The 72089-nt window shown below is 37.6% G+C and overlaps 3 protein-coding genes across 4 annotated transcripts; 2 read left to right on the forward strand and 1 right to left on the reverse strand.

The window, feature by feature from the left end:
* Positions 1-14201: 14201 nt before the first annotated feature.
* LOC143599365 (uncharacterized) lies at positions 14202-16760 on the forward strand. The gene is made up of 7 exons (XM_077077343.1): positions 14202-14398; positions 15108-15134; positions 15270-15368; positions 15482-15739; positions 15841-16141; positions 16355-16409; positions 16497-16760. Exons 1-5 carry the CDS (start codon positions 14246-14248, stop codon positions 16087-16089), a joined length of 786 nt encoding a protein of 261 aa, XP_076933458.1. The 5' UTR covers positions 14202-14245; the 3' UTR covers positions 16090-16141; positions 16355-16409; positions 16497-16760.
* A 1797-nt stretch (positions 16761-18557) lies between these two features.
* On the reverse strand, positions 18558-22366 carry LOC143599791 (3'(2'),5'-bisphosphate nucleotidase 1-like). Its single transcript, XM_077077667.1, has 8 exons — positions 22148-22366; positions 21643-21718; positions 21400-21473; positions 21117-21322; positions 20826-21033; positions 20241-20339; positions 19948-20101; positions 18558-19844 (listed from the first exon to the last, which is right to left on the reverse strand). Exons 1-8 carry the CDS (start codon positions 22364-22366, stop codon positions 19678-19680), a joined length of 1203 nt encoding a protein of 400 aa, XP_076933782.1. The 3' UTR covers positions 18558-19677.
* A 15640-nt stretch (positions 22367-38006) lies between these two features.
* On the forward strand, positions 38007-40617 carry LOC143599373 (uncharacterized). 2 transcript variants are annotated; one of them, XM_077077347.1, is made up of 4 exons: positions 38007-38068; positions 38173-38229; positions 39174-39428; positions 40410-40616. In XM_077077347.1, exons 2-4 carry the CDS (start codon positions 38209-38211, stop codon positions 40455-40457), a joined length of 324 nt encoding a protein of 107 aa, XP_076933462.1. In that variant the 5' UTR covers positions 38007-38068; positions 38173-38208; the 3' UTR covers positions 40458-40616. The 2 variants fall into 2 exon arrangements, with proteins under 2 accessions (XP_076933462.1, XP_076933466.1); XM_077077351.1 differs by having other exon boundaries at positions 38026-38073; positions 40410-40617.
* Positions 40618-72089: the final 31472 nt, after the last annotated feature.

Raw genomic sequence — 72089 nt, forward strand, 5'->3', positions numbered from 1 at the left:
CTGAGTTGTCGACCTTTCATTTGGCAGCTGTCAACATCAGCATATTCTTACTCCTTAAAAAGATGCCTTCTGGAAGATTGTCTGACGTGCACAATCAAGGTTGCCCTAATCCTGATTTGGATAAGGACGAGGTTGATTATGTGCACGTGTGATATGCGCCCATCCTGAGGATGCGCGAAGTCTTCTTTTTATTCTCACGCGCAGATATTTCATGCGCAGGTGTGATATGCATGAACGTGTGATATGCGCCGCGCGCTGGTGCGCCACGCGCATATGTGACGCGCGAGCATATGTGATGTGCAAGAGCATGTGATATGCGCCGCGCGTTGATGCGCCGCGCGCATATGTGATGCGCGAGCATATGATGCCTGAGCATGTTTTGTATGCGCCATGCGCCTGGGTTTTGGCTTTGTGCCTTCTAATGTCTTTATCTTGTGGGTTGACCCGCCTTGCTTAGTGTTGAGGCGGGTACATACCTCTTCAAGCCCCCCCAGTCTAATGTGTGTCTTATCTTGCGCGAGCGCGGTAAGATAGATATTAGACTCACTGAATTGTCCTTTTAAAGGGGGTTTTGTCGTTTTCTTGGTTGTTTCCATCGTCGCGCGAAGTTCTATCCATTTGGTTGAAAACGAAAGGTCCAAACACGTGGTTGGTTGGTGATGACGTGCGCCGTAAACGTGTCAGACGTTTCGTGTGCTCGAGGTGCTACAGTTGCCTTTCATGTCCCCTCACACAGCTGTCTTGAACACGTGTCGCACTCGCATTGGTTAGTACCTGCGAGTGGGGGCGCGTCTCTGTTCCGTGGCAGGTCGGTTACATCTTTATGTCCCCTCACACAGCTGTTAGGGACACGTGTCGCGCCTTCGTTGGCTTGCCCCTGCGAGTGGGGGCGCGTGAAATCCGATCAGCTGCCACATTTCTCTCTCCTGGGCCTATAAAAGCAGGCCCTTAGGAAATTTTTATCTTCATCTTCATTGTTGCTAAAATTCAAGTTTCTGCTTTCACATTCTGATTTGAGTGTTTATATCGATTCGAATCCTCGATTATCGGCTATTGCAGTTGTATGTCTGATAGTTCATACTCGTCTAGCCCTTCAATCACCTCCGTTGCCTCTCGAAGACGCCGTGTGAAATCTGTGGTGATGTCGACATTGAAGCAAAAGGGGAAGGGGAAGAAGGTTGTTGAGACCACATCGGAGGAAGTAGGGAGGACCAAGGCCACCAAAAGGTGGAATGAAATCCCCTGCAAATTGAAGCAGGCAGATCTCGACCACCTCATCACCTCTCAGGGCTTTCCCACCCTGTTTGGCTGCATGTTGCCTAGGTCCGGGCAAACGGCGGCGGACCCGCCTGCCGGCTAGATATCCCTATATAGCCACTTTTTCACCCACTGCAACCTTCGTCTCCCGATGACAAGGTTTGTGGGTGCACTGCTGAAGTTCTATGGGATTCATATATCCCAAGTCCATCCGTTTGGACTCGTGCGCGTGACTCACTTTGAGTTCATGTGCAAATCCCAGCGCGAGGAACCCACTCCTCGGCGCTTTCAGTATTTTTATAAGGCCAAGATCCAAGACAATTGGATCTCTTTTATTCCTCGCAGTCAGAAGGTGAAGTGCTCCACTGTTTCATTCAAGAGCCTTCATGACTGGTCTGAGAGGTTTTTTTACATTAGGGCCGGTGTGATCCCCATCCGTATGACCATGCGCTCTATCACTTCTGCGCCTGCGGATGAGGGTGTCCTCAAGAACCCAACTGGCGCCTGGGTTAAGAAACTGACCGCTGAACCATTCCCCGCGAAGAAAATTTGCGAGGAGGCGCTGGTTGGGGTCGGCATGAGTAAGCTTTGGGCCGATAGCGCGCTTGAGCCCGTTATCCAAGTCGACGGGTTGTGTAAGTTTATTTCATTGGTTTATTTATTTTTCCTGCGCGAACATAATTCTTTTGCTGATATCACTTGATTTGTCTTTGCGCAGTCACCAAGGATTACATCCTTGCCGCTTATGATGAACATGTGGAGGGCGGCTCCGTCGAACTTGGCGCTGGGGAGGTTGGTTTCCCGGATCGCTTCGATGACATGTTCATCCCAGTGGATCTGGATTTTGACTTTGATGGTGACGCGCCTGGTAAGCCTTCGCACTTATGCTCATTCCTTTAGAATATCCAAGTTTATTAACAGTTCTGTTGGTTGTTTTTGTAGATGCGCTTGAAAACTACGAGCTAGAGCTCGCGGAAGAGGAGGAGGAGGAAGAGGAGGCGCCCCTACTAAAGCGCAAAGCTAAGGGGAAATCTGGCGCAGGGGCCAGTAAGAAACAGAAGAAAGATGACACCCCTGTCGCTCATCCCCATGCTCAAACAAAGGGACCAAAGGAAACCCAGGTGTTCACCACCAAGGTTTCTTTAGCTTCCTTGCCTGTGAGAGTGGGCAGGCCTCCTGTCCACTTGAGGTATGGGGGCGTCGCCTCCTCCATTCGCGCGGCTGAAGAGAGAAGCAGTGCCGCGCCTGCAACAGGTATACTTTGCTTATCTTCATCTAGCTGAATCGTTATTAAACCTTTTCTCCTTTGAATGTTTGCAGAGCCGGCGACGGTAGGAGATGAGCCACAGGCGCCACAAGGTGCCGAGGCTGCGTCCCCTGTTCTACCCTCTGAAAAGGGTAGAATGAATTTTATGGCGATGTTCGCCGCGCGAACAGAATTGCGCCAAGGTATGTTTTGCACACTTGTCTTCTTTATTTTTCCCCTTGGAGTCAGTCATAAACCATTTTTCCTTGTTTATTTGTTCATAGGAGTTGTAGCTGGCGCAACAGTTGCTGGTGATACTCCTGGCGCCGCTGCCGGCGCCGCTGGTTCTGGTCCTGCTCCTGCTAGTGCTGAGTCTCCCCTTATTGGGATTACCAAGGAGCAGGAAACCGTATTGCGCGCCGAACTGGCGGCGTCGAGACCTCCCTCGCCTCCTCCTGCACGCAGCCCTCCCCGCGAGGCTGGTTTGGAGCCTTCCAGGTCGCAGGAGAAGAGGCCTGTTGAAGAAGATGAGGAGGACGAGGGGGTTCAAGCTGAAGACTCCTTGGGAGACCGCGCCAGCCCTGCGATGCCGCAAGTGTTCGCAGCGCAGACTTCTGGTGGGGCTGGCGCTGACTTTCCTGCTTCATCCCCGCAGGTATGTATTGATTTGTTGGTCCGCTGCGCGTACCTCCATATAAGCATGTTTTATGACTTAGAGCATTATGTTTTATGACTTAGAACTTTTCTTGTGTTTTGCAGGAAGGTGACCACGTTTACCGCCCGAGATGGAATATTAATGAAGAGAGTTCCTTTCAATCCATGGGCGTATGCGAGGACTTCTGGGCTCATGCCGTGCCTCCTACTGAAAGGAGGTATCAGGAGGAGCGCACCCGCGCGGACTTGCTGAACGACCATGTTTTCGCTGGGTCGGCTTTCTTCGCTGCTTCCCAAGAGCTTCGTCGTGATTATATTAAAGTACGCGACGCTCTTGTGGAAGCCCAGCGAGAGGCTAAGGTGGCCGCCTGGAACCTGTCTGATGCTCGCGCGCGAGCTGAAAAACTCCAGGCGGAGCTCAGTGAAAACCGAGCAAGTGCCAACACCGCATACATCAAGCGCGGGCATGAGCTCCAAGCTGCGCGGGAGAAGCAGCAGTTGGCGGAGGCCGAAGTTGCCAAGTACGCGCGCAGAGTGCGTGTCTTGGAACAGCAGGCCGAGGCGCGTGACCAAGCTATCGTCCAGAGTATCACTGAGAAATCATCACTGGAGAGCGAGGTTGCGCGCCTGAAAAGGGATTTGGCGGCCGCGCAGGCCGATAGAGATGAGGCCTTGGCGACGGCGGCGTCTAGCCAGGAAGCACTTGGTGCTGCGCAGGCGGAGAAAGAAAAAATTTTGGCGGCAGCAGCGTCTGATAAGGAGGAACTAAAAAAGACTAAGGAAACTGTTGAGTTATTAAACTCTCAGGTTCCTGCCCTCGAGACGTCTGTTGCTGGCCTCGCGCAGGATCGCCAATGGCTGGTGTCACAGGGCATGGCTCGCTGCGCTTTGGCGATGAAATATTCCGCCGAGTTTCAAGCCCTTGTGATGGACTGCAATGCCGCCGCGCGCTTGGTGGGCCGAGCTGAAGGGTTTACGGATGGGTATGACTATGGCATGTTGAAGAAGAACCCATCCGAGTACCCTTACAAGAGCGACGCGGCCTGCGCGGACATGGCCGCGGTGGGGGAAAAGTATATGAATACTCCCATCCCCATCCTTATGCAGGTACCTTGATTTTAATGAGTTTTACTTGACTATTTTTTCCAAGTGTTTTATACTCAATGTTTTTCTTATGATTTACAGATAGCTGCGCTTGCTGACCAGCCCGACCTCGGCGCGCTAAAGAAGTTGCTTGATGAATGCGAGAGGGCTGGTGGCGATGATGGTGGCGCGGGGGATGTTGCCCCTGCCAGCGGCTCTGGCGCGGCGAAAGAATCTGCTCCTGACACCGTTGTGATCGAAGACTCCAATGAGGAGGAAGAACTTGACTATGGTCAGTTCGGGGATGAGGAGCAGACCGCGCCAGATGCTGCGGGAGATGATGAGGGTGATGAAGCGGCTGACGTCGACGTGGAGACTTGAGAAGCCCTTCATCAAATTTTGTATATTTATTTATTTTTTTTTTTTACTTGTAATTTGTAACTCATCATACTTGTAAATTTCAATGCAATGGAATGAAACTTGTTTTCTCCTTCTTTCATCTTGCGCATTTCCATTCATCTCTTCATGTTTGCTTGTATAGATATAAGATTTGGTTGCACGTTAAAATAAGAACAAGGTTGTAAGGAAATTATTCACTTAACCATAGTCCTATTTTGTAAGTGGTTTCGCAGTATCTTGTTTATGCTGACATGCGCGATAACTTTTCACAATTCCTTTTTCGCGCGTCATAGTCGCGCTGTTTTTACATGGAAGTATGAGTTTTAGCCATTACATGTCAGCATGTGTTAGTCAGATATCCACTTTGATTCCTCGCGCGATCTCGACTTGAGACCTTAACAACTATGTTATGGCATGTACTTTGCCTTAGTTGTGTTTAAGGATTTTTATGATCAGGCTGCGCGGGATGTAAGATGGATGTTTGTGAGTGTTTTGAGCTAAGGCTCTTTGTTTTGGGCTAAGGCCCTGACGTATTTAGAGTTAAGACTCATTAACGTGTTTGAGCTAAGGCTCGTAGGTTTGGGCTAAGGCCCTGGCGTTTTAGAGTTAAGACTCGTTAACGCGTTTGAGCTAAGGCTCGCGCATGTATGTTTTACTTCGCTTTATGTTGCTTTGAAGTCAATATAGTGTTGTCATATTGTTCCAAATTAATAAAGGAAGTGTGAAACATGTATGCAAAGGTAATAGAACAAATATTGAAAGATAGCGCGACAAATATTGAAAGATTGCGCGAATCATCATTCATGATGGCTTTAAAAGCCTTGATTACATATTTGAACTTTTTACATGAAGCATTTTCTAAGTTGTGCCGCGTTCCACGCGCGCGGTATCTTTTTTCCATTCAAATCTTTTAAAGTGTACGCGCCTTTCCCCAAATCTTCTGAAATTTGATAAGGTCCCTCCCAATTGGGGGACATTTTTCCTGGGGGTATCGCGCGACTAGCTTCATTGTTTCGAAGGACAAAATCATTTTTCTTGAAGTGGCACTCTTTAACGCGCTGATTATAATAATTTTCCAGCTTTTTCTTGTATCTGGCTTCATTAATGATAGCCGCTTCTCTGCGCCCTTCAAGCAAGTTAAGGTCCAATCTTCTTTCGCGCTCGTTATCAGTTTTGCTCATCATGAGTACCCTATGGGATGGGCATCCAATTTCTGCTGGGATCATAGCCTCTGTCCCATAGGTTAGGCTGAACGGGGATTCGCCATTGCTAGTTTTGCTTAATGTCCTGTGCGCCCACAGGACATTAGGTAACTCTTCGACCCAAGAATGGGATTCTCCCTCCAACCTTTTCTTCAGCCCATTTAGCAAACTTTGATTCGCGCGCTCCACTTGGCCATTCCCCTGAGGGTGGTAGACGGACGTGAAGATTTGGTTGATGTGCAATTCTTTGAGCCAGCTTGATATCTTCCTGTCAGTGAATTGTTTGCCATTGTCGCTCACAATTTCCATAGGAAGGCCAAAACGGCAAATGATGTGGCTCCAGATAAATTGCTTCATCGCCTCAGCTGTGATTTTTGCTAGTGGCTTGGCCTCAACCCATTTTGTGAAATAGTCTATCGCCACTACCAAAAATTTCACTCGCCCTTGCGCTTGCGGCAGGGGCCCCACAATATCAATGGCCCATTTGTGGAAAGGCCATGCAGAGGTGACTGGAATCAAGTTGTTCTTTGGACGCATGGTGTTTGGCGCGTAGCTCTGACATGCCTTGCATCTTTGGATTTCTTTTAGCGCATCCAAGTACATGCCTGGCCAATAGTAGCCTGAGCTCATCGCCTTGGCAACCACCATGCGCGGACCGGCGTGAATTCCACAGATTCCTTCATGAATCTCCCTAATCACATAGGTTGCTTCTTCAGCATCCAGGCATTTCATGAGCGGTCCAAGATAAGAGCGCCGATATAATGTACCATCAAGTAATTCATAGTTCTGTGCCTTGTGTCTTATCTTTCTCGCCTGTGCGCGATCGTCCGGTAACTTCCCCTCCTTCAGGAATTCCATTATTGGAGTTATCCAGGATGAAGGGGTTGTATGAATTACAAGGACCGATTGCGTTTGCACTGACGGGCTGCTCATTACTTCTACCCTGACATCTTTGCCAAAGTGATCAAAATTAGTTGATGCCATTTTACTCAACGCGTCAGCGGACTTGTTTTCGCTGCGCGAGATGTGTATGATTCTGAAGGAGTCAAACTGCTCAACGAGCTTTTTTGCCTGCTCTAGATACAGAGGCATTGTGTTCTCCTTGGCGTCATATAGGCCGTTGACCTGAGCAGCTACCAAGTAAGAATCAACATGCGCCTCTAGTCTTTTAACCCCAAACTTGCGCGCGATGCGCAGACCAGCCAGCAGGGCTTCATACTCAGCCTCATTGTTGGTACTCTTGAAGTCCAACCTGATAGCATAAGTATATTCATGATTATCAGGATCCACCAGTTTGAGGCCTGCGCCGGACCCTTCGCTGTTGGAGGCTCCATCAGTGAATAGCCTCCAAACATTTTCTTCATCATTTGCTCGCGGAGGGTCTACCTCGCGCTGAGCTTCTTCAATCTTTCCCTCTGGGATTTCCGTGATGAAATCCGCCAAAACTTGACCCTTTATCGCTGGACGGGGCTTATAAGTGATCGTGTGTTCACCTAATTCCAGCGCCCACTTTGTCAGCCTTCCGGAGAGCGCGGGGCGTCGCAAGACTTGCTGGATGTTGTAACCAGTCAGAACTTCAATAGGATGACCATTGAAGTATCTATGGAGCTTGCGCGACGCGTGTGTTAGTGACAAAACTAACTTTTCCATGATGGAATAGCGCGTCTCAGGGTCTGTGAGCACCCGACTCACATAGTATATTGGCGTTTGTATCCCCTTGCGATCCACCAATAATACTGCGCCGATCGCGCGGTCTCCAGCTGACAGGTACAATGTAAGGGTTTCGCCAGGAAGTGGAGCTGTGAGCGCTGGCAACTTTATGAGACATTCTTTTATCTCAGTGAAAGCTTGCTCAGCCTCAGGCGTCCACTTGAATTGGCTCTTCTTCAAACAGTTCCTCAAGGTGTTAACGAATGGAGTAGATTTGCTGGCGTGGTTCACTAGGAACCTGTTGATTGACACCAATCTACCATTCAGCTTCTGAACCTCTTTCATGGTGGATGGTGAAGGCATGTCAAGGATGGCTTCCACCTTTTCAGGGTTCACCTTGAAACCATCCTTAGTGACCATTACACCAAGAAATTTCCCCTCTTCTGCGCCGAAAGTACATTTGCTCGGGTTGAGCTTCATGTTAACTTCCGTTAGGCGCTGAAGAGTTTCCTCAATGTCTTTGAGCATTTGTCTCTCCTCCCTGCTCTTGATCACCAAATCATCAACGTAGACTTCTAGATTTCTTCCGATTTGTTCACTGAAAACCGAATCCATAAGTCTCTGATAGGTTGCGCCCGCATTCTTTAAACCAAAGGGCATTTTTGTGTAACAAAAAACACCCTTGTCGGTTCTGAAGGCAGTCTTGTCTTCATCCTGTGGTGCCATTTGAATCTGGTGATAGCCTTTGTAGGCATCCAGGAAACATTTGAGCTTGAATGGCGCCACGGAGTCCACCTTTGCGTCGATGTTTGGGAGGGGGTAACAATCTTTCGGACATGCTTTGTTGAGGTCCTTGAAGTCAATACACATTCTCCATGACCCGTTGCTTTTCTTTACCATCACAGGATTGGCTACCCATGTCTGGTATCGGATCGGGCGGATGATGTTTGCGCGCAACAGGTCCTCCACTTGCTCATTCATGGCCTTCGCCTTTTCATCCCCCATGATTCTCTTTTTCTGAGCAATTGGCTCCACCGACTTAAACGTGTTAAGAGAATGTTGCGCCAAGTCTCGCGGGACCCCCGTCATATCGGAGTGTTGCCACGCGAAAACCGACGTGTATTTTGTGAGCAACTTTTTCATTCTCAATCTCGTTTCGTCTGAAATGGTAGCGCCAATTGTGACCGTTTGCTCTGGGAATTTTGGGTTTAAAATCCACTTCTCTGGCGCATTGTCAGCCATTGTAAGTTTCATTCTCCCTTCCCGCGGCGTGCTTGTCACTGCGCACAAATGATCGCGGTAAACAAATGCTACGCCTGTTGGTGTAGGGATCCCCAATGCGCCGTGCGCTGGCGACGGTACAGCATTAAATTGGGCAATCGTTCCCCTACCCAGGATCATATTGTGGCATGACGTGGTGGGCAAGACCAAGAAGTTGACAACTTCGGCTCGCTTGTGCTCATCATCCCCCATAGTTAGTTCAAACTGAATCTGGCCTAGGGGATGTATGATTTCATTTGAGACACCACAGATTGGTGCGTTCACAATTTCGAGCCGCGCTTGGTCTGCCGGGTCTAACTTTCTGAAACACTGCTCATGCATAATGTCAGATTCGCTTCCAGTGTCCACCAGGACCTTTGACACTTCGTAATGAGCAATGTGTGTGGTGATGACGAGAGGACTGCTTATTGAAGGGCCTCCCCTGATTCTTGGGAAGATGACTTGCTGCTCGCGCCAATCTCCGTGGATTTGCGCGCTTCTCTTTCTTGACGTCTGCCCTTGTCGTCCCCCCTCAGCCACACAGATTCTTTTGTACTTCTTGCTGGCAGAGGCTCCTTCCGGTTGCTCATCTTCTATTCTTTGGTTTTTTACCAAGTGAGCCAGCCTGCCCGACTTTACATCCTTCTCGATCGCATCCTTTAAATGATGGCATGCGTCGGTGTTGTGGCCCGGGGACCTGTGAAATTCACAATATTTGCCACTGTTTTGCGGTCCCTTGTAGTGTAGTTGTTTGGGGGGCTTGAATTGGACATTCTCAGTACTTAACACCTGTGAAGGTGTTTTAGTGAGGGGAATCCATATTCTTGGCATAGGTCTGCTAGGATCTCTGCCGCCCTCCCTCTTGTCACCCTCCCCGCGATTACGAACTTCTTTTTGGGGCTGTGGTGAGGTTGGTTGCGCTTGTTTTTCCGCGGAAGAAAAACTTGTTGGCTGCAACCTGGACCATACAGAGTTCTGTTTGGCCCTCTTATCTTTGCTGCGCGGTGATTCTGCCTGATGCGCTCTTTCTCTTGCCCTATCTTGGGCAATCTGTTTCTCATTTCTCGCGAAAACTCGCGATGCCTCCATTAACTTGGCCCACGTGGTGGGCATACCATCTTTGCTTACAAGAGCCCGGCGGAGTTGATCACTGCGCGCGCCTTGTATAAAGGCCACGCGCAGGAGCTGCTCAGTTATACCCCCGATTGCCAGGGATTCCTGATTGAAACGAGTGATGTAATCTTCAATCGTTTCATCATTCCTGCGTATGCAGTGCATGATGTCATCAGGATCGCGCGTGTGCCTGCGCTGCTGTACGAAGTGGGCTTGGAACTTTTCTAATAGTTCCTCGAACCCATCAATTTGCCCTGTCGGCAAGCTCTCGAACCATACCCGCGCTGCGCCCGTGAGGCAGCGAGCAAACATATGACACCATGTTGGCATCGTCCAGCTCTCTAGGTTTCCCGTGTTATAGAAACCTTGCAAAAAGTCATCTGGATCTGTTGTGCCATCATATTTGCCCAGACCACTTGGCATCTTTGTCTTGTGCTGGATGGGAGCCTGCGCGATGCGCGCAGTAAACTTTAAGTGTTTTACCAGGATGGCTGGTCTGTAGGGCGTGGTTACGTCCACTTGCCCTCTGATCGGTGGGCTGTACGGCATGTGCAGATCCAGATCTGCTCTGGCTCCAGGCGCCATGTTCACAGGCGCGCGGAGCTGTGAGCCTCCTGCATGAGTATCCCGTGTCTTCCTCATGCTATGCACTTCTTCATCACTGAACTCAGTGTGTGCAGTGTGAACAGAATGTCCCTCTTCCGGCGCGCGCGGCCTCTTTGTAGTCTGCTTATCAAAAGCTTGCCTTTGTGCTTGGTCGGCTAGCTTCTTCTGCTTGACCATTTCGTTGTACTTTTCAATCAGACGCCGCTGCTCGTTTATGAGCCATTCATTCGGATCATTTGCTTCATCTTCTGGACCCATTGGTCCTTTCAGCTTCGCGCCGGCCATATTTTGTAACGTGTGATCGTCTGGAGGAGTTTCAGTCTGGCCGTGAGGGGTTGTGACGAAGGGACGGTTGCTGGTGGTACGCGTAGAATCACGCGGAACCCTCAGAACCTGCTGTCCGTCGTTAACACCCTCACGTTCAATATCCTCCAGAGCTTGATCAACGTTACGAACTCCAGAAACCATGGTGATTGATTTTTTTGTAGATCTGGATGAGATCTGATTGCCGTTTGTAACAGTGGATGGCGCCAATGAAGAAACGTGGATCTACTCGCTGGTAGCAGATCTACTTTCCTCGGGTATGATTAAACTGTTTTACCGATGGTTCGAAACGTGGATCTACTCGCTGGTAGCAGATCTACTTTCCTCGGGTATGATTAAACTGTTTCACCGATGGTTCTTCTGGATCCGTGTTCTTCCACCTACGAAATGAACAGCGCCGTTACTTACCCCTCAGAAAGGGACAGAGGGGTCCTCTTTGGGGTAACCCTCCGGCGTGAGAATCAGTATCTTTGTGGAGAAGATAATAATGTGTGAGTCAGTGAATCTCAAGAGTATTGCTGAATCGCTGAATACTCTTGATTGTGTGACTGTGTCTTTTCTGTAACTGACTGTGAGTGAATATAATTCAATATGATTGAATGTGATATCACTGCTTGTAACTGTCAATGATTGAGTGTGAATGTGTCATCAAAGTGGAGTTGATGCTGTATTTATAGTGCTAGGGTTTCCACTGGTTGGGCTCAGCCTCGTTGGCCTCCTCCAATCGCACTGCGCCACGTGTCCTCTGGGACACCTGGCGCTTTCTCGTTGGTTGTAATCATGTGGTAGCACATGTGTCATGCTGAGTTGTCGACCTTTCATTTGGCAGCTGTCAACATCAGCATATTCTTACTCCTTAAAAAGATGCCTTCTGGAAGATTGTTTGACGTGCACAATCAAGGTTGCCCTAATCCTGATTTGGATAAGGACGAGGTTGATTATGTGCACGTGTGATATGCGCCCATCCTGAGGATGCGCGAAGTCTTCTTTTTATTCTCACGCGCAGATATTTCATGCGCAGGTGTGATATGCATGAACGTGTGATATGCGCCGCGCGCTGGTGCGCCACGCGCATATGTGACGCGCGAGCATATGTGATGTGCAAGAGCATGTGATATGCGCCGCGCGTTGATGCGCCGCGCGCATATGTGATGCGCGAGCATATGATGCCTGAGCATGTTTTGTATGCGCCATGCGCCTGGGTTTTGGCTTTGTGCCTTCATAATGTCTTTATCTTGTGGGTTGACCCGCCTTGCTTGGTGTTGAGGCGGGTACATACCTCTTCAGAGATGACACATGAAGTTTCATGAAAATGGGAGTAAATTTTACATGAAAAAGGTTTTAGGACCAAGTGATTTTGGTAATTCATATATTTGACATCTGAATCTTTTGGTAATATTGGTGTAACGTGACTATCTCAATGTACATGACATTTTGTGAATGTGGTTCAATAAGCTGCAACATAATTCCACAATAGGCCATTGTTTTCATAAATTAGTATGAAAACGTTGCTTTTTTTTTTTATCAAATGAAGAATATGAATGTTTCTAATCTTTTATCAAATTTGAAAATTTTGTGTTAGGACACTTATTAGTTATTCTTCATAAACTTTTTTTTCAATGTTGCCTTTTACACTTGAGTTTGTAAGAGATTTATAAACATTAATTTTTTTTATATTCTCTATTTTTTTCCATTGTAATTGTTTGTTAAATTTATAAATTTTACCGGTCTACCAAAAAAAGATATTTTTACATATTTGTGAATTGTAAATGTTTTTTGTTTACATACGAGTTGTTTAAATTATTCTTTATCTTTAGCATATGTTTCATTCCGTGTATTACACGGGTTCTAAAGCTAGTATGTATAATAATAAAGAAAGAACAAATAAATATTATTTAATTAAATAAAGATATGAGAAATAAAATGTGGTGGACTTTTTTTAATGAACAAAGTTTATGGATAAAGGTATCAGGGATGAGCATAGGATGGTACTGCACCTGACATCTACCGATCCCAAAATTCAGAAATATTTGGTACATGTACTGAAATGTTCGGTTAGGTACCGGTATTTCGTGCAAAATTCGAGAAAATCGGTACCGTACCGATACCGAGAACTCAAAACTTGGTATTGATTCGGTACCGGTACCAATCAATACCGAAAACACTCATCCCTAAAAGCTAAAAGGTATACATATAAAAATCAGGATTCCAATGAAAATGCCATCCACGACTTTGTAAAATTAACTTAGAGCATTCTCATGACATCCATTATTTTTACCCTATAATTTAACTAAAACTTTCACTTTTCAAAATTTAATACTCATTAACGTCCCACAACCCATTCACCACATTTATCTTTATCTTACTCACAAACAATTATTTTATTATATTTTTCATTATAATACACTCACAATAATTTAAAAATGATGAATAATAACTTTTTATATATGAAAAAGTTGATGTAGCAACTTTTTTGTAATTTAGGGTTGGTATAAACAAATGATGGATATGCTGGAATTAGTTTTTAATATAATTTTTTAAAATTTAAATATGGAGGAGAGGATGATGGATGAAATGAAAATGTTCTTATAAACTATATCTCTTCCAAAACTATTGACCCAGGTGTCTAAGACACAACATGTATCACTTTTATCATTTACATATGATCCTAATAGTTTACACATCAAACATATTTTTCAAGTACATATTAACCCGGTTTATGATGTAACACCATGTCAAGATAATTATCGTTAGGTATAATGATAATAGAATGAACTTCACTTTCGGCCATTGTGGTTTTTAAAATTATCAATCTTAGTAAAATATTTATTTTAGACTTTTATGGTACAATACTTTCACTTGTGATTTGACTATCAATTTTAGTTCAACCTGTTAACGTCATTCACCCAACCATTACTTAATGCAACTGTGAGGTTTTTTTTTCACATACCTTTAATCAAAACCAGAACAGAAAATATATTTCCTTGATTTGAACGTAGTGTTTCAAATCGTTCCAACCCTAAACTGTTGATCTTCAACTGATCCATCGGTTGAATAAATTCGACATCAATGGATTACAATCGCTTGAATGCTTCAACTATGAACGTTAATATGTGGACGCGTCGACTATAAATTCGTCAACAACGGTTTATAATGGACAACGAGATGTCACCAACCCAATTGCCCAATTCATTTAAAGTTATATCTTTATATATATAATAAGATTGCATAACCTAAATCAAACATAAAAAGCCTATATTTAAACAACCTAAAATTTTTAACGATTCTTAAAAACGGCCATAAGGGCTTATAAAGTTGGGTCGAGTTGGATTTGTAAAACGATCCGATTGGAAAGTCCCTTGAGCCTCAAGTTTAGTTTTGTAAACCTAACTAGTTTGACCATTAGTACCTCCTCGTCCGACAAACAAAGATTTCCTCAAAGTCAATTAAGATGCAAATCCTAGGACCCAAATGGTGCTGTTCTCCATTCTTATTATCAAGAGCAAGAACATGTCCCTTGATTTCATTATCTCTTGTCGCTTACTTTCGATCCACCCCTACTTCCTCCGACAAATGGAAGAAACAATGGTTCGGTAATCCCCAGGTTATTCTTTCCCTTTCTTTTACTTTTATTATTATTTGGATATTCTCTCCTCTCTCACATTATTAATAATTAAGCTCTAAACTTTTTAATTGGATTTGCTTCAAATGTTAATTTGGGTATTGTCAAAGGAGTTGAATTTTATGGAATAAAGTCAATACTTTTCCATAAAAATTATGAACAAATATGTGATTTTAGCTTAAAAGATTTTCTTGAAACATGATGATGATGATGATATTTTCTATAGGGTGGGGAGATTAATTAATTTTGACTCATTAAAACTCAAATATGTCACACAAGCCCATTACATTATGTGGTGGGATCATTTGAAATTTTGATAAAGTTGTAAGCTTGCTTGGCTTAAAAAGACTCGTTAAATGCATGAGGCGAATAGGAGCGCCCGTCAAAATCGGTAAACATTAGGGTTTCTTGATAAAAAAAAGGTTGATATATATGTAAAACCTTTTGTATTGCATTTAATCATTGTTGAAGATATGTAAAAACAACTAAACGGATGAATAAATTTGCATCACGGACGTACATTTAGCCTTCAACTTAATATTTTAGCCAACCTTCTCGATCATTAGTTGAATTTTTAAGTATATAACAGGTCTACACATCTGTTAATACTTAATAATATACCCATCCTTGTGCTGTTTCTATGATACAAAAAAGCTATTTACTTATTCAATACATATGTTTATCCATGCAGGATTTTGAAGCTGAAAGACCATCCAAGGTATATTTTTTATATTTCAAACTTCGTTACATACCCAAGTTGCCCTCCACTGCGGTATAAAACTTCGTTACATACTCAAGTTGCCCTCCACTGCGGTATAAATACTAATAATGTTATTTTTTTTCTCTGAAATAGACATATGTTAGATACAAAACACGCCAAAAACGTGCTGATGCGAAGAAAGCTTTAAAAGACATCTATTTTGGAAGTGGCAGCTCCAGATTCACTCTTAAGGTAGTTTATGCATTATGGAAACTTGTCACCTTTTTATAACATGCTAGTTTGAATGATCTGTTAATATGTTAGCTTAAATATTCCACATGTCTTTCATTTATGAATAATTTTAGGGTGAATTCTCGAAGACGCGAAGGACAAAATTATGGGATGACGATCCAACAGAAAACAAATACAAAAGAGGGGCAAAATACTGGGATGAAGATCCAACAGAAAGCAAAAACGAAAGAGGGGCCAAATTTTGGGATGAGGATCCAACAGAAAGCAAAAGCAAAAGATGGGAAAAAAGTCGGGATGATGATCCAACAGAAAAAAATACAAACGGGGCCCATTTCACTCTGATAGTAAAGCTCATCAAAGAAGAAAGAAAAGTAAAAATAAAAAATAAAATTTTGTTTGATAAGATTTGAAATGCTTTTTTTTTGTGCGTAGCTTCGGTTTGGATATTAACATGAGGTTTTGGTGTATACAGACAAGACGAAAAGAGGAAGCGTTTTTGAAGAATTTGATGAAGATGAAGATGATGATCCTCGGACGCATTTTGAGGCAAAATTTGGAAAGAAAAGGTATTCTTGGGATTTTAAGTCATGGGAAGAGGCTTTTTCAAAATTTAAAAAATCTTCAAAGACCAGAAATAAATGGAGGACTATTAATGATGATGATGAGCCCACAGGAGGTGATAATCAGTCATATGTTACTGGTTCACATTCAGATAGATTAGCACTTGGTTTGCCCGTCAACGGTCTGTTAAAGATCGAGGAAGTTAAAACTGCGTAAGTTCATGCTTATTTTAGTTTTGTCTATAACATTATAAAAGAAAAGGCAAGAAATTGTCATTTTTGCCATATAATTGTATATTGTAATTAATCAGTTTGTTAAATGTGATCTCATAAGTGTATATTATTTCAATGTATATAATTCTGTTACAAATAATTAGATTGTTAAACCGGTTGTATAACCTGTGAGGATTATCTTTCTCATTTCAGTTTTCGCCTTTCGGCTCTGAAGTGGCACCCTGATAAGCATCAAGGTCCATCCCAGGTTAGGTTCTACATAATATATTGTATACTTTTAAAAAAATATAGTAATAAATAGCATGTTGAAGTTTACAGAACCTTGTTTGTGCAGGCATTGGCGGAAGAGAAATTCAAGCTTTGTGCAAGTGCATACAAGTCGTTGTGCAGCGTGCTTTCATCACGGGTTTAGTCGTTTTCCTATAAATTTATAATAATAAAGTGGGGTTTTCAAGCCCGTCGGAGTTTTAAGGCAGGAGTAGGGTTTTTTTTTTCGGATTCTCTGCATGCGGATGACTTTTAGATTCCGATCAGAACTATTATGGGTATGAGTTTTATGACATTACCGCGTATACTTATTTAAAAAACCATTGTTTGGTTTATACTTTATATATAAACAGATTCTTGTAGAAAAATGTTAGATTCTGATTTTCACCCTACATTGATTGTTTGAATTTTATATCAGAAAAACAGAAGGATATGTAAAGTCAACATTTTGGTTAACTGAAGTAAAGTAAAAGCAAGTCATATATTGAATAAAAGACCAAAGACACATGTAACATTTGAATTATAACATGTATTGGTGACAGCCAATTTTATTTCAAAGAATGCTTTTAGCAGTGCCAATGCTCTTTCATTTGCCTACCTCTAATCTCTTCCATCATCGAACAATTGTTGTCGTGTACATCATGATTAGATCCGATGAGTTACAACATTGATTTGGTTAATAAATCTGTTGGTCACCATAGATGCACAAGGGGGTGAGTGAATACTGAATACTAGAGTGGTGTAGGTAAAATCGAAATAACCAACCTGCAAGTGAATTAACCGAACCCAACCTAAAACCGTCTGTTTGTTTTTTTGTTTTCTCAAAAACTGAATTTCTGGTTCGGTATCGGTTTTGCATGTACTCATCTATGAAAAAAACCGAACTGAATCCATAAAAATTGAAAACCACGAACCGAACATGTATAAGCCAAACCGAACCCGTAATAAATTGTGTAGCCCAAAGATTATAGAATTAATATGTAATAATTAACAAACATGTTTGTTAGTGGTGGAAATTGAAGCTTGGAAACCGAAAAAACCAATATAACTTGTTTTCAAAACCCAAAAACCAAACTTTTGGCATTTGGTTTGTTGTGAGCTCTAAACCAACCTATGCACATCGCTCCAAAGGCGTCCTTAAAGTATCGACCCAGAATCAACCAGCGACACGAATATGCTTCTACAACCATATTATGGTTTGACAATATTTTAACCATCACAAAAAATAATATTTCAAGAAACCATAAGACAGTTCACAAAATTGACTCTCTGTTTGCAATTATTTAAAAAAAATGATAAAATTAAATAGTTTTGTTATTTTAAACTAGCTATAGTACATTTGGCGTGAGTAGAGGAGTCAATGCAGGCCTCAGCCTACAAACGAAGAGTCAAATGTTTCTTATTTTATTTCACCCTCAAAATGGTCAATTAAACAAGAAAGAACCCTCTTAAATTTATTCATTTTGGTTGTAAAGAAGCCTTTTAGTACATATCAAACAAACACACGGTTCTTCAATCCAGTTTTTTATATGACTATTGTGACATTAATTTATGTTAATTAGTGTTTACTTTTTAATTATTTTTTTATTATTATTATTCTCCTTATTTATATACTGGACACTGATCACACCATCTATTTTCACAACTTCAATTTTGTTATTATGGGTAAGGCAAGTAGATGGATCAGAAACTTGTTGCTAGGCAAAAAGGAGGACAAAATTAACAATGACAATAGCAATGGCAACGGCAATGGCTACAGTGGTGGTGCGGTTATACCGCCACCTGTCAACGCCATCATACCCACAACTCCAAGGAGGCGATGGAGCTTTAGAAGGTCAAACAGCACACAAAAAGTAGTGGTCAATCACAAGAGCTGCCGATCATTCGACTCCATCATAACCTCTCAGTTACTATCACAAGCCTTGTTTGACTACGCGATTCAGCACCAAAACCACACTACAAAGCTGGTTGCCCCATCCACCACAAGAACAGTGTCTAGTGAGGTTGCGGTCACTGCTGCAACCAAGATTCAAGCGGCTTTTCGTGCCTATCTGGTAACTATATTAATCCCTGGTTGTGTGACAAAACCATGTTTATTGATCTACAGGAAACCTTATGAGAATGATCAACTGACACTTTTCTTTTAACTTGTAAATCTTAATGAATCAAACATATGCAGGCACGAAAGGCGTTGTGTGCTTTACGTGGACTAGTGAAGCTACAAGCGCTGGTGCGGGGTCACTTGGTGCGCAAACGCACGGCAGCCATGGTTAGGTGCATGAGTGCACTCGTCGCCATTCAAGTTAGAGCTCGTTTTCAAAGGATTCAAATGGTTGAGAACATTGGCTCGACTAGTAAACAAGGATTCGTGATGGGTCACGAGCGTCGTTTAAGTGCACCACAATTGGTATGCCCTCTACTTGTATAATAATAAGTGGGAAAATTTTCAAAACAACCATTTTGATGACTTGGAGATTTGCAGGAATACAATGATAAACTGGGCCAACCAAGAAGCAAACCGAGCCGACAATCATCTAGAAGATACTCGATGGATTCATCGCCACGACAATCATCTAGAAGATACTTGATGGATTCTTCACCATCCACACATGAAAAATCAATGAGATTTCACAATAAATCAGTCAATGAGGTTGCTGCGTCATCACAAACGAGCACACTGCATGATGAACCAAATTACATGACCAAAACAGAGTCTTCACGAGCGAAAGCACGATCACATAGCGAACCACGACAACGACCCACAAAACAAAAACGCCAAAATAGACGAACTTCATCAAATGAAGGTTTGTTGCTTACCAGCCTTTACGGGCCAACAAAATCAACCAATGATTCAGAAATTGATTCGGCTAGTACTTGTACCAACGGTTCATCTTATTACACGACTCTATATGAGTACAAGGTTAGTACATCCAACATGTTTAGTTTACAATTTACACTTGTAATATTCTAACTTCCCAATAATATTTTTTTTGCAACAGATGACTGAAAATTTATATTGAACCAAGATGGACAAAAGAAAGGTGTTTTATGATGTATTTTCATATTTCTTTTTAGTTACATTTAGCATCACATACTTTTACACTTAATATTGCTCAAAACTACAACATATGATCCCAAAAACATGAACAAAAGCATGAGCGTGTTCTGGTTATTAATAGTAATGCATCCAGCAGATATAGCAAAAGCAAAGTTACTTCTTTTATTTATTAGAAAAACAAGAAAATTTGTTAAAGTGATGGCAAAACCTCTTCTCTGAGTGAATCTTGAACTGCCTTCAACAGTGCCGGCATAAGTTTTCGGTTGGTAACAACGATGCCTGTGTCCAAATCTAGATATCTTCCCTTTGAAAAGTCTAACGGCTTCCCTGCAGCATCCGTGGCAACACCCCCGGCTTCTAAAGAGTTCAAAAGGCAAACAACGAGTTAATTACATAGATAAACCCTGTAGTCTGTCAAAGGCAACACATTTGGAGTCTTAATATAAGACTTGACAGGTACCTGCAACAACAATGTATCCAGCAGCATGATCCCATATCTTTTCGCGATATCCTTTATTTGGAAACCTTAAATATATCGCACCATCACCTCGTGCCAACGCACCGTATTTTGCCTGGCTGTCGATTCTAACTGGTGCTGCTTTAACCCCCAATTTCTACAACCGAAACAAAACATCATTTCATCACAAACATTTGTTAGCTTGGTTTAACTTTTATTCTTTTCATTTTTAGAATACTATATAATATTCACGAATCCAAACTAAAGATTTTGAAAAACATAAAAGAAAGTACCACCTTTGCTATAGAGCCAGATAAACTGTGTGACGAATGTGCTGCTTCATATGATTCAAAAAAGGAAGCCTCTTCAGGATTCTCCGTGTTGCTAACATGCACCTGAGGTGTAAACAAAACACTCGTGTTTCAATATTATCACAACAATCAACCAACTGAACAAGCCCATCATTCATTTTAACCAAAGTTCGTTTATGAACATGAAGTTTAAATTTGTTCGTTCAATAAACTGAACGAAATGAACACACGTCATGTTCTTTCATTTATGTTCGTGAACATTCGTTTATGTTTGTTCATTTACGTTCGTGAACAATCTGTTATGTTTGTTCATTTACGTTCGTGTTCGTTTACATATTTATTTATGTTTACACCAACAAAATATTAGAACCAAGCCTTGAATAATTGGCTAACAAATTGAACAAACGAACAAGAAAACGTTCAATTTTTCTTTCACATATGTTTCTCGTTTAGAACATAAGCGAACGAACATGTTCATTTTCTTAAAGAACAAACATGAACAAGCCCCGCTCGTGTTCGTTCGGTTCGTATACAGGCCTACACAATGTTAAAGGAGTTAAGTTGTTGTACCTTGACATTTTGCGAGCCATCTAAGGACTCCATGTATGTCCCACAAGCCAATTGTGCAGAAAACAAACAACCTGCTTTATTAGCAGCATTTTGATTTCCACTTGTGATTGATTCCAATGGAAGATTTGGACATGCAAGCACACCTAATACCACTTTCCCTTCATCTAGCATACCTAATGCTATCGCATACTGGTCACCCCTCAAAAACCTGATATTACAAAATCACTCAAAACCTTAACCATATAAAAATAAAAACAAAGTCTTTTTAAAAGATTGTGAAAATATTATTACCCTTTGGTTCCGTCAATAGGATCCAAAACCCAATGTTGACCATTCGAGCCACCTTCAGACATACCCTTATCAATAATAGTGAGTACATCATTTTCAGATAAAGGTGATACCTTGTAACTTCCATCATTTGCGATCGTATCGTTTACTAGTTTTGTAATACGTTCAAGTGTTTCTTGAGATTCTTCTTTTCTAAGATCTCCCGAGTCCTACATATCAGCAACACTGTTGAACTTGACCAAACAGGAAGATAATAACAAGCGGAACAAATGAGATTGAAAATTACTTCCTCTGCCACTAGTGAGAAGGTATGATCAGGAAGTTCTTTCTGAAGTACAAAGCTCACAAGAACTTGGGACCCTGAGAATCAAATTATGTGTATCAAAGTCGATGGAAAGTGTGAAACAACTTATTCAAGTCTGTTTCATTATTAACCAGTCAAATCACATTTTCAACCATGAAGTGATTGTTATCTAAGTGTATGCTCTATGTCATGTCATATGAAAAGATAAAAAGCTTGAGAGCATACCATAATCAGCCACTGTGACGGGGCTTTTATCAGACTTTGAGTGGACATCGGATTGCAACAGTCCTTTTTGTACATTCTACATACATAAACAAGTATCATCAACCAATAGTATCAGTTGACCTTTATCACACAGTCAGTAAGTAATGCAACACTAAATCCGACGTCTCTCAACAATAAGTTATGGTATTCATCATAGAACGTTGAAAACATGGAACGAACCGTGATATAGGTAACTATGAGCTAGACTTACACAGCATACCAGTGTTTGTTCCATGTAAGGGGATTTCGATAGTGATTAAATCATAGTTAAATTCACATAAAAATCAGGTAATCAAATTATACATAATTTCAATAATCCTTACATTCAACGAAAATCTGATTAGACTATGTTGACAATTAGCATTAATAACCTAAATTCAAGCCACAATAGCAGAATAATTGGTGTTCAATAATAAGTTACTAAAATTGAAGGAAGGCGTTTGGTTATTATTGTTGCAATTGGAACCTGGCATAGACGAGCAGCAAGTGAAGCAGCTTTCTTGGCAGCAGTGAGTTGTTTATCATACGACGACATTGCTACCGATGAATGAACTGATGATTTGATTGGTAGTTGAGTTGATAAAAGTAAGGGTCTAGGGTTTGGTTTAAATTTAGATGGTGTTCGGTGGACAAGTCGAGTGAGTGTGAGTGCTGTAATTGTAATACAGGAGGACGACGATGCCATTTCCCCCACCTCCGGCCCCTTCCGCACTTTCCCTTTCTAAACCAATTTTACAAACAAATGACTTGGACCCCACTCGACTCGAAATTGTCCTGACCTGAACTAAATTAACTTTTTTTGTATCGACCCATTTCCATCTTAACCTTTTAGACCTATGACCCAAAACGACTGAACCTGCCCGACCCGTTTTCTGGTCCTTAAATGGTAATCACATTACACATTAAAGTTTTAAAATGAAAAAAAAAAGTATAGTAATATCATACTCAAATGAAAGTGAATATAATACTTGGTTTTATGGTATAATGTTTTTCAAAAAATAGTAACATATAAAAGGTTATAAACGCTTAAACGTCGTGGGGGTAGTTTGTTTAAAATAAGGGGTATATATATAACTATTCTACAAATTAACAAAATGTGATTAAAGTAAAAGGACAAAACTTGTAATTATTTTTGAATAAATTAAAATCAACTATATATGGCTTTGCTAAAAGACAAAATTGCCCATAAAATATCTTAATCTTATGGCTTGCATTTGGAGGGCGGATTTCTTATTTTACCTTCTTACAAATTATTTAATGCATAAAGTATAAGTTATAAGGTTGTAACTTATACCACATACACTCACAAAATCTAACTTTTTCAAACAACTTATAACTTATAATCCATAAGTTATAAGGAGCTAAAATAAAGAATCCCAAACACCTAGAGGTCCCTCACTCATGTTTCATATATAATATAGATATAGATTAGGTTACATACATTAGTTCCAAGGGAAAATGTAACAAACATGAACGTAATACATACATACAACAAAACACCCGAATTACTAATTTCGGGATAATACGTAACAATAACACACAACACCTAACGATACATAGCCGAGCATCTACACCTAACGATACATACTAGCCGAGCATCACCTCCTCCCGAAAACGGTGCGTGCCTCACCTGCACGAAGCATGAAACGAACTGAAAGTATTCCGATCCGGATCTGCACCCGAATATGAACTACAATCGGAATTCCAAATACATACCGATTGTAGTTCAAGTTCAAAATCAAAACCATTGTGCGACTGGGGTGGGGTGCGACGAGAGAGGGGTGCGACAGGGGTGGAGGTGCGACAGGAAAGGGGTGCGACGGGGGTGTGGAGCGGCAGCGAAGATTGTGAAATGTGTGGAGGATGATTGTTTCGATGTATATGTATATGTATATATATATATATATTATTAGATGTTGATTAGATTAAGTAATTGGAAGGTGGAAGGAAGGGGATGTGGAGAATACCCGGTGGTGATCGAACTGCCATTTTTACCGACAATCCGGTATTCCAAGCTCATGAAAAAGAAAATAAACAGAATGACACAGATATATCACCTAATTTTATATTTATAAAAAGTCTAAAACACCCTCCAACTTAACAGAGGTTAACTGTTAAATCTGACGGAATGGCTCACACTGACCTGCCAAAATTTAACAAGGGTATAATATCCGAAATTTAGTTTTCAATGGTCCAACGTTCGCCCGCCGATTATTTCCAGGGAGTCAAATCGTAATTTTCTCTAAATAAAAAGTAAAAAAACTAAAATGTTTCCCTCGTCTTTCTAATTAAAACAAGCAAACAAACAACCAAGCAAAAAAGATAAAATGTCGAGGAAAAAAAACGCAATGACTAAAATAAACAAAAAACACAATGATAATTAGATAAAGACACAATAGATCGCAAAATATAACACAATTCCGAACAAAATATAACATAATGTTAAGTAATATTATACAATATAAAAGAAAAAAGACACAATGTTAAGGAAAAAAATAAACAATCATTGACGATAAATAAAGAAAACACAAACACACACACAATGACAAATAAAAAGATATAATGATTTTTTTTTCTCGACATTGTGTCTATTTTTTATATGAACAAGGAAGACTGGGAAACATTTTAGTTTTCTTACTTTTAACTTTTTGAGAAAATTACGATTTGACTCCCTGCAAAATATTGTCGGGCGACCGTTGGACCACTGAAAACTAAATTTAGGGTATTGTACCCATGTTAAATTTTGGCGGGCTCAGTGTGACCCATTCCGTCAGTTGACCAATGTAATGACTATTATACCCTTTTCAACTACGCAATTAGAAGATCTTTGTTTCAAATAATTTACAAGTGTAACCCTGATACTTAATTCCCGTTATTTTTTCAAGTTTTCACCCGAACCGAACCCGAAAACAACGAAACGAACCTATATATTTCACTTTTTTATATAATTTTCACCCGAACCGAACCTGAAAACATCAAAACGAACCTATATACTTCACTTTTTTTATTTACTTTTCAACCGAACCGAACCCGAAACAATGAAACGAACCTACATTTCACCTTTTTATATACTTTTCACCCGAACTGAATCCGAAAACATCGAAACGACCCTATATATTTCACTTTTTTATATACTTTTCACCCGAACCGAACACGAAAACAACGAAACGAACCTATATATTTCACTTTTTTATATACTTTTCGCCCGAACCGAACCCGAAAACAACGAACACGAACATTATATATATATATATATATACATATATATATATATACATATATATATATATATATATATATATATATAACACGAACACAATACATACATATAACGAAACACCTGAATTACTAATTTCTGGATAATTCGTAACAATAACACACAACACCTAACGATACATGATACATACTAGCCGAGCATCTACACCTAACGATGCATACTATCCGAGCATCCACCTCCTCCTGAAGATGATGCGTGCCTCACCTGCACGAAGCAAGAAACGAACTGAAAGTATTCCAATCCGGATCCGCACCCGAATATGAACTACAATCGGAATTCCACATACATCCCGATTATAGTTCAAGTTTAAAATCAAAACCATTGTGCGACTGGGTGGGGTGCAACGAGAGAGGGGTGCGACGGGGGTTCGGCGGGGTGGAGGTGCGACGGGAAAGGGGTGCGTCAGGTAGGGTGCAACAGGGGTGTGGAGCGGCGGTGAAGATGGTGAAGTGTGTGGAGGAAGATGGTTTGATATATATATATATATATATATATATATATATATATATATATATATTGTAACATTCGTCAAATTTAAAACCTGGAAACCCGGCTCGTTTATTTTTTTCTTTTGCCTCATTTATTATTCGAACGTTCGTTACTAAATAAATTCCCACATTCATTTAAGTATATATACTTCGTTTATTTATTTATTGATAATAACTATGAACTATATGCAATAATACCCCCCCCCCCCCCTAACTAACTTAATACCACTTTTGAATCCACATCTATGGACCAGGGACCAATATGCAATTTATTTAAAAGTTATTTAATTTTTCCTTTTCTTCTTTCCTTCTTCCTGTCGAGCAGCACCCCTTTGCTTTCTTGACCCGAAATCCATGCTAGGAATCATGGAATGGTTATTTCCAAGTCGTTAATTGGTCAAAAACGCGTCTAAATCATACCATAATTATGTAATTGACAGCCAATTTTCCTTGAATTCGTTCACGGCTAACCTAGGCTTCATAACACTATAAATGATCGCTCAAAACACAATTAAACCACGTTACATCATCTCCTTAGCCTTCCGAACCAAACCCCCTAATCAATTATAACCCTAAAGTTGTTAATATTAAACCCAAATTCATATTCAAAAACGAAACCCTAGCTTGTCGTCCTCTGTCAATTCATAACCAAACCAGATAATTATTATATGGGTTTTGATCGGGTTGGAATGCTTGTTAAAACCCCTCTGTCAATTTCAACGGACAGAGGGTATAAGATCATCATTTTGGGTGTTGTCTAATTAGGGTTTATATTGATTTGAGAACTTATCGGCGTATGTACTTATATTAAATCTAAAGCAAACTTATATCAATATTCCAGTTAGTCCAGTTGGTTGTGTTGGTGTGTATTCAACCCAGGCCCTCGCAGACCCGGGTTCGATCCTCTGCAGCACCCGTTTTTCTTTTTTTTTTTTTATTTTCTTTGTTTTAGTTAAATTTTATTATTTTAAGATATAGATATAATAAAAACTAATAGTTTTACACTTGTTTTAACGAACCGAACCGAACCGAACCCCTTTAAACTCTTAAAGGAATTTTTCTTTGTATTTATATATGCATTAATAAATTTATATCGTATCAATTTAAGAAAAATACCTAGTATATATATATTTTTTTGAAAAGAGATAATTAAACTAAAAAGAGTTTTACTTGTCTAAACGGATCGATTATAAACCGTCAAAAACTCCATTAATAAATATAATCTAATTTTATTATTGAAAGATTTTAGACTAATCATTTACGCGTTTATTTTAACTCTCGTAAAATATAAAATATAGTTATCAATCCCCAAATCCGTTATAAACCCTTGTCATCGAGTCTTGTTCGTTTTATCGTTAGATCATTTATTTTTGTACCTTTAAAAATTAGGACATAACATCGAGACTTTTCGTGAAACTAACTAACGTGTTCGCTTTAACCGCCTACCTGTTACCACCGTTACGTCATCGTCTATCAAATACAAGGTGAGTTTACATACCCCTTTTTCCATCTTTTATATTTGAGGGTAGCATGTATACCGTATTTAATTTTTTTATTGTTTTATTTATTCATCTATTTCAAACACAATTCGTTATATGTTTAGTTGTGATTATTGCATGCTCTATGATTATGCTGTATGTGCTTGAATGTTTATTTTATGTTTGGTGGTTGGTATCTCATCCTCATCTATCCTCATTTAGTATGATCATATATTTACCTAAGTACTTTGATTTCGTATCAATAAGAACAGATCCACATCTATTTAGTTGTTTACATTTTCATAGGAATTGTGATGCTCAACATTAACATATGAATTGTGGTTTTATCTCTCTCTCTATATATAAAACTAAAACTTATGTATTCTCACCAACATTCGTGTTGACAAACTTTATTTTCATACATGTTACAGGTACAAGTAGTTAGGGGTGTTCTTCAGGTTCGTTTTTCGGGTTTTGGGTTTTTCGGGTCGGGTTCTTCGGGTTTCAAAGTTTTAAATCTTGACCCGAAACCCAACCCGAATCTTTCACGGGTTTTTCGGGTTCGGGTAATTCGGGTTCAGGTTTTTTTGGGTTAGGTTAATCGGGTTTCGAGTATCCTGGAAAACAAAACAAAAAACAAACAAATTTAAAAAACTACAATGCTAAAATTAAAATAACATATTATTCTTTAGTCGTAAGAAAATAATCAAATAATAAATCAACATAACTTGATAAAACAATCAAAAAGAAGAGTACTAACTAAAACCATAATCGTCTTTAATCGGACGTTATTTGGTAGTTCGATTATGATTGCTATTAGCAATAAACGGAAAACATAAATAACAATAAACAATCGATCTATAATAGTTGTAATGACAACAATCAATTAGGACCAGATTCTAATAACGTTAGTGACTAAGACTAAGCCTATTATACCTAAAAATATATTTTTTTTCAAAACCAAAAATTTATTCGGGTTATTCGGGTTAACCCGAAACTTATAAATCAAACCCGAGAACCAACCCGAATTACTTCGGTTCGGGTTCGGGTTATTCTTTTCTCGGGTCTGGGTTTTTTGGGTCGGGTTAGTTCGGGTTCGGGTACGTGTTTTCTCGGGTCGGGTTTCGGGTAAAAGTGACAGCCCTACAAGTAGTTGATATTACTCAAGATTAAAGACAATAGTTTGACCTTAGGATATTTATACAAATAATAAACATGATGTAATTACTATGATTATTGAACTTGTGTACGTGTTTAATGTTAATGAAATTATTGTGGCTCAAATTAGTGTCTTTTGAGCTACTGTCCAATCAATACGTTACACCCTGGCATGTTCCGCCGCCTTTGATCGGGGTGTGACACACACACACACACACACACATATATATATATATGATGTTGATTAAATTAGGTAATTGGAAGGTGGAAGGAAGGGGATGTGGAGGAAGAGTGTGGAGAATACCCGGGTGGTGATCGGACTGCCAATTTTACTGACAACCCGGTTTTTCAATCTCATGAAAAGAAAATAAACAGAGTGGCACAGATATATCACCTAATTTTATATTTGTAAAAAGTCTAAAACGCCCTCCAACTTTATAGAGGTTAACTGTTAAATCTGACGGAATGGCTCACACTGACCCGCCAAAATTTAACAATGGTACAGTACCCAAAATTTAGTTTTCAGTGGTCCAGCATTCGCACACCGATTATTTTCAGGGAGTCAAATCGTAATTTTCTCAAAAGTTTTCTTTTTTATATATTTGAGTTATAATTTTTTAATAAGTTTTTTTAGGGTTTTTTTATAAGGTCACAAATCCTTATCATCCTTCTCATTTTTGTCTTAATTTGTAGAATAACCTTACTTTAGTTTCAAAATATATACATAAAGGATTACTCATAAAGAGAAAATATTCAATACAATAATAGCTTATCGTACAATAGGTACGTGAATCCCTTTTTTTCACGAAATCGATCCATGAAATCACATACCAACATCTCAGAATCGTCAATACATATCCAATGAGTCATTGGTTCACCGAAAAAAACAGTTTTGGATCTTTAATCGATCAATTTTTTCCTTTTTTTTCAAGAAAACCGTTTTTGAGCGTTTTTTGAGTGTTTTAGGTTTTGGCTGAGCATTTTAGGTTTTTGGTTGAACGTTTTTAGGTTTTGCCTTTGTTTTTTGCCTTTGAGCGTCTCGCGTACCTATCGTACGTTAAGGCATTATTATACAGTATCTCGACCCAACTCATAAATCCATTTTTAAGTTTTAAAAGGTGAAGAGCTAACAATTAAAGCCACTATATAAGATAACTGCTATTTAAGTCACTGTTATTCGAAACGAATTAATCTCTGTTACTAATGAAATGAAATACCCAAGATTAATAATACAATGATCAAAGAAAGTTGGATAAATATCATTTTAAAGTATTGGAAAATAATATCATTAGAAGAAGATGATTGTTAATAATAAAAGTATTGTTTAATTCGTTAGTTCGGTTATTTTCAGTTACTAAAAATGGTTAATCGAAACCAAACTGAAAACTCGATTATTCAGATTATCAAAAAATTAACCGTATGTTAATGCTTCGGGTTGATTTTTCGTTTCGTTTTTTTGTTAATTTGGTATTGGATCGGTTGTTTCACATATAGCCAAGTTCAAGTATTTATGATCGTTTATCTAGAGTGACATGACATTGACAGTGACGTAGCTCATCGCGCTCTGACATGGTTGGGCGAGTGGAGAGCAACCACGAGAGAGTATTGTGTGACAAGAAGCCTGTCACAACCCCCGACCCATATACCATTGGAGGGAAGCCGTGAATATTGATTGGTGGTATCGGTGTTTATTAAATTATTTTGCAGCGGAATATTATAAGAGAATCGTAGTTAGGAAAAATGATTAGAGTTATAAAAACACCATGATTCGTATTATTATAAACTGGGAGTTTAACCCTTTTTGATACAAACATAATTTTTATAAGGATAAACCCTAATTTACAAAACACGTTTCTTTATTCTGATGTCAAGCCACTTATCTAAGCTGGAAGCCCGCATACATCATCTCTTTGTCTCTAATAAGTCATCTGAAACATATTTAAAATATTTGATCAGCAAGAAATACTAGTGAGTACATTCATTTGTAAATGACACATTTTACATTTACAACATTAAGATGTTTTTACATCTGTCTGCTTACAAATTACCGAAAGGTACTTGTCACTCAACCGTATCTATGACTATGGTTATATTACTTATTGGCTAACACTTGTCCAATAAATAACGTGTAATAGCCCAATAGGCAAACCTTGTATACAAAACCCCATAATACCGATAGTAACCATCATGTAAGTATATAGAGACACTTAATCACTATAATGTATTTAACATACTTTAAAAATATTTTTGAAAACATTTAGACCATCTGCCATGGGTTTTATAGGTTTTGAAAATAACATGACAGTGTCGGAACAATAGTTGTCTCACGCAAATGTGAGTTGTACAAAAATTCAAATGTCCCACCTTGCAAGTTTACAATTAAAGAACGCTTCCTGGTATTAAGCACATAGGTTAAATACAATGTAGTATATCTATATTAGTATAAAACCAATAATCATGACGATAATTACGAGATTAGAAACTTTACACGATGGCACAATGTCTTACCTTGATAGGCAGAGCTTTTGGATTCGCGTATATAAGTTTCTCTTGATCGTATAGGATATCGCTACGATCACTCGGGTATTATACCATCTTCTTAATATATAATAAGAGATTTCATAGAGAAAATATGATTTGGTGCAAGAATGAACGTCCCGATTCCAATCTATTTATAGCTGATTTTGGAACTCGTCGCGTATCGCGATGGTCATAAACAAAAGGCTATCGCGTATCGCAATGAGTCTTGTAGCATTGCTGAGTCATCCCTAGGTAGGCTACGTGGCATGCCACGTGTTTTGTCTGCGTAACTTCAACGCCGCGTCATCACGTAACGTGATGAGACTAATCTAAGCCTAAGCGTCACAATGCGCTCATCGCACTTTGCCCGCGCCCGCGCATGTGCCTGTTCGGGTGCTTCGCACCCTTTGCTAGGACCACGGGGTGTGATTTGTCTTATAAGATTATTAACATATGAGTTTTCTTTCTTATAAAGAGCCCACTAATTTTATAATCTAGCGATGTGGGACAAGAACTTACATTCCTATTTATACCATGGTGGAAGCCGCTTCTTTTATTTCCTCCACCAATGTTGGATGAAATTTTCTTCTTGTATTTCTTTACTTCTAATTTGATTTATTTTGCGGTTTGTTTTAAAGATCCTAACAAGATTTAAGATAAACTTCTATAGGGGTGTAGTTCGTATAGCCATGCTATGCACAACCGATTGCCTAGTCATCAAGAAGACACAAACGTAAAAACTAGAAGTCACAAAAATAAAATGCTGTGGTGTGTGAAAATGTTGGATTTTTAAAAAAATAAACTTTTTTAGGAATATTTGAAGTTGACACGTATGGATAAGATAATGGATGGAACATTAAGGTTGTCTGGGATCTGCGGAGGACACAATTAACGATACTGGTAAAAACCGTAAAATCCCTCATAATAGAGAGGAGTACATGTAAGCCCAGTTGACATAGTAGTAGCAACAATCAGGATTTGGATTTTAGGAGTATATAGAGTTTGTTTTAGCTTTGCTATTTAAGCTTATTTTTTCCTATAAATTTCTTTTTGACTTTGCCTTATCTTTAATTTTGCTTTGGCGTATATATTTTAGGGGTTGCCATATTTTTTTTCTTTACTTTGCTACTACTATTACTTTCAAAATTATGTTTTGTTACTGGTAAAGTGATAAGTGTATACTTATTAATAGTAATTTTGCTAAGCTTTCTTTTTTGGCCACACTCTTTTTTATCAATGTTGTCATACTTTTTCTTACAATAAAATAAATGTTCAAGTTTAAGGGGTCTTAATATGAGCAATATCTTTGTTCCTTCATAAACTAGAAAATGTTTGCCCTCACCAGTCACCCTACCTCCCAAACTCGATTTTTAATGTGCATGCTTTTTTCGTTTTTGTGATTTATGTTGATAAAGCAAAATTGGATTTGGTCTTTGTTGTCTATTTGATCTATATCCATTATTTTTATTTAGTTAAAAACTGAGATCAAACATGTAGAGGTTTGATATCGTAGCTTCTTGGACCGTCATCTACTAATCACATTAAGGTTTAAGGGCTTACTTAGCCTTTGTGCCAAAACGCCACTTGATGCCCAAGAATATTTTTGTATACCATAGATACAAATGTAACTTGAGTAATATCCTAGGTTTATGAAAGTGAATATTTAAAGTTCTTCAGTTGTTAGCGTGTATCTAAAAAAGAAATATGGAAGACGAAAAAAGGTGAAATCTGTATAATAATAAAACAAAAATTACAACCCATTTAACATTTTTTGCAATGTAATTTATTGGTGTGTAGGTTAATCCTTCTATTCTTTATACAGTTTAAAAATGTCAAAAGAACTACTATCAACTACTTTACTTAGTGGTTGTCTGGTAATACGCTTACTTATTAAAAGGCATAAATGATTAATAGATTTTGAGTCGGTAAGTGTTAGAGTACGTTATTGTGATGGTGATTGGTGGTGGAGGAGGCGGTGGTGGGTCGAGGAGGTGGTGCGTGAGTGGCAGACCGAGGGCTATGAATACATGTGAAAAGACAATAGATTAAAATTTTCATTCAACATCATTTTAAAGATTACTATGTAAGAGATTTGCTGACTAATTCTGATTTGTCTTTCTAATGAATCAAACACACTTAATTATTTGACTCATTCAAAGATGACATCTTAATATAAAATTACTAAGAGTATACCAAACAACTCTTACTCTCAAGTCTCAATAAAGAGGTATCCCAATAATATGTCAAGTTATTCTACAAAATGAGAAAAAAATGAGAATAATTTGTGGTAAAAAAAAATAAAAACCCTTAAAAAATCATAATTCAAAATAAATAAGTAAAAACAAAAAAGGTAAAAAAAATGTTTCCCCCATTCCTCATTCTTAAAAAACAAACAATTTGATGAAAAAAATCATTGTATATTTTGTTTATTTTCGTCACTAGTTATATATTTTTACCTTGACATGGTTTATAATTCAAAACCTAGGGAAAAGCTAAAATACAAAGCGATACAAAAATAAAAAATGTGAGAAGGATTTGTGATCACACAAAAAACACTTCAAAATTTTTTTTTTCAAAAAAACTATTAAAAAAATCATAACTCAAAATATAAATAAAAATAAAAAAAATAAAAATAAAATGTTTCCTTTGTCATTCCTGTTAAAAAAATCGAAGAAAATACACAATGCCGAAAAAAAAGACACAATGACGAAAATAAACAAAAAAAACACAATAATAACCAAAAAAGACAAGATATAATGCTTAATATAACACTTTGCCGAACAAAACATAACAGAATGTTGAGTAATATAACACAATATTAAGAAAAAAAAGATACAATGTTAAGGGAAAAAAACACAATTAGTGACGAAAATAAACACAAATCACATTGCTAAACAAAAAGACACAATGATCTTTTTCCCTTAACATTGTTTTTTATTATTATTATTTTTTATTTTTTTTAGAACGAGGAAGATAGTGGAAGCATTTTTGTGTTTTTACTTTTTTTGTATTTTTTATTAAATTTTGATTTATGATATTTTTATATTATTTTTGAAGAATTCTTTTGTGTGGCTATAAATACTTCTCATCTTTCTCATTTTTATTCCCTTATGTATGATTACTTGACTTTCAAAACTTATATGAAACTTAGGGGCAAGGTAAAAAAAGGGCTACATTTTATATAAGATGCTATTATAAATGTTTCTAAAGTACAAAGATATATATTCCTTCCTTGTATATTAAGATTAGCGACCTTATTTGTTTTGAACATTTTGCTTTCCTAATTATTATAAAATAAAAATCCTTTCTACTTTTTTTTTCTACTATAAAACGCTTTAAGATATTAATTAATACTATTCTTAAATTTAAATCAAAAGTATAAACCTCTATAATTTAATTCTCGGTAAACTAATAACCTTGATAAAATTATATAAACCTCTATAATTTAATACTGGATAAATTAATAACCTCGATAAATTTAATAATTTTTAAAAGCAATACAAAATTTGGACCCCAATTGATAAAATAATAATTTTTTTAACTCCCAATATAAATATATTAGACCCAGCAAAACTATAAATTAATAATAACTACAATATTTCAAAATTTTAGGATTGTTTTATTAAAAGTCACTTGGTTTTTTTGTGAACTTCATATATAGAGTTCATTTTTAAATATCTTCATTGCACTTAAAAGTTAAGACATTGTATTCTCGTATTGCAATAAAAAGTTATGAAGAGTTGTTGCCGCTTGCAATGCTTCTTTTCGAGTGATCGGTTCCCAAAGGTACTGAATCATCATCAACTTCATAGTCAATCGGATTTTGAACGGTGTCCACCAACAACTCATTCACACCCATTTTATGCCAATAATGCATTCCTGTAATCAAGTTCTCAAGCTCGCGGATGCATTCTCTAGAATTTACATCGTATATATCATTTGAGCCGGTTAGAATAGCCTAACGAATTTTACAGTGTCAAAAGCAATTTACAATGGACTCTTTAAATTAATAAAATATCCTGATCCCAAAAAATTTGCTACGAACTCTTTAAATTTATAATAGCTTTACTGTATAATATTGGAATTATTTATTCATCTCGTGTTATTTTTACCCTTTTGAGGCTTGTGGACTCATTGGGAGCCTTGCCAACATTTTGTAATGCTTAGTTTTTGTTGTGGGTTGTTAACATAAATTCTAAGACTAAAAATTGTGATAAGTTAAATTAATAGATTGCTATACATACATGTGTATTACATACGTTATAATACGTTTTAGCTTTATCTTGCCCTTTAAGACCACCCGTAGTGGTGCGTTGGACGTCCGCGTTTTGGAGGATAACGCGGGGTACACCCCCCTGCGTTTTGAGTTTTTTTATAAAAGCGTTGTATCTAAAACGCGAGAAAAGGCACGAATATCAAAAAATGACCGTTGGAAATGTTACCGTTTTGTACCGTTGGAATTAAAAAATAATTATTAATTAAATTTATACGATAAAAACAAACCAAACTCATATTTTTTAACACATTCCTTTATTCTTTCCACTTCTATATATTTTTTACTCAAATATTTCTATCAAAATGTTTCCAAACAACAACCAAAATATTCTCGGTTTCGGTCAATATGCCCGTCAAAGCAACAAAATCCACAACCGAACCAATCTACCGCCCCGACGCCAACCGTACCCGTCCCGCATATGTATGACCCGCAAATGGCCGCGTACTTTGCATTTCTACAAAACTCCATGCCAAATGCGGTGCCCGGTTTCCAAAACCCAACGACAAACATTTCTGCCGGTTCGGGTTCCCAACCCGTCCCGGAGACCTAACCCGAGGTCGAGTTCGTGTCGGAGACACAACCCGTCCCGGAGACCGTAGGCGGTTCGAGCCAACGCGGACGTCCGAGAAAACACGGAAAGAAGGCCGCCGGCGAACCTCGGGTTAAAAAGACGGTGATAGCGTGGAGTATCGACGAGTGCGTACTATGTGCTCGTGCTTGGTGCGCGATATCGGAAGATGCCAAATGCGGTAGGTTTTTAAAATACATATATATATATTTTTAAATTTCTTATAACAAACATTAAACTTGTAATGTTTTTATTTTTTCTAGCGAACTATCAAAAAATGGGGGTATTTCGGCACAAAATTATAGAGTTGTTCCACGCGTTTGGCGGGGACTCACGTCGAGAAAAAGATTTGTTACTGTCGAAATGGGGCGACATAAACACCAAATGCTTGGCTTTCCATACGTTTTTCTCTCGGATGAATCGAAATAGGAGTAGCGGTGTCTTGGACGCGGAAGTCATGGAAAACGCGTTAACTGAGTTTCAACATAAGGTCGGCGGGACTTTCAACTACTTTGGCATTTGGAAAGACCTATTGAGGTTTCACCCAAAATGGGGCATGGTGTTGGATGCCGAAGCCGAAGCCGAAGGTGGTCTGCGTAAAAAAGTCTAAAACATCGTCTTCGGTTGATCCAGACACGCCCCGTTCTGACGCTCGAAACTTCAACTTAAACGATAATGATGCCATACTACCGAGATGCCTCAGCCGGGGGTAGAAGAACCAAGGGCAAAGGAAAGGGGTCGCTTTGTCGTCGGCAACGGGTTCGAATCCCGAATTGGAAAGTCAATTCAAAGAAATGAACTCTCGACTCCAAGATTTACACGAACTTGGAACCCAACGACTTCAAGTAAATTTGGACGCCGTCGACCTACTTAGAAGGAATGAAATGGACAAAGACATCGAGGTTTTATCAAATGAGCTATCCGAAGACGACCCGATAGTCCAATCTCTAAAAGCCACTTGACGAACGAAAATTTTAGAAAAATATAAATAAGTTTTAGTTTTATTAGTATTATTTATGTAATTTTTTTTAATTTGATGTATTTTTTTTAATTTAGTTTTTATTTGGAAGTTTAATTTATTTTTTAATTTTATGTTAATTTATTTAAATGATTTAGTATTTAAAAAAACAAATAAAATTAATGATGACTGGACGCCACGTGGCGCATAATGCCTGGGGGTGGAGAGTTATGACTACAGCCTGTTTTTGTAAAAAACCATAACTATGACTGGACGCCACGTGGCATATAATAACTGGTAGTGGAGCTTTATGACTACACATGGTCTAAGCGGCTAAAGAAGAAACAAAACTCACCAGAAGTTAATTCCAGAATTGTTCATTCGATAATTTCACCCTTTTGTTCTAAAATTCAATACACAAACCTTGAAAGAGGTAAAAAAAAATTGTACGTGAAACGGGTGAATACTTAACTAATCACTAAACCCATAATAAAAGTTGTCTATAATATCATGAGCATGCTTTGAACACTTTAGTTAACGATAAAAGGAAAAACTTCAATATTAACTATTAAGTGTTTTGGTGGAAAAATTTCTGAATATATTATCTTACAGGAACATTAGCCAGAATATAGTCACAAACTTTCAAAGACTATGGATAATTGGGTAGTGGAGAGCTTTAACTAACAAAAGATATTATCACGCACTCATATAGGCGGATGAGTATTCATTAACTAAACCATCAAACACGTATAATGGTTTAACTGACAAAACAATTATTATTTAATCATTTTTAAATAAAAATATGAATGGGTAGTCATCACACTTTGAGCCCTCACCATTGTTGCTACACTGGCGCCTAGTAGGGCAATCTTTTTGTTTGGCGTCCATTTATAACTTGATAAAATGGTGAGCTTGCATAGAGTGGCGTCGCCAACCTCATCACAACACATGATCTAATGGGTAAAATGGCGTCGTCCACCTCACCACAATACAGATAAAATAGATGTTATCAATTAAAACAAGAACCGGAAATATTAACACATTGTTTCAAATCAAAGCCAGATTTTAATACTAGTAAATAATACTTCATCCGTCCCATTATAAGTGTCTTAGTTTGACTTTTCAAATCTTTCTTTTGCAACCTTGACTGTAAATGTTTTTGTTCGTGTCATATAATACTTGATGAAAATCATATCAATGTAAAATACATTTAAAACCAAATCCATTCATATATTTTACATCAAGTCTTATATCACACAAACAAAAATATTGTCGGTCAAAGTTAAACAAGAAAAACTTGAAAAATTAGACTAGGACACTTATAATGAAACGGATGGAGTAAGATATATGGAAAATATAACAACATTAATCGCTTGCAAACTATGCAAAGGGTGAAGGTTGAGCTTGGAAACGTGGTTCGATAAAGCGTCTCGTAGACCCCGGAAATAAATAAGAGATCACATCTTATTTATGTACCATTGTATTTATTTGGCTCAGTGTCCCAAACGCGTGACTCACAATGGCAACTACTGTAATTAAACAGCTGTAACATGTCCAAAGATTCAACCAATGCGATATAAATATATCATCCCAATAACAACGATTAACTGTAAAGCTACAATACAATACAACACCGTTTCTCCCATCGAAGCTGTCATCTTGCTGTGCTGTAAGTTGTTCTCAAAACACACACTTATATATTATATCGCTCGCTCAATTTCAAATTGTATTGATTATTATTGTTTCTTCTGGTTTTGATTGAATTCAGCTTCTGTACGCAATTGATTAGATCCGGTTGCTTAACATGGATCATCGAAAGGATGAGGTATCAGTTTATCATTTTTATTATTATTCTATGTTAGGTTTAGCTGTAGATAATGCACTTTTATTTTAACCTAGCTTTTGGTGATTGTTATTAATTTCATTGAAAACTGTTGTAATTTGAGCTGTGATTGGAGTTTATGCTTCAATTTAAGTTTTTCGCTTGAATCGCTAGCTTCTAGTTCTGTTTAGGTTAAGGATTAGAAATTTAGGTTTTGAGGCCTTTGGATTCGATATGATTTGACCTATTTTTTCTACTTTCGATTGTACGGAGTATAATGTTTAATTTAGAATAATCAAATTATAGTCAGATATTGAAGAACATTTGAACATCTTAAAAAGTTTCAGTTTGCCTGGAATCATAGCCTCGATCATTTTGTATGATAACCGCAATCATTACATTTTCCGCAAATGTCTCTTTAGAATTTTTAAACTAAGGGGGTGTTTGGGATTAGTTATTTTCATCAACTTATAACTTATAATCTTTTTAAAAAGTTAATAAGGTGTATAAGGTGTTTGGCAAACCATAAGGTCTTATGGATTTTAACTTATGGTGAAGGCAAAATAGAGGGGTTTTGAAAAGTTAGGAATATGTAACATATTAACTTAATGAGTTTGATTTACCTATTACACCCCTCTCACCCTTAAACCCCATTACACTCATTTTAAAAAAGAGTGTCCCCTTTGGTCATTTTGGTTTTCCGCAACACATAAGCTAATCCAAACATTCTTTTAAAAACTTATTTTCAAAATTTCATAAGTTATAAGCCCTTTTAATCAAAAGTCCTTTTTCACTTAAATAAGCAATCCCAAACACACCCTAACATTTGCATATCATACTTTGTTAAATTGATTGATAATGAAACATATGTTTTGTGCTATGAAGTAGATTGTATTATATATGAGTAGGTTGAGTAATTATAACATGAACTTTTGATGGTACTGTAGAAAAGTGCACCATGGATGTCGGTGCCCCAATTCGGTGACTGGGACCAAAAGGGACCGCTCCCGGACTACTCTATGGATTTCTCAAAGATAAGAGAGATGAGGAAACAAAACAAAAGAGATTTATCAAGAGCTAGCATTGGTAACGAAGAAGACCTCATCTCTTCTTATTCCTCTTCCAACACTTCCAAACTTAACACGACGACCAACAGCGCTCCACCTCATCATGGTTATGATGATGACCACCACTCTCCAACTGTAAGCACCTTCATTTTCTATTACTTTTGCCCTAAACTGATATCCCATTCTAGTTGAATGCCTCCACTTCTCAGCAGTAAACCATGAATGAAAATAATTATGATATGCTTCAAACTGCAATTTGAACTTTAAACATTAATAATATCCAAGTTTTAAAACACTAGTTTGCTATGTGCTTCTTTCTAGATATTTAAGATCAACCAAAAACTTCCCACTGGTTACACTTTGATATACATCGCTAAATGCTTCCGTCTTCCAACTCATCTTGGTAATTATCACCACTGCTAGTGTTTATAATATAAATAAATTTTCACAAGATTGAAAATGAAGAACACATAACTCCTTTTGACTTCTTTCAAATGTTTGGATTTTGTTCTTTATTTTGATTATGGAAGATTAAGAGTGTAACTATCATTTTTAGAAAAAAATAATTATATTTTCTACAAACACTTACAAAAGGATATAAAGTTATAAACTTAAATCATATTTCAACATGTGATGATGATCCATTTATGTTTGATATGTATATTCTTTGTGATCGGTCATCACTGCATTTATTTATATTTGATTTTTAATTTTTCAAACTGTATATGATCATCAATTCTTGTAATCATCTTTGTTGTTTTGACTTTTTCGATTTTTTTAATTAGCTGTGTTAATCGATTGACCCAAACATTCCGGTTCGGATATAATAACTATTTATATACAATAGTCGTATTGCTTATTATCGACAAATCTCAAAACAACCATTATATTATAAATTTATTTTTATCATAAGTCACTTAGCATAGTTCTTTATATATAAATTTATTGTTGTATATGGTATCCTAGGCAAGAGAATAAATGAAGCCATGTTCTCATCCAATAATTAACAATTAATAATACATGGTTGGCAAGGAATGTTTTCTTTTAAGTAATATATGAATACTTTTGCTATATTCTTTCTCCAATTGTTTAATATAAAGCGGAATGTTTATGCAGGCAAGGAGAAGCATTCTGAGTTACTTCAATTGCTGCGTCAAAGCCTGATCCTTTTTATCTACTTTTGTTCATTCTTGTTTACCTTCTGTTCTTGTAATTTACTCAAATGAAAACAAAAGGCCTTTTCTTCTCACACTGACCTATTCATTGTTGATTTGTATTCTCAAATAAAATTAACCACTCCTACCAAAATATAAAGTAGAGTCTCCTTTTGAGCTAACAAAGTGCGTGTGGAACATGTAATTTGGTATCGATTCTCATTTAAACTAAAGATGATACAAATACAATAAAATTCTAAGCAGTGAGGTTAATATGGTGAGTGGTAACTATGGTCAATAATAGTCCCATGACCCACGTACTTGAAGCAACATAAGGAAAATTGCAAAGAGTCACGGCCGGCCCATAGGGGTGGCGGGGTGGTCGACGGTCATAGGCCCAACATCCCGTTAGGTCCGATTTATTTTTTTAAATTATGTTTATTTTTATTAAAAACTATATATATATATATATATATATATATATATATATATATATATATATATTTAATGTTTAAACTTAATTACATGGCCACTAGCTTGGTCTAGTGGCAAATGGTATTACTCTCTATCAAAAGGTTATGAGTTCAAGTCTTATTTGAGACATGTTTAATCTTATTTTTATACAAAAAAATTTTACACAACCCAAATTATAACCAAGTAAACCTATATAAAAATTTAATTGTTTAAACCAACAAAATACTAATTTTTAATTAAGGCCCAAAATTTTTTTGCCTTTGGTTCAAAAGTTTTTTGCTTTCTCAGAGCCGGCCTGCAAAGAGTGAACCGGACATGAGTGGGTAGCATCTGTATAAGTCCATTGGTGAAGATGTCAGCGCATTGACATCCTAGCTATGGATGTATTGGGTTTCAACGGTGGTTCGAGAAACGGTTTTAACAAATAAACCCGTTTTATAAATTTTATTCGTTTAAGTAAACATTAATCAAGTTAATATTTATACACGAACTAAATAAACGCAACGGATATAAACGAACTACCAAGGAATCGAAACCCGAACTCGGATCCGGTTACAACTAATACGAGTACGATATAAAATCAAACGACAATCATAGATAAAAGTATTAAACATTATACCTCGGTTATTCACAACCGGGTGAGACACCGAGATCTAACGAACAAAGCTAGTATCGACACAATCAACAACCAATTACTCCGGCGACGGCTGGAATCGGAGACGGGCAGCAGCTCAACAACCACAGAAAACACAGCTGCAATAGCAGCTTAACAGGTGTAGATGGCCGGCAGATAAAGCGGCTGGCTGTGGTGGTCGTCCGGTGGCCGGAAATAGCTTGCCGGAAAAACGGGCTGCCGGAATTAGGCGCAGGCGGCTAACAGCCGCAACAGAAGCTACACAGCAGCAGGTAATGCGTTGCAGCAGCGGCTGGAGGCTGTCGCGGTGGTCCGGCGTCAGCTACGGCTCTACGGTGGCGGTGACGTATCTCCGGCGGCGGTGAACCGGCAGGGCAGTGGCGGCCGGCGGCTGAAGTAGTATGGTGGCTAGGGTTTTTGTATTAAGTTTGTTAATAAACAATAATATGTTTATATAAGATTAGGGTTAAACCCATTGGGCTTTTAGCCCAATCACTAAGTAAAAGCCTAGACCACCAATCTATCTTTGTTAATTAATTGTGTTGGGCCCAGTTAATGATTAAGTGAGCTTAAGGTTCATAATCCTTAGTGTAACTCATACCGGGTCACAATCGGGTCGGCCCGCGTTGTCTTGACCCGAACCGGCCATTATTCCAACAGTCTCCCACTTGGACGGTTTTAGATCAAGTAGCACAACGCTGACAGCTAGAGGTGTTCTAGCTACACATAGCTGTCCCCAACCAATTATGATATTTTTAAATCCATAACCAAAATATCTTGGAATACATTATTGCAAGATAATGAATTTATAGTAATCATTGTCATTTATCCTTTCTGTATAAGACATCAATCGAACAATGAGACATGGATCAAATCAATCTCATATAGCGTTCAATTATTGTAGCTCTCGATATAGAGTCAAAGTGGTCCAATCAAACACACAGTAAATTTGAGTGAGGCCTCACACTTTACTAGTTTGAATCAACGAGGGAGCCAAGATGTCTAGCTGTTACATTTCATGTAAGAGTACAGAATCCCATCTTGACTACATACAACTCCCACTGAACTGCAGAATATTCTCAATCAATGCCTTTATGACTGGCAGTTACGCAACAGCGGTTAACATGATTAAAGAATATTCCTCGGTAAACGAAAGTTCCAATATGTATCTCAGGTCTAAGGATACTAAATGAGCATACTATTATCAAAACATCTTATGATCAAGATCCATGAAGATGATTTGATGCGAGTTACATCCAACGTCATTCATAATGAGGTCTGTGAGTTTGGAAGTCAACTGCTTGAGTCCAAAGTCAGAATAGTCTTAATTCAGAATCTCGTTCCCACGAGTCTGACTGACTACGGATAATTTAGAATACAATATTCAAGGATTAAACGTATTAAAATGAACACAGTTGTATTATTCAACGTTTGCATTTAAGCATTAAATCCAAAAGTGAACAGAGAAGTACAACTGACTAAACGTTCATACATCCAAATACTAAATCAAAATATATTACTAGCAAGTCTAAGCCCGATAGTATCTCTATGCTGATCATGCTTGTCCTGAGTCATCGACTTAGTGAACGAGTCAACTAGTTTTTGATCTGTGTCTACTTTGCTTATCACGATGCATTTATGTTCCAGTAATTATCGTACATAGTGGAACTAAAAATGTGCTTGGCCATGTGATGAAAATTGGCCTATTTGGCTTAAGCAATAGCACATGTGTTATCACATATCACGTCGATCAATTTCCTAAACTTGGAACCAGATCGAGGTTGGCTATGAATTTCTTCATCCAAGCAGATTATGAGCGAGAAACATCTCGGTCATCCTGGAAGTCAGCGTCAGTGTAACACCTTACAGTGAGCTCCTCTTCCACTCCTCCAAACACGCTTACGAGACGTCAGGTCTAGTGCATAATATAGCGTACATGATAGAACCAATCATTGAAGCATATGGAATTTCTTGCATGTGCTTTGTCTCAATGTCCGTTGCCGGAGATTGCGAGTTGCTAAAACGGTTCCTTTAGCAATGGAACAGCTCCTATCTTGGAGTTGTCCATTGAGAAGCGTCTCATGACTTTTCTTATGTATGTATTTTGACTTAGCCCTAGAATCCGCTTAGATCTATCTCGGTAGATCTTGATTCCTAGAATATGAGCAGCTTCTCCAAGATCCTTTATTGCAAAACAAGATTCCTACCAGTGCTTAACTCCCTTAAGCATAGGAATGTTGTTTCCAATGATCAGTATATCATCCACATACAAGATGAGGAATGATATAGTGCTCCCACTAGCCTTTCTATATACACAGGATTCATCTTCATTTTTGATAAAACCAAACTCTTTGATTTCCTTATCAAAATGTAGATTCCAGCTGCGAGATGCTTGTTTGAAAATCTACTTGCTCCATATTTCCCGACCTTCGTGGGGTAGCTCAATCAAGTTCCAGACTTGATTGTTATGAATAGATTGCATCTCGGCGCTCATGGCATCTTGCCATTTCTCAGATTCCGGATCCAAGATAGCAGATTTGTAGTTAGTAGGCTCGTCGCCAGACTCGGCTACTAATAAGACTTCGGGACCATCTAGATGCCTTAGGTATTTAGAATTTGGCACGGGAGTCCTACTACTTCTGCGAACGCTCGTGTTCATGTATGATGTATTAGCAACAACAACTTGTTGATCAGACGCTCCAACTTCCTCAGCGGTTGATTGTGGCTCTTGAATTTCTTCATGATCGACAATGTTATCTCCAGTTCCTTGATTGAGAAATTCTTTCTCAAGGAAGTGGCCTTCCCTCTTGATAGAAATCATATTTGTATCAGGATGAAAGAAGCAATAACCGCTTTGGTTGTAGTATTTGACGAAAGCGAGAGGCGGTCATAGAGGCGAAACTCCAAAAGGAGTGAGGCATGTTAGTTCTATACATCATCGTTCGAACCATATTTAGCAAAGTTCGATTCCTCCTCTCGCTCACGCCATTATGTTGGGGTGTGCCAGGTGGAGTGAGCTGTGAAACAATTCCACACCCTTTTAGATGACTGATAAACTCTGAGCTGAGATACTCTCCACCTCGATCTGATCGAAGTATCTTAATGGTTTTACCAAGTTGGTTTTCCACTTCGTTTTGAAACTCTTTGAACTTTTCAAAAGTTTCATGCTTGTGTTTCATAAAATACACATAAGCGTATCGACTATAATCGTCGATAAAAGAAACGAAGTATCTTTCATGGTTTCAAGACATGGTTCTGAAAGGTCCACACACATCAGTATGTATGAGTTCTAACAGATCTCTTGCTCGTTCACTTTTATGAGTGAATGAGTCCTTGGCGAGTTTTCCAGCTAAGCAAGATTCATAATCGTCAAAAGAGTCTGGTCCTGTGGATTCAAGAATCCCTTCGGATTGGAGTATTTTAACTCTTGCCTTGCTTATGTGGCCAAGTCGGCAATGCCATAGAAATGTATCATTGATGCCAAATTAGATACGTTTTTGAAAGATTATATACGTTATTGTTAGTTTGAACATCATTCTCATAAATACCATTTCGAGGTTTAGCCTTAAAATAAAAGATATCATTCAAGTAAGCAGAAATAGCCATGCCATTAAAAACGTACTTAAAACCTTGTTCAAACAACAACGAAACTGAAACGATGTTTCTGGTCAAACCAGTAGCATACAAACAATTATTCAAATGAAAAACTAGGCCAGATGGACAAGTAAAATGAAAACCTCCAGTTGCCAGAACTGGTACTCTCTTCTCATCTTCAACGATGAGTTCCATGCTGCCTTTCTTCAGTTTCCTCCACTTCTCAGGCTCCTGCAAGACATTAACGATGTGAAAACCACATCCGGTATCAAATACCCATGTGTTGCTAGAGACAGTGAAAAATTCAATAACGTATATGGAAATACCTTGAGAAAAGCCTTCACCATTGGCTCTCTTCATCTTGATCTCAGCAAGGTATTCGGGACAGTTTCGCATCCAGTGTCCCATTTGGTTGCATCGGTAGCACTGGCGATCCTCAGAGGGCGGCGGTGGTATCTTTGGAACCCCTTTGTTAGCATTGGTGGCACGAGGGGCAGCAATGGTAACATTCTTCTTGCCTTTTCCCTTATAACTCCGGTTCTTGGGATTAGGCTTCTCGACACCAGCAGATCGGATCATCAGAACTTGATTGGTCCTTGAAGGAATGTTCATCTCAGCCGTCTTGAGCATGTTGTGAAGCTCCGGCACTGTCTTCTCCCAGCCGTTCATGTTGAAATTCATTACGAATTGGTCGTATAAGCTGGGGAGATAGTGGAGGATGAAATCAGCTGCCATCTCATCGGGCAGGGGATAATCAAGTTTTTTGAGCTGATCAATGTGCCCCTTCATCTTAAGAAGATGCGCACTGACGGGAGACCCTTCTGCCATCTTGCAACTAATGAGTTGTTTCATGGTGTTGAAACATTCTTGACGGACTTGTTTCTGAAACATGCCCTTGAGTTGCTCAAGCATCTCATAGGCACCAAAGTCTTCCAAGCCTTTAGCAAGCTCAGAAGTCATGGTGGCTAGAATAATGCAGGAGACATCATCCGAGTCATCCTTATGCTTCTCAAGAAATTTTCAAGCAGTGGCTGTGTTGTTTTCAGGCTCGTTTGGAATAGGTCCATCGAGAACATACAAGCGCTTTTCTATGGTGAGAACAAGTCTCAAGTTGCGGTGTCATTCGATGAAGTTGGTGTCGTTTAGTTTATCCTTCTCAAGGATAGAATTAAGGGCGTAGGGTGAGTTTTCGTTTGACGACATTTGATTAATTAAGCAAAAGTAAATTTAATTAATATTTTCGACGTTGTAGTCCTATTATTAATGACCCAATAACATTAATAAAACAGGAGCATGAGAATCTGGCTTCCAGTTATTAAAGGCAGCTGTAGCACACAACATTAATAAGTGGTTAGGCAAAAAAGTGATCGGTCTCGCTATAACATAATTTGCAAAACATAATTGGTCAATTAAAATTGTTTATTTTAAATTTATTTGGTATTAGGTCGATGATATTATAATCCTATTATAAACAATCCAAGCAACCACAATAGCAAATAATAATATGTAAATCCTTATGGCCAAAAAAGTGATCGGTCTCGCTAGAGCCAATTAGTAAGACCGATCGGGTCAAGGGGTTCACAACACAAAACAACCACAAGGATGGACTTCTTCGTGCATCCCGTCATCTTGTCCGAATTCCCACTAACTCTAAGAAATCCTTGAGCTCGTTCTCGGTTATCTTCGGGTCTTCTTAATTAGAAATTTATAATACTAACATAATATCCCTATTACAAATTTGATCCATCCACATGGCCAAAAAGAAAACCGAAAAAATAAATATATAACCGTTTACAACTTTGAACCATTCATATGGCCAAATAACAAGATCAACAACCAAACACAACCAAACAAACATAGGTCGGGGCCGGATTTACATATTCAAAATAAATAATATTCGGGTCGTTTTGACTTGGTCAAATAAAATAAATAAAACTTTGACCGAATCCAAAATTACCCGAAATTAAATCTAGATCAAGAAACTTTAAACGATTTAAAGTTTGTGATGTAGATCTGGTTTAAACGAACCAGCATCGACTCGTACGTTGTAATCGCGGCTCTGATACCACTGTTGGGTTTCAACAGTGGTTCGAGAAACGGTTTTAACAATTAAACCCGTTTTATAAATTTTATTCGTTTAAGTAAACATTAATCAAGTTAATATTTATACACGTACTAAATAAACGCAGCGGATATAAACGAACTACCAAGGAACCGAAACCCGAACTCGGATCCGGTTACAACTAATACGAGTATGATATAAAATCAAACGACAACCATAGATAAAAGTATTAAACATTATACCTCGGTTATTCACAACCGGGTGAGACACCAAGATCTAACGAACAAAGCTAGTATCGACACAATCAACAACCAATTACTCCGGCGATGGCGGAGGCTAGCGGCGGAGATGAGCAGCATCTCAACAACCACAGAAAACACAGCTGCAACAGCAACTTAACAGGTGCAGATGGCCGGCAGATAAAGCGGCTGGCTGTGGTGGTCGTCTGGATATCCGGCGGCGGTGAACTGGCAGGGCAGTGGCGGCCGGCGGCTGAAGTAGTATGGTGGCTAGGTTTTTTTTTATATTAAGTTAGTTAATAAACAATAATATGTTTATATAAGATTAGGGTTAAACCCAATCTTAAACCCATTGGGCTTTTAGCCCAATCACTAAGTAAAAGCCTAGACCACCAATCTATCTTTGTTAATTAATTGTGTCGGGCCCAGTTAACGATTAAGTGAGCTTAAGGTTCGTTATCCTCGGTGTAACTCATACCGGGTCACAATCGGGTCGGCCCGCGTTGACTTGACCCGAACCGACCATTATTCCAACATGATGTAAATATGGAAAGCCATAAATACATATTAACACAATGAATATATAATAATTTGCACAATGTACAAAGAATACACAGTTGATAATAGTATGTTCTGCGTATTGTTAGCTTAAGGTTTCGTCAAGAATCGGAAGCACTAATCAAACAAGGAATTTAGATTTCTATTAATTCCAAATCAGACGTATACCCTTAAAATTGATCAATAGTTCGACCAACAATCCAGGCAAGAAATACACAAACTTAACGAAAATCAACATAAGGTTTCATTAAGAATAAACATAGATGAAGCACTAATCAAACAAGGGTAATAATTCAAATAGATGAGAGAAAAGATATGAAGACGAATCGGAAGTCAAAAGCTAAGCGAAACGATAACATGAGCGAGAAGGTACGTATCCGAAGTAGAACATCCCTAGAAGTATTTTTCGACTCACCTCACATACAATTCTCTCTTTTCCCTGTAAAAAGCATCATAGACCAAGCCCAATGACTATGGAAAAAGGCTCAATGACCCACATGACCACATCAAGTCCACCATACCAAGGGTTGCCACAATAAATCAACTCCGCAGCAACACGTCTTACAGCCTATATTTAATTCCACATCCCAATTCATGAAAGAACAAAATAACACCAACAATTAGAACACGATTACATGTAACAATTTTTTGATATTAAATTTGAAACATACATGCATTTCAACACTTTTATAAAAGAATGTTTTAGAAAAAAACGCATCGATTTGCAATGTGAGAACGTGGGAAATTTTGTACATACAATTATGTAATGCATATTACATAATACGTTGTGTGATTTTGTTTGCAATTCTTTATACACTTACGTTATTTTGTTGCATAATGTGAACATAGTTTTGGTACAAACGCCGGTGCTTTCTACATTCACACTCTAAAACTTTGTAGGATAACCCCCCCCCCCCCCCCCCCATCTTTTCTGCTTTTACTTATGACCTTACATAAAACAATCAAACTTGTTATTGAATCATAATCGAAAAAATCACAATCGATTAAATAAAGTATACCATAATAACACCTATAATCATAATAGAACCATAACTGAACCTACTAATCGTAAATCATTTAGATCATGATAAAAAAAAGAATATAAAACCTTAACGCGATTGAACTATTACTACCAGGTCGCTGTTGTGTGAACATGCTAATGTATGGTCGTTGACGTGAACATGCTACTCCTAGGTCAGTGTCGTGATTAGGGTTGTTCGATTAGGGCCATGATTAGTCATATATCGAAAACATTTATGTATATCTATACTTTTTAATAAAAAGTTACGAGTTTTGCTACTTGTCATTTCCAAATTAAATCTCACCATTTATAATAAGTTTATAACAATGTTTACCATTCCTAAAATTTATATTCCGGTTAAATATGGCATCCCTGTTGATCAGTTCTTCATGTAAGTAATATAAAACATGATAAATATTAAACCTATGAACTTGTTACAGCATGGAGAATAGTAATCGCAGCAGAGTATGAGATAGTTGACATGTTTTTCATCTTTGTCGAGTTCCCATTTAGGATGTATAGTTAAGGATGGTGTTAGGGTTCTTGAGAGGAACCCGGTTTTATGAGAGAGAAGACACACAAAATTGTTATGTGTGTGTGATTAGGTTATGATGTTAATTTATTCTCTCTATATATACACCCAAGGGGAAACCCTTTATTAGCTATTAAGAGTAATATGGCCCATTAACAATTACCAAGCTAATATATAATAAGGTATAATTAATTAGTTTGATCTATTATTATATAAATGATAATGATGGCCATTTAAATAAATATATAAAATATATTTATTCTTACATTCTCCCACTTCGCCGAGTAATCATTTATTATGAGTATTAGATAAGCCTAATCAAGAGTTAACACTCATTTTTGCTTTAAACTTAAACTGGAGCAGAGAAATAAAGTCATTGAATTGAACATCAGCTCAAGACCCCCATTAATCATACTGCAGTCCTTATTTAAAACCTAAGTAGTTACGATCAAAATTTTCAAGTAAGCCCTTCAGAACGTTTGATTTGTATAATAATTCGTCTATATGCCATTATGCATGCTAAACATATTAAGAGACGTACAAAATCAAAACTGATGAGGAAATTTAATAGTTAATCATTCATACTACGATATGCAGTTGTACGCGGTCATCAATAAACCCCTTATGATTATAAGCGCTTTCATAATACTTATGGGTAATAGACCTTTACTTATAGGATCCTTAAGCATATCTTGAATGTATTCGATATGAAATTTAGATTCCTCAACTCGTTCATAAACGAATAATTAATTTAATATCAAAATTTAATTCAGCACCTATCAAACTGTTACTATTTGAGAAAACATGGTAGCTGACGTTATCACAATTAGTCTTCAATATGTAAGTTATTTGGAGTAAAATTTAATGACTTTCTTCCCCCCTGCCTCTTGTACTTTTAACAAATCATTATAAGGACTTTTACTGCTCCCACTGACTTTAGAAACCTTTAGGAAATTAGCATGCTTATGGTCAATATTTAAATACCAATAGATTCTAACAGATAAACAAGTTAATAATATTAGTTGTTGAAGTTTCTGTTGGTGAGGATTAATTTAGTAAGAAATCTGAATTTGTCCACGTTTAAGCAACAATGAAACTTTTGTAAGAGTAGTAGTAAATTCTAAAGAGATAAGTTTTGATGGAATAGTGTTATGATGGAGCAGTGTCTTGTACAAGAGGTGTATTTGAGATAATATCAAGTTTTCACTCCCCCACCTCTTGCAAATCTTGTAAGTTATGATTGAGACACTTAAGCTCCCACTGATCTTTAATATCTATAGGAAATATACAAGAGAAGTTTCAATGATGTACATGACGATATGAAAATTTAGATTCCTCAATTCGTTCATAAACGAATAATTAATTTCATATAAAAATTTAATGCAGCACCTATCAAACTGTTACTGTTTGAGAAAACATGGTAGCTGACGTTATCATAATTAGTCTTCAATATATAAGTTATTTGGAGTTTAATAAAACTTATGAGTCCACTAATAAATATTCAACAACATTTATTAAAAACAACGTTGTAATTAATCAACCTATTATGTTGTTATGACTTAGGTCATTGTTATAAGTTCATTATGACTCCTCTATGAGATAGATTTGTCTACTGACATAAGAATATATCCCTAAAATTACATTTTCTTATATCTGAATATGACATAATTTAAAGTAATCTATCGGTTTGAATTCTCACTTCTTCTTTTAAATTAAGTCTTTCGTTTCTTTTAAAGATATCTTAGTACTCTTTTAGATGCTTCACATTAATCTAGACATATCTAGTGTGTTACAATTTGAGTAATATCTAAACGAGTATAGACTTGAACTTATATAAGGCTTCTACTTGTAACAACTTGGGTTTTCAAACTTATAATTTATATCCGTAGCCCGACCCGTTTTATATTCGGAAAATTTTTATCAATAAAATTACCGCGTTTATCGAGTTACTTAATTAACTCATTCCACACGAAGTTTTAAGAAGTCTAATTTCAAGAATTTTAATCTTTATAAAAAGTTTAATATAATATTAATATTATATGTATATAACTTTCGAGATGCTACTATTTCACCCTTAAACTAAACTTTAACCCTTTTTTGTTTCACTTTCAAACTCTAGGGACTAATTTGCAAATATGATATAATAATATTATAATCCAATAACCCATCTCCCTTTACCCAAACCCGAACCCATTAACCAAAACCCTAAACCCGTTTTTCATAACAAACCCGCGATCCAGATTAATCTTGTAGCGTAATCTTCGTCATATTTTTAGAATTGATCTTAGTAATTTGTTGTGATGCCTAACTGATCGCTACCGACACCATAAATTAGGAAGTTACTATCCATAATATACGAATTAACATTCTAAACGAGCCGTCCATAACCTAATTGGAAAATACCATCTAGCGTTGTTTATAATGCAATTAAAACCACCTACACCTCATACACAACCCTGCGACCAAAAACCCTAAATCTAATTAGAACGTGCATTGCTGCAATCATCCAACCAGTCTGTCTTTCTGCCGTCTATGATAGCTCGTCGTACGTCCTCAATACATAACAGATAAAGGTAATTATTATGCACAAAAGTATCGTTTTAATTCACCTAACATTAACCCTAACATTGATTGAACAAACGCGAAGCAGATTAACGGATTTCAATTCTAGGGTTCTTATTGGTTTTGGGGGTTTTAGTCAGTAACGTATTTAAAGTTTTATTTTCAGTTTATGTTCAATTGATTACTCAGCTCAGTTGGTTAGATCCGTCTGCGTGTTTGGTGTGCCGGCCAGCTGCTCATGTCCGAGCCTGGCCAACCTCTTTTGCCCTTTTGTATTTTATGTTTTATAGTTTTAACATATTAATGGTTTATAAATTATTTTAATTAATATTAAACATCAAATAAATTTATTTTATAAAACCGACACTTTTAAATCATGTTTTCTCGTCGTTGAACATCTTTACAAATTCGTTATATATATATATATATATATATATATATATATATATATTATATTTTGATTAACGATAATATAACACACATTAAACACGTTAAATATAACTTTATCTTTAAGGTTTCGTTAACAATTCAAAATATATTTTTATTTAAACATTATTATTATAATTGATTTACTTATGTTTATTATATCTTAAACCTTATTTATTGATTTAAAATAATTTGTTTATTTAATTTGTTTAATTATTTATCTAATCAAGTATAAAATTGATGGTATTTTGTAATAATTCATTTAAGCATATGATAACAATAAATATTGAAATCGCAATATGACCGTAAGGAATCAACCGTTTAATCAATAATGTTCTAATCAAAACCAAAACTCAAATCATCATGAAATCATAAATTCATTATTCATGTTATATCATTTATGATTAATTTATATTGTTTAACTAGGAATCATTGTCGGTGAATCCCGAAGGGGTTTAACTGCTCTCATCCTCACATTCTCACTTTTACTTCGTTCAGTTAATCAGGTGAGTAACCACTCCCCTATTTTACTTGTTTTCAAATGTTTAGGGGACACTTGCGTACCATTTATCATATTATTTATCTTATTATTTCTCAAACGCAAACTGTGATCTTTGTGCTGTGTATCAATTGAATGATTGCATGTTACTTTCTATTTGCTTACTTGCTTACTTGAACCGTGTAACATCCCAAAATTTCAATAAATAATATTTTATATATTATCTCTTGTGGTGGACAAGTTTACTTAAGATGGTAAATAAAATAATAATAATAGGGAGAAAGATAAGTAGGCTAGATTAGAGGGATTTATCATGCACTAGAAAGGAAAGATGGGCCTTAGGTCCATGGGCTTAAGGGAGTATAAATACCCCTTAAACCCTAAATATTTCCATTTCCATCCATCTTATCCATCTTATTCTCCCTATACCTCTATAACCACACTCAAACTTTCCATTTACGGCCGCAATCTAGATCAAGAAACCGAGATAAAAATCAAACCTTTATTGATAGATCTTTGGGATACAAGCTAAATACAAGGTCAAGGTTCATAACTAAAGCCAGCCGTACCCTAGAAACGTCAAAAGGTATGTTCTCTATGATTAAAGGTTACATTTTTACGAACGATTTGCCATGAAACTTGACCCTAGTGTAGATTGGATCTAGATGTCTCATAAAAATGCAAACTTGGAGATTTAAAATGAACCCAATGGTCTTATGATAGTATTCGGCTCATATATGAACCCTAGATCTAGTAAAGAAAGTTTTATGGCTAAAGGTCCGAGCTTTATGCTAGGAAATGGGCTAAATCCTGATGAGGTACTGATAACGGATGTAAACAGTTATGACTAATGATGAAAAAGGATTAAAAATGCATGATTTGAACCATTGAACAAGTTAACTGGGCAAGGTGAGAACATAAGATAGAAAAATGAGCTGAGCTGGGTGTTTTCGGCCAAATTTGAGAATCCTTGGTCAAACCATAGGGTTCTCGGTCAAACATGCAGTCACCATGTGTTCTCGGTGGCCATGTGTTCTCGGTCAGGCTTCTCGTCGAAAACACGAGTTCTTGGCCAAGTATGAGATTTCGGTCAACACGAGATCTCGGTCAAACCATAGTTCTCTGTCACTCTGTTCTTTGTTTGGATTTGGGCCTAAGTCCAATTGGGCCCAGATACCATAATGGACAGTTGGACCTAAATCAGCTAAGCCCATATCCATTTTAGACAACTAGCCCATTTTCTTAAACTTAACAAGCAAGCCCAACTTAGAAAACAGCTTAACCCCAGCCAGGGGCTCTGCCCCTTGGACCCCGCTAGGGGCCACCGCCCCTAGAACCCCGCTGCCAGGGGCGCTGCCCCCGGACCCCCGTTCGTTATGGGGTATAATAGAACTAGAAACACATTATAGATAGCGATAGTTGATTGATACGTGTAATTGTTATACAGTTAGCCGTGCACAGCTCAAGAAAGGAATAACGATTAACGGTGAACGTTACTGTGTTCAGGTGAGTTTTTAGCCACATTCCTTGTTACGTTTTCGGGGTTGTGTGCATACTCGATATGTTTGTTAATACACTTATCCTAAGTGATAAGTGTATGCCCTACATGATTTATATATGAATGAATGCTTGACGATGCATGAACGATCTTCGGATATTGCATGTGCCGTCAAGGGATAGTATAAGGATATGGTTGATATATATATATAGGATGTATGGATGATGTTGGACATATGAAAGTTATAATATGAATGTATGGAAAGGTACGAAAGGTATAGCTAGAACAAGGGAACCGACCCTAATAACATCGGCGAATGTAGGGAACCGACCCTAGTAATGCCGCCGAATGTAGGGAATCGACCCTAGTAACATCGGCGAATGTAGGGAACCGATCCTAATAATGTCGGCGAATGTAGGGAACTGACCCTAATAATGTCGGCGAATGTAGGGAACCGACCCTAATAATATCGACGAAGGTTATAGGGCGGAAGGCTCTTTAAAATGTATGTGTATCAATGAAAGTACGTATGTTATTATGAAAGAAAGAATGAAAGTACGTAAGTATGTAAGTATGTAAGATAGTAGGAAGGTATGTACCTTCGGGTGTATAGGTAAATATGTGAATGTATTGTACGTTGCCTGATTAACTAGAACTCACTCAGTGTAGTTGACTTTTAGTATGCACGCAGGCTAATCGACTGAGACAGCTAGCTTGAGGGAAACAAATGGCAATACTGAAGAGGCTGGCATCTGAAGTTTTGTCATGATGTTTTGACACTATGTTTTATGTTATGTTTTTAAAAGACGAGTTATGGGTGTTTGTAATGGATGGTTGACAGTTTATATTATTCCGCGAAAGTTTTTATTTAACTATGATATTTAGAACTGTGTTTATGAGTAAATCCAACGTCTAAATGTAGGGCATCGGTAACGGGGCCTTACAAATCGCATTTCGAGAGGTCCAACATAATCTCATTATAGTATGATCATACGACCGTCGTAGTGGCCGGAGCCCGATCACATTGGCAATGGTTTCACCGACACCTCATTTTTGGTAACCAATGCCCATTCGCATGGCAACGGTTTAGCTCTTTCTTTATGGTTGATTGTTTATGTATGTGCTATGGTTTAATTGGTTATAATCACAGATAACAGTTTTACCTATTTTTATTCACTTATATCATTATATATTATTACCATTTTTGTTTGTGTCAAAACTGGTGATCTACTCACTCAACATGTGTTGTTGACAAACATATATATATTTTGTACGCATTTGCAAGTTATAGACTGGATTGCATATCGAACTGAAGCTCACGTAGAGATGACCTTAGGATGTTAAACATAAACAAGAATAGTTGGTTTTGTATTGTAATTTTCTCTATTTTTGTTGTACTTAAATGTTTGTTGACAATTAATAAATTAATTAGATATTGTCGTTTTTCAATTGTATGATAGTACCTTGTGAGCTGTGGCAATCAGCTCACGCCCCGACATTTCCGCCGTAGGTTGGGGTGTGACAGATTGGTATCAGAGCCGAAGGTTTAAGATAGGTCGTTAGTGGTGCCTTAGTAACATGCTTAGGAACCCCATACGTGCTTATTTGTTTACCTGATGTGTTCTATTCGATTGTTTACAGCTTATATAATTACTTGCTAGATTAAATACTTATTAACTACTTAACTAATTGTTTATTTTATTGTCGTGCGCACACACATAACTCCGAAGCTATGCTTCACTTTCAAAATATTTTATGACTCCGAGACTACGTCTCATTCTCAAAATATTTTTATAACTCTGAGGCTACGCCTAAACCTCAAAATATTTATATTAATTTTATTAAATTGTCTTTTATTGTCGGAAATTTTCTGGAGAATTTCCTAGCTTTGTATTTGCTCTTTTTCGCTTAGAATTAGGGAGTGTGACAAGATTCCCCGCAATTGTGGGAATTGTCATGCGACCGACACTTTAAACGTTTGACGTAGCCAGCTAAACAGTTACACCATTTATTATGTTTTATTATTATTTTTTTAAATGTCTAGTCGGGTGTAAAACCCATGGGACGCCATGGACACGCCAACTATTCATTTTCACAATTATTATATTTACGATATTTGGTTGGAGCATTATCACGTGTGGTGATACACGAGATAGTTCAATAACTGATACTTACATTTGTCATTCGTTATTTAGTTTCGTCGGTTAAAACGGCACGTAGCACTCATGGGCCAACAAAATACCATGGGAAACCCAATATATCAAGAAACTTACGTTATGTATATTTATTTGTTTACGTATTTTATCTTGTTTGAAACAAGTTACGATTTGACTCAATTACTTAATTATTCAATTACATCGAACCAAGACTTACTGATTCAATTCATTCACCTACTCACAAATATCTTTATTTCCATAATGGAGCACAAATCATTCACTCACTGGGACTCTGCTATCACAAGTCCATCTAAACAATTTATTATTTAATTATCTAATCGGTTATCTCGTACTCATATTATCACATTCACAAATTATCAAGAGCAATTGATAACTATTTTCTCATACACATATTATAACATCATCAAACTATCAAATATAATAAAAGTATTATTAAATACCTTAATATTTAAACAATATCCCTCATGTTCACGATTATCACGTTATCAATTAACGAACTTATCACAAGTAACTCAATACCCCCCAATAACTATCAATTACATCTCACTTATCACCCTAAAATTTTAACTGTTAACATTTTAATTTGTCATGCTTCGATAAAATCTCATATCAAATCACCTCATTGATTATATCATCTACTTAACAAATTGTCGTATAGATTATCTCATTTAAATTCTGACTTATCCTTAAGTCATGATTAACGCTAGCACAACTTATTATTTATACTCATTTAATCTCAATTTACATAATTATAGAATGATTTCTACATCACAATATAGATCATATATTCTCTACACTCGCTTCATGACCATAAGTACAGTCAAAGAGATAGCTCCTGCAATCTCTAGGGCATAAATTCTAACTCAAAACACTAATGCAGTCAATTTAATCTTGTTCACTAATTTCTTTTAGAGAAATCTCTATTCATTTACCCTTACTCACCCTCATAACAACAATAATAACAAGCGCAAGCATAATAATCGAGTTTAGGTTACTAAGTTAACCAATTATCAATCTCAACGAAATCATAGTGTCCCAAAAAATAAACCTTACACTGGAATACGCTCGTTACATCTTATTTGTGATTTTCGTCATCCGACTCAATCCTTGTGTCATTCTTACACTCACTATAACCGTTATGGTTATCCCGTTCAGACTTTTCATACACTGCCTACGACACAAGACATCCCTCAACGGTCTATGTCGTCGACTTAGCTTTATACACCTGCTACACGTGCCTTCTACAATTATGGAGACCGTAATCACCTTCGCAACGCATTGCTCTTTACTCATTCACGCCGAGATTAAGCTATGCCGACACCATACTATACTACCCATGCTTATTTAGCTTAAACCTACCAACTCTATGCCTTTCAGGCTTTTCTTCATGTAACAAGGTCTTTCTCGTTTATTCGATTCTAGACCCGCAAGACTTAATTTCATCAAGCTTACCTTAATCAAACCTCGTTTTCACAAACCTATTCGAGGTGCCACAAATCATTCGATCTCAAGTATTTAAGTTTTCATAAGCTTGATTAACAAAGGTGTTTTGAATCAAACCAATCATAGTTAAGTTTTCACAAAGAAGATTTTTATCATCTTCATCATTTTCGTCTAAGCTTATTTTGTATTCAATTATACCTTAAACGATTATTTGGCTTAATTAGTTATTTTGGAACAAACTCAACTTGGAAAATCCATCATTCTAAGTATCTTTTTCGCATACAATAAAAATTTTCCTTATATTTCCAAAGATCAATATCGTTGGTTTCCGTACTTATCTATACGTTTGGTTTGACTTAATCAAAATTATAGGATTTGGTTCATTAACATTTCGTCAATTAATCAAAATATTTAGATTCTCATAAATCGAAACATTTTTTTCTTTTTCAATTATAAAAGACACAATTTCGACAGTCAGTTATTAATTGACCATATTATTCAATTTGTCTTTTCTCATTTACCTTGTTTGCTTATTAAATTATTGACAACGTGTCAATTTCTACTCTCAACTTTGATTTTTTAACATTTTTATACGTCGTGTATTTATTGATCTCGTGCATTACAAGTTACCTTTCATCTTGTAAATCTTTATCGTTGAAATTGAAATGTTATAGTTCTATTATTAATTGAACTTGTCATTATTTAAACAAAATTATTTCCGTTATGGAATTTTATTTTCCATTGTTTAAGTAAATTTTCACTATAAAAAAATGAATTTCATTGGATTCCCATGGTGATTTAATTGGAATTTTATTATTAATTTCCACTATTATCTAATTTTAAAGATTTAATTGGAATAGGACTATCTCGGTGATTCGTGAATATCCGCTTTCCAATTTCATCTATTTACAGTTTGTTTGTATACATAAATTTTTGCATTAATATTTTTTCAATTTTTAATTACTACTACCAGTACTTTAATATTTTAACTTACCTCATCTTAAATACACAATTGCGATATTTCAATGTTGTATAAAGTTCTCTTTAAATTTCATGAGTTTCTCATATAACTAAACTACCTCAAAGTCTTCGTTTAAGCTTGTTCAAATTTATACTCTCGATCTTATGAATTCTAACACGAATGTTGCAATATTTAAAAATTTCACAGGTTATTATTCGTCTACAATTATCAATTAATTTCATCATAAACTTTTGTTAATGTTATCCTTGCAATGATAGAAATTTTGGTAAGTTCACATAAATTTGTTAGTTGGTTCGTATCCCCACTCTCTTTCTTCACAATCGATCTTGTCGACGCATCATCTATCCCAACTTCAACGTTTCCGTTTCTCTTAACTTTTAAGTTACTTTAAAATTTTCACTAATTACATTAATCAAACTTGAAAGTTCACCTAAATTGCGTTATTAGAAATATTTTATATAATCTGCTGATTTTACACTTAAAATAAATCTTATAATATGTTAACATTTTCCTCATATTTATAATAAATTAATAACTTTTCTCACAAAAAAATCATGTCTTTCAAATCTTTTGTAACCCACACGATGTGACGACTTATGTGGACCATCCGACGATCTAAATAATTATGGAGGCCTACATAATTATCGAAGTCCTCGCATGGAAATCATAAAGCGTACAATCATGTGTCATAATCTAGAACCAAAAAGTAGTTGAGATAACGGTACAAATGTAAAGATGATAAGGACATGGTGGATACGCCGCTGGTACATCCTATATATAAGTGCCCTTATCGGATTTTCATTTGTAGCGTTGCTTTAACTAGTCAAATTTCTGTATTATAAGTAGTTGTAAATCATATTTAAACTGTTTATTTTTCTTATTAAAAATTTATTGAGGTTGTTATAGTATTCTTTCATTTCGAGACGAAATTCCCTAAAGTAGGGGAGACTGTAACAACTCGGGTTTTCAAACTTATAATTTATATCCGTAGCCCGACCCGTTTTATATTCGGAAATCGAGTTACTTAATTAACTCGTTCCACACGAAGTTTTAAGAAGTCTAATTTCAAGAATTTTAATCTTTATAAAAAGTTTAATATAATATTAATGTTATATGTATATAACTTTCAAGATGTTACTATTTCACCCTTAAACTAAACTTTAACCCTTTTTTGTTTCACTTTCAAACTCTAGGGACTAATTTGCAAATATGATATAATAATATTATAATCCAATAACCCATCTCCCTTTACCCAAATCCAAACCCATTAACCAAAACCCTAAACCCGTTTTTCATAACAAACTCGCGATCCAGATTAATCTTGTAGCGTAATCTTCGTCATATTTTTAGAATTGATCTTAGTAATTTGTTGTGATGCCTAACTGATCGCTACCGACACCGTAAATTAGGAAGTTACTATCCATAATATACGAATTAACATTCTAAACGAGCCGTCCATAACCTAATTGGAAAATACCATCTAGCGTTGTTTATAATGCAATTAAAACCACCTGCACCTCATACACAACCCTGCGACCAAAAACCCTAAATCTAATTAGAACGTGCATTGCTGCAATCATCCAACCAGTCTGTCTTTCTGCCGTCTATGATAGCTCGTCATACGTCCTCAATACATAACAGATAAAGGTAATTATTATGCACAATAGTATCGTTTTAATTCACCTAACATTAACCCTAACATTGATTGAACAAACGCGAAGCAGATTAACGGATTTCAATTCTAGGGTTCTTATTGGTTTTGGGGGTTTTAGTCAGTAACGTATTTAAAGTTTTATTTTCAGTTTATGTTCAATTGATTACTCAGCTCAGTTGGTTAGATCCGTCTGCGTGTTTGGTGTGCCGGCCAGCTGCTCATGTCCGAGCCTGGCCAACCTCTTTTGCCCTTTTGTATTTTATGTTTTATAGTTTTAACATATTAATGGTTTATAAATTATTTTAATTAATATTAAACATCAAATAAATTTTATTTTATAAAACCGACGCTTTTAAATCATGTTTTCTCGTCGTTGAACATCTTTACAAACTCGTTATATATATATATATATATATATATATATTATATTTTGATTAACGATAATATAACACACATTAAACACGTTAAATATAACTTTATCTTTAAGGTTTCGTTAACAATTCAAAATATATTTTTATTTAAACATTATTATTATAATTGATTTACTTATGTTTATTATATCTTAAACCTTATTTATTGATTTAAAATAATTTGTTTATTTAATTTGTTTAATTATTTATCTAATCGAGTATAAAATTGATGGTATTTTATAATAATTCATTTAAGCATATGATAACAATAAATATTGAAATCGCAATATGACCGTAAGGAATCAACCGTTTAATCAATAATGTTCTAATCAAAACCAAAACTCAAATCATCATGAAATCATAAATTCATTATTCATGTTATATCATTTATGATTAATTTATATTGTTTAACTAGGAATCATTGTCGGTGAATCCCGAAGGGGTTTAACTGCTCTCATCCTCACATTCTCACTTTTACTTCGTTCAGTTAATCAGGTGAGTAACCACTCCCCTATTTCACTTGTTTTCAAATGTTTTGGGACACTTGCGTACCATTTATCATATTATTTATCTTATTATTTCTCAAACGCAAACAGTGATCTTTGTGCTGTTTATCAATTGAATGATTGCATGTTACTTGCTATTTGCTTATTTGCTTACTTGAATCGCATTCGGAGAGGTCCAACATAATCTCATTATACTATGATCATACGACCGTCGTAGTGGCCGGAGCCCGATCGCATTGGCAATTGTTTCACCGACACCTCATTTTTGGTAACCAATGCCCATTCACATGGCAACGGTTTAGCCCTTTCTTTATGGTTGATTGTTTATGTATGTGCTATGGTTTAATTGATTATACTCACAGATAAGAGTTTTGCCTATTTTTATTCGCTTATATCATTACATATTATTACCATTTTTGTTTGTGTCAAAACTGGTGATCTACTCACTCAACATGTGTTGTTGACAAACATATATATATTTTGTACGCATTTGCAAGTTATATACTGGATTGCTTATCGAATTGAAGCTCACGTAGAGATGACCTTAGGATGTTAAACATAAACAAGAATAGTTGGTTTTGTATTGTAATTTTATCTATTTTTGTTGTACTTAAATGTTCATTGACAATTAATAAATTAATTAGATATTGTCGCTTTTCAATTGCATGATAGTACCTTGTGAGCTGTGGCAATCAGCTTGTAACATCCTAAACTTTTAAGTAATAATATTTATATTATTATAATAATCGGGTTTACTTGATTTGGTAAAGAAATAACAAAATAGTAAAGGGAAGATAAGTAGGCTAATTAAAGAGAATTAATCATGGACTAAAAAGGAAACATGGGCCTTAGGTCCATGGGCTTAAGGTAGTATAAATACCCTTTAAACCCTAAATCTTTCCATTTCCATCCATCTTATCCATCTTATTCTCTCAACACACCTTAAACACACACAAACCCTTCCATTGTCGGCCGCAAGGAGAGAAAGAAAAACCGAGACCGAAATCGAGCCTCTTGTTGATAGATCCTAGATATTCAAGCTAGATACACGATTCAAGTCAATAAACAAGCTAGCCGTGACCTTAGAAACATCAAAAGGTATGTTCTTTGACCTTAAAGGTTACGTTTTTATGAACGGTTTGCTATGAAACTTGAAAATAGAGTAGATCGGGTCTAGATAAAACATAAAGTCGACAACTTTATGATTAAAATGAACTCAATCGACCTATGGCAATATACGGCTTATATATAAACCCTAGATCTAGTCTAGAACTTTTTAAACCTATAAAGGTCTAAGCTTTATGCCTAAAACGGGATAGATCTTGAAGCCGTGATAGTAATAGGTGCAATCGGGTATGAATGATGATGATAAAGGATTAAAGATCCATGATTTGAACCTTAGTACAAGTAAACTTGGCAAAATAGAAACATAATATAGAAAATTAGCTGAGCTCGGTGTTTTCAGCCAAATTTGAGAATCCTTGGTCAAACCATAGGGTTCTCGGTCAAACACGCAGACACCATGTGTTCTCGGTCAGGGTTCTCGGCCGAAAATACGAGTTCTCGGCCAAGTATGAGATCTCGGTCAACATACGAGTTCTCGGTCAAACCATATGGGTTCTTGGTCAAAAGGGTTCTCTGTCTGGAGTTCTCGGCGTCAGTTATGTTGGGCCTTGGGCCTGAACCCAAATTGGGCCAGATGATGGATATTTGGACATGATTTAAATAAGCCCAGCTTAGAAAATAATTTAGAATCCTAATGGAAAATGTGTTAAGACAACTAATGAAAATAAAATTTTTCCAAGTTGACCTGGCAGCTTAACCCCAGCCAGGGACTCTGCCCCCGGACCCCCGTTCATTGAGGGTAATGATTAGACTAGAAACGTGAGATGAGTAGTGATAGTTAATTGATGCATGTAATAATTATACAGTTAGCCGTGCCCAACTGAAGAAAGGAATAACTATCAACGGTGAACGTAACCGACTTCAGGTGAGTTCCTAGCCCCATTCCTTGTTATGTTTTCGGGGCTGTGTGCATACTCGATGTGATTAGTTAATACACTTATCCTAAGTGATAAGTGTATGCCATATATGTATTATATGAAGTGTATGAATGTTTTCTTGTCGGTACATGAACGATCTTCGGATATTGCATGTACTGACAGGTAATGGTTTGATGATATAAGTATGTTGTATGACAACGAATGATTGATGTATGTACTTATGAAACTTACGGTTATGTATGTAGAAAAGTATGTTATAAAGGTATGGAAGAAAGGGAGACCAGACCCTAATAATATCCGAGGATGAAGGGAGACCGGACCCTAATAATATCCGAGGATGGAGGGTACCAGACCCTAATAATATCCGAGGTATGTAGGGCGAATGCTGTTTACAACGAAAGGTTAGTTATGATTGCGTATGATGAATGATGGACAGGTTAAGTATGTAATGCGTACCTCCGGGCACGTATATGTGTATGTAAATTAAGTTATGTGATTAACTAGAACTCACTCAGCGTAGCTGACTTTTAGTATGCACGCAGGCAAATAGGTTGAAGCAGCTCGCATGACTGAAGACACATGGCTTAGAATCGAAGATACTGGCATCTCAAGGAATTGTTATGATGTTTTCAAAGACTATGTTTTGTGTTTAAATAAATTTGAATGTTTGTTAAGACAAGATTTGACAGTTTTGTAATATGTTATGGTTGAAGTTATATTCCGCGTAAAGTTTTAATTAAATCTGATATTTAGAACTGCGTTTATGAGTAAATCCAACACCAAAGTAGGGCTACCGGTGACGGGGCCTTACAAGTTGGTATCAGAGCAAAGTTCGAGAGATTTAAGCATCCTACATGCTTAGACTCGAACAGAGAATGCGATTTAAGTAAGAAAAGAAAGAAGATGCCAGTTCAAGAATGTCATGTGTCGCTCAAGCAAGCTCAACAAAGGTAAGATGCATAATTAAATGATGTATGTTAAATTATAGAGAAAGGATATATATGAACGATAGGGATAAGATTAATTGATTGATTTGATTGACTATCTGTTTAAAGTAGAACCAGCACAAATAGACTCATAAAGGGAAGTTTACAGGACACGGAAAGTAACGTGATCATCTAATCATAGCTGGCCACTGTTATTACCTGTTAGGCTTACTATCCTTCTACTAAATAGTTCTCTGAGTGATGATGTTTTTGTTTTCCCTTTTAGAATACGATGGCTGGAACTGGGGAGATTGTGAGAGGAGGAGGTCGCACTGGATGCCGTTGCAGGCCTCGTCATGCCCAGCGACCTTCGGTTGAGACAGCTTCCAACACCAGAGATGAAGGGAGTGCAGCTGGAGGAGGTCCGGTCAACAACGAAGGGGTTCAACTGGATCCCGCAATTCAGGCAGCTATTGTCCAAGCTGTAGCCACTGCTGTGAAGAATATTACTCCGGGAGGGTCTGGTGGAAGCCGTGAAAGAACTGCTGGAGGGGAAGGTGGTGATGGTAAGAAGGATGATGAAGGGGAAAGAGAGGCCTCGAGTGTGTTTAAGTCTGTGAAAGTTGACGATAGGAAGAGAGTCCGAGGTGGTTGCAACTATAAGTCCTTTAAGGGTTGTGACCCGCCGAAGCTGACTGGTTTGGGAGACGCAATCGCTACTCTTCAGTGGATAACCGTCATAGATAAAATTATCCGCATTAGCGAGTGCCGTCCCGATCAAGCTGTCGGTTATGCCACCCAATCATTTAAAGATGAGGCGATGTATTAGTGGGAATCGATTGAGCAAAGAAGGAGTCGAGAGGAAATCAAGGCTATGAGGTGGGAGGATCTGAAAGAACTGGTTATGAAGAAATTCTGTGCTGACGTCGAGGTTGAGAGGGCAGAGATGAAGTTCCTGAACTTGAAAGCTGGGACAATGACACATCGTGAGTACACCACCGAGTTCAACCGAATGTCTAGGTTGGTGCCCGATATGGTCAACACTGAGGCTAAGAGAATCAAGTGCTATGTGAGGGGATTGCCACAGAAAGTTCGCATACTAGTCAGGGAAAATAAACCTGCTACCTTTGACTCTGCCGTCGAACTCGCATTGATGGTTTATGCAGAACTGGCTGCGGATGATGTTGTTGTGGGGGAGGAGAAGAAGGATAAGAAGTGGGTCGCTCCTGTTAAACGACCCGCTACTCAGTTATGGAACCCCAAAGACAAGAAGCAGAAGGTGTGGGCGAGGAAGACATGCAAGACGTGTGGGAAGGTGCACGGTTGCGAGTGCAAGTGGGGTACTGCTTCGGATGTGTGTCACAAATGTGGAAAAGCTCATGGTGGAGAGTGCAGACTTGGGACAAATGCCTGTTATAAGTGTGTGAAGGTGGGGTATTATGCTAATGAATGTGATGCAAAACCTGCATGCTACAAATGTGGTAAGACGGGTCATATGGCAAGGGAGTGTACTGATGGTGGGGCTGGAGGTAGTGGAAAGAAATATGCTGATCAAGCTAGACCAAGAACCAGAGCCTACATGCTGACCCAGGAGCAAGCCAAACAGATTCCAGACGTTGTGACAGGTACGTTCTTAGTAAACGGTATTTCTGCTTCAGTATTGTTTAATTCGGGTGCGAATAAAAGTTTCGTAGCTACACCATTTAGTAAATTAGCTAAAATAAAATGTTGCCGAGTGTTCGAAACCTTTATAGTAGAAACTGCTAGTGACACCTCGGTTAAAATAATGAAAATGGTTAAAGACTGTAAGATAGAGTTAGAGGGACATGAGTTCCCTGTTACCTTGTATGTCATGACCTTAGGAGGGTTCGATGTGGTATTGGGAATAGATTGGTTGTCTGAGTATGAAGCTCAGATAGTGTTTAGGAGTAGGATAATAAGGTTAAAGTCCTTTGATGGTAGCGTGATGACGGTGTATGGTGATAAGGAAAGTTCTGGGCTTAATGTCATTTCGATGATAAAAGCCGAGGGTTTGTTAAGGCGAGGGTGCGGTGCCTACCTGACATATGTTGTCAATACTACGGCCGAGACGAAGGAAATGAAAGATGTTCCTATCGTGCCGACTACCCAGAAGTATTTCCTGAGGATCTTTCGGGGTTGCCACCGGAGCGAGAGATAGAATTCCAGATAGACTTAGTACCAGGAGCCCAACCCGCTACGAAAGCACTTTACCGCCTAGCACCATCCGAGATGAAAGAATTGATGTCCCAACTGCAAGAACTCCACGACAAAGGTTTTATTAGACCAAGTGTTTCCCCTGGGGGGCACCGGTGTTATTCGTGAAGAAGAAGGATGGAAGCATGAGAATGTGCATAGACTATCGTGAGTTGAATAAGCTTACAGTAAAGAGTAGATATCCTTTGCCAAGGATTGATGATCTGTTTGACCAACTGCAAGGTTCAAGTTGGTTCTCACGAATAGATCTTAGATCAGGCTACCATCAGCTGAAGGTAAAAGGGGCAGACATCCCTAAGATAGCGTTTCAGACGCGGTATGGACACTAGGAGTTCCTCGTGATGTCATTCGGTCTAACAAATGCTCCCGTAACATTTATGGACATGATGAATAGGGTGTGTCGGCCAATGTTGGATAAGTCTGTTATTGTCTTCATCGACGATATATTGATTTATTCAAAAAGCGAGTTCGATCATGCCGAGCATCTAAGGGAAGTATTGGAGACCCTGAAGAAAGAGAAGTTGTATGCTAAGTTTCAGAAATGCGCATTCTGGTTGCGAGAAGTGCAATTTCTAGGTCACGTGATCAATCCTGAAGGGATTACCGTGGACCCAGCTAAGATTGAAGCGATAGCAAATTGGAAGACTCCACAGAACCCGACTGATATACGAAGCTTCCTAGGGTTAGCTGGCTACTATAGGAGATTCATCGAAGGTTTTTCCAAGATAGCCGCACCGTTGACCGAAATGACCCGAAAGTCGGTAGTATTCAGTCGGGGAAAGTTCCAAGAAGAAGCTTTTGAAGAATTAAAGAAGAGACTCACGCAAACTCCAATCCTTGCTCTACTCGACGGTGATGAGGATTTGGTTGTTTGTGCTGATGCCTCGCATCAAGGGCTAGGTTGTGTGTTGATGCAGCGAGGAAAGGTTATAGCATATGCGTCCAGACAGTTAAAGGTTCACGAGAGCACTTATCCGACACATGATTTGGAGCTAGCAGCAGTAGTGCATGCTCTCAAGATATGGAGGCACTATCTGTACGGTACTAAGTGTACTATCTATACAGATCATAAGAGTTTAAAGTGCTTCTTCGAGAAGAAATATTTGAACATGAGACAGAGAAGGTGGTTAGAATTGATAAAGGATTACGACTGCGAAATCAAGTACTACCCTGGTAAAGCTAATGTGGTGGCTGACACGCTAAGTCGTAAGAATGAGAAAGTCCTTGCAACTGTAAAGTCATACCAGCTGATTATGAATTCAAGTTTATTTAAGGAAATCATCAAAGTGCAATCAGAGGTGCTGGTAGATGATGGGTTAGTGAAGAAAGAAGGGATTTATGGCCAGCAAGATGAGTTGATGGAAAACACACATGGAGTTAAGACTAGGTTTAACCGTATGTGGATCCCACGCCATGGAGATCTCAGAGGTCGAATCTTAGATGAAGCTCATAAGTCAAGATATTCGATTCATCCAGGAGCTACAAAGATGTACCAAGACTTGAAGAGGGAATACTGGTGGCCAAGAATGAAGAATGATGTGGTAGGTTATGTCGCTAAGTGCTTAACTTGTTTACAAGTTAAAGCCGAACATCAGAAGCCTTATGGAAAAATGCAACCGCTCGAGATTCCTGAGTGGAAATGGGAACACATCACCATGGATTTCATAACTAAGCTACCTCGTACAGCTAATCATCATGATACCATTTGGGTGATAGCGGACCGTTTGACCAAAAGTGCTCACTTTCTGCCTATACGAGAGGCCATCTCCTCATAAACGTTAGCAAGTTTGTTCATCAAAGAGATTGTATCTAAGCATGGAGTGCCACTGTCGATCGTGTCCGATAGAGATACTCAATTCACTTCGAGGTTCTGGAAGAAATTCCATGAATCTATGGGAACGAGATTGAACATCAGTACGGCGTATCATCCTCAAACAGATGGACGGTCTGAAAGGATGATCCAAACCCTCGAGGATATCCTACGTGCTTGTGTCTTAGACTTTGGTGGAAGTTGGGACGATCATCTGCACCTAGCAGAGTTCTCCTATAACAACAGCTACCATTCAAGTATCGGTATGCCACCGTTTGAGATGCTTTACGGTAGACGATGCTTTACGGTATGTTGTGGAGAGATTGGTCAGAAAGAAATGGGAAGCCTAGAAGTTGTTCAAGAAACGTCTTCAAAGTTCGATCAGATTAAGGCTAGAATGAAAGCTGCTCAAGACAGATAAAAGTCGTATGCTGATAAGCGACGACGACCGATCGAGTTTAATGTTGGTGACAATGTGATGCTCAAGGTCTCGCCCTGGAAAGGGATCATTCGCTTTAGAAAGAGGGGGAAGTTGAGTCCAAGGTACATTGGACCGTTTAATATTTTAGATCGTGTGGGTGAAGTGGCTTATAAGCTGGATTTACCCGATGAGCTAGAAGGAATTCACTCAACCTTCCATGTTTCTCATCTGAGAAAGTGTCCGGCTGATGACACGTCGCACGTGCCATTGATGGACATCGAGGTTGATGAACAGTTGAACTACATTGAGCAACCGATAAAGATAGTTGATCGTAAGGAGAAGCAGCTTCGTCAAAAAGTTATACCCTTGGTGAAAGTGATTTGGAAGCATCGTAAGGGATCAGATGCTACTTGGGAAGCTGAGGATGAGATGCGCAAGTTTTACCCTAATCTATTTATGTAATAGTAAGGTTTCAGGGACAAAACCTCTTTAAGGAGGAAAGACTTGTAACATCCTAAAATTTCAAGTAATAATATTTATATTATTATAATAATCGGGTTTACTTGATTTGGCAAAGAAATAACAAAATAGTACAGGGAAGATAAGTAGGCTAATTAAAGAGAATTAATCATGGACTAAAAAGGAAAGTTGGGGCTTAGGTCCATGGCTTAAGGGAGTATAAATACCCCTTAACCCTAAATCTTTCCATTTCCATCCATCTTATCCATCTTATTCTCTCAACACACCTAACACACACAAACCCTTCCATTGTCGGCCGCAAGGAGAGAAAGAAGAACCGAGACCGAAATCGAGCCTCTTGTTGATAGATCCTAGATATTCAAGCTAGATACACGATTCAAGTCCATAAACAAGCTAGCCGTGACCTTAGAAACATCAAAAGGTATGTTCTTTGACCTTAAAGGTTACGTTTTTATGAACGGTTTGCTATGAAACTTGAAAATAGAGTAGATCGGGTCTAGATAAAACATAAAGTCGACAACTTTATGATTAAAATGAACTCAACCGACCTATGGCAGTGTACAGCTTATAGATAAACCCTAGATCTAGCCTAGAATGTTTTAAACCTATAAAGGTCTAAGCTTTATGCCTAAAACAGGATAGATCTTGAAGCCGTGATAGTAATGGGTGCAATCGGGTATGAATGATGATGATAAAGGATTAAAGATCCATGATTTGAACCTTAGTACAAGTTAACTGGGCAAAATAGAAACATAATATAGAAAATTAGCTGAGCTGGGTGTTTTCGGCCAAATTTGAGAATCCTTGGTCAAACCATAGGGTTCTCGGTCAAACATGCAGACACCATGTGTTCTCGGTCAGGGTTCTCGGCCGAAAACACGAGTTCTTGGCCAAGCATGTGATCTCGGTCAACATACGAGTTCTCGGTCAAACCATATGGGTTCTCGGTCAAAAGGGTTCTCTGACTGGAGTTCTCGGCGTCAGTTATGTTGGGCCTTGGGCCTGAACCCAAATTGGGCCAGATGATGGATATTTGGATCTGATTTAAATAAGGCCAGCTTAGAAAATAATTTAGAATCCTAATGGAAAATATGTTAAGACAACTAATGAAAATAAAAATTTTCCAAGCTGACCTGGCAGCTTAACCCCAGCTAGGGGCTCTGCCCCCGGACCCCCGTTCGTTGAGGGTAATGATTAGACTAGAAACGTGAGATGAGTAGTGATAGTTAATTGATGCATGTAATTATTATACAGTTAGCCGTGCCCAACTGAAGAAAGGAATAACTATCAACAGTGAACGTAACCGACTTCAGGTGAGTTCCTAGCCCCATTCCTTGTTATGTTTTCGGGGCTGTGTGCATACTCGTGTGATTAGTTAATACACTTATCCTAAGTGATAAGTGTATGCCATATATGTATTATATGAAGTGTATGAATGTTTTCTTGTCGGTACATGAACGATCTTCGGATATTGCATGTACTGACAGGTAATGGTTTGATAATATAAGTATGCTGTATGACAACGAATGATTGATGTATGTACGTATGAAACTTACGGTTATGTATGTAGAAAAGTATGTTATAAAGGTATGGAGGAAAGGGAGACCGGATCCTAATAATATCCGAGGATGAAGGGTGATCGGACCCTAATAATATCCGAGGATGAAGGGAGACCGGACCCTAATAATATCCGAGGATGGAGGGTATCGGACCCTAATAATATTGAGGTATGTAGGGCGAATGCTCTTTACAACGTAAAGTTAGTTATGATTGTGTATGATGAATTATGGACAGGTTAAGTATGTAATGCGTACCTCCGGGCATGTATATGTTTATGTAAAGTAAGTTATGTGATTAACTAGAACTCACTCAGCGTAGCTGACTTTTAGTATGCACGCAGGCAAATAGGTTGAAGCAGCTCGCATGACTGAAGACACATGGCATAGAATCGAAGATACTGCCATCTCAAGGAAATGTTATGATGTTTTCAAAGACTATGTTTTATGTTTAAATAAATTTGAATGTTTGTTAAGACAAGATTTGACAGTTTTGTAATATGTTATGGTTGAAGTTATATTCCGCGTAAAGTTTTAATTAACTCTGATATTTAGAACTGCGTTTATGAGTAAATCCAACACCAAAGTAGGGCTACCGGTGACGGGGCTTTACAATCACGCCCCGACATTTCCGTCGTAGGTTGGGGTGTGACACTACTTAATGAAGCATAAGGAAATAATCTATGTGTTCCTATTATCCTCTAAAGTAGAGCAGTATTATTTGTTACATGTGTAAGGTATATCTCTGAGATCTATAATATCAAAGTGTGTGAACAATGCTTTGACTTATGTAACATATACTTGTAAGAAGAATGTCATCTATATAAGGACAAGTTTGTTTTTAATTGCTCCCACTCATCTTGAGGTAGGTACATTAATCCACTTGGTTTTTGATGAATTAATGTTATATAGATTTAATCACATTTTGATGTTTTCATTA

The sequence above is a fragment of the Bidens hawaiensis genome, unplaced genomic scaffold (assembly GCF_021521415.1).
Source record: "Bidens hawaiensis isolate Kalapana, Puna unplaced genomic scaffold, B.hawaiensis_p1.1 tig00001920_1, whole genome shotgun sequence".
NCBI lineage: Eukaryota > Viridiplantae > Streptophyta > Magnoliopsida > Asterales > Asteraceae > Bidens > Bidens hawaiensis.

Excerpts from the sequence above, each read along its gene's own strand:
- LOC143599791 (XM_077077667.1), bottom strand. The coding sequence starts at position 22,366 with ATGGCATCGTCGTCCTCCTGTATTACAATTACAGCACTCACACTCACT. Across the intron at positions 21,034-21,116 it reads CCTATTGACGGAACCAAAGG|GTTTTTGAGGGGTGACCAGT; the intron begins GTAATAATATTT and ends TTGTAATATCAG. Across the intron at positions 19,845-19,947 it reads TGGATACATTGTTGTTGCAG|AAGCCGGGGGTGTTGCCACG; the intron begins GTACCTGTCAAG and ends TGAACTCTTTAG.
- LOC143599365 (XM_077077343.1), top strand. The coding sequence starts at position 14,246 with ATGCAAATCCTAGGACCCAAATGGTGCTGTTCTCCATTCTTATTATCA. Across the intron at positions 14,399-15,107 it reads AATGGTTCGGTAATCCCCAG|GATTTTGAAGCTGAAAGACC; the intron begins GTTATTCTTTCC and ends TTATCCATGCAG. Across the intron at positions 15,740-15,840 it reads TCATCAAAGAAGAAAGAAAA|ACAAGACGAAAAGAGGAAGC; the intron begins GTAAAAATAAAA and ends TGGTGTATACAG.
- LOC143599373 (XM_077077347.1), top strand. The coding sequence starts at position 38,209 with ATGGATCATCGAAAGGATGAG. Across the intron at positions 38,230-39,173 it reads TGGATCATCGAAAGGATGAG|AAAAGTGCACCATGGATGTC; the intron begins GTATCAGTTTAT and ends ATGGTACTGTAG. Across the intron at positions 39,429-40,409 it reads ATGACCACCACTCTCCAACT|GCAAGGAGAAGCATTCTGAG; the intron begins GTAAGCACCTTC and ends ATGTTTATGCAG.